This window comes from Eretmochelys imbricata, chromosome 9, assembly GCF_965152235.1.
Source record: "Eretmochelys imbricata isolate rEreImb1 chromosome 9, rEreImb1.hap1, whole genome shotgun sequence".
NCBI classification, from domain to species: Eukaryota; Metazoa; Chordata; order Testudines; family Cheloniidae; genus Eretmochelys; species Eretmochelys imbricata.
In genome coordinates, this window is record NC_135580.1 from 61,257,537 (window position 1) to 61,327,894 (window position 70,358).

Sequence of the window (70,358 nt, forward strand, 5' to 3'; positions counted from 1 at the left end):
TCTAGATGGCCTTGGTACCATTGATCTTGCTGAATGGGGTACTGATTTGTCTCTTTTCTTCAGTACCAGAGACACAGAACGAGGTGCTGAAGACATCTCTGGTGGTGCGTGCCGTACCAAAGGTGCAGCATTTGGAGTATGTTCTGAACCTGACAGCTCTGATGGAGAGAGAATGCCACCTCCATAAGGAGACACTTAAATCTCGCTGCTCTCTCTTTTTTTAGAGAGATGTGGGACTTTTGTCACATATGTGGGACTCCTCCAAACATTTTAGGCAGCTGGGGTGGGGGTGGGGGGTCGCTGATCAGCACTGGCTTGGCACAAAACAGGCAGAATTTTAAACCTCCCAGAGAATGAAGCATGGCTCCAGTACTGGTCCTAGTACCAAGATTCTAATTTGGTCCAAAATGGACCTAAAACTAAAACCTATCACTAGCACTAACTATGCTCTTTACCAAGCCAACTACTAAGAGAACACAAATGATATACAAAGAGTGAGGGAAAAACTCGCAATAGCAAGACCAGACGTTCTCCAGCAACCATCACTGGTGGTCAGAAGGAACTGAAGGAGAGGAGGTGGTGGCTCTGTCCTCTTATACCTGCATACAGTGGTGCACAATGGCAGAGGGCACTTGAGCTGCCCCAACAAGTACCACTGAAGGAAAAAGTTCTCCAATAACTGTACACGAGGGGCGAACACATACAGTGGAATGGACACGTGCAATTACTCCAAGAAGAATGTAGGTCATACTTACAGGATGGGGGACTCTATCCTGGGAAGCAGTGACTCCAAAAAAGATTATCCATCATGCCCAAAATCACCTGAACATGAGCTTTCAGTGCAATCCTGTAGCCAAAAGGGCTAATGTGGTTCTTGGATGCATAAACAGCGAAATCTCATGTGAGAGAGAAGTTATTTTACTCTGTATTTGGCACTGCTGTATTGGGCGTGACTGCTGCAGGAATACTATGCCCAGTTCTGGGGTCCACAATTCAAGGAAGATGTTGATAAACTGGAGAGGGGTCAGAGAATAACCATGAGAATGATTAATGGAAAACATGCATTAGCGTGAAAGATGCAAAGAGCTCAATCTCTTTAGCTTAAAAGAGATTAAAGGATGACTTGTTCCCAGCCTATAAATATCTGCATGGGGAGCACATATTTGATAATGGGTGCAGTTTTATGATCAGAACTCTGTGTTGTGATTTTTAAGCACACATTTGAGATTCTTCTCCCCCTCTTATTGCATAAATTCCTCCATCTGAATTTGCAGGATTTTAGCCAGAATTGAAGAACTGCCCTCCTAAAGCCAGCAAAGGATGGTAGTGCCAAGCACCCAGGGTAATACCGTGTGAACGTGTGCACTCAATCCCAGGTGGTAGCTCTGCAGGCTGCTAGAATGTGAACGTTAGCGGAGCAGACAACACCACTGCCCTCACCCTAGTGGAGCAAACAACAAGTGACTAATTTTTCCACAACAACTCACATCTTTAGGAAAAAGGCCTTGAATTTAGAAGAATCTGGTTTTATTTACTGGTGCAAATGTTAGAGTTCTAGATTACTGGAAATATTCACAAAGTACTCAGAACACAGAGTCAGCACTCCAAGGCGGGGAGAGCTCTCAGCCTGCAGCATGTGTGTCCCCACTTACACCAATGCATCCCAGCCAGACGGGTCTTGGAGCAGGGGTTCAATCTTCATGGATGTTGAAGAGCTTCGCTACTTCATTGAGGTCAGCATGCTCCTCTCCATCTTTAATGATCTGAGGAGACAGAAGAGGGTGTTGAGGGCTGCACACACTATGTATGTGGAGTCCACATTTCTAGTTGCCATCAGAGGGTTTCCTACACTTCTTCTGAACCACCTATTACTGGCCACTACTGGAAACACTATAACTAGGTTAGATGGACCAATGGTCTGGTCTGCTCTGGCAATTCCTATGATCCATTCAAAAAGACAGTACCCTGGCAAGTAAGGATGCCTGGCAAGGGATAAAAATAGGGTTACTCTCCCTACAAAAATAGCTTGTCTACCTATTTCCCAGCTGGCTGTAAAGACAGGACAAAACATCGCAGGTGAAGGTACATTAGATTCTAGTACTTAGCCACAATTTCCTACTATGAAAATTTATTCTGCTGCTCTAATATGTACGGTTGCTGCCGACTCATACTGCATACATGACACTTGGTGAACTCAAGTGCCCCAACCACTCATCAGTAGAGAGGAAACATCTGACCTTTCGAGCAATTGGCATCCGGTTGAAGATGTTCCATAAGACAATTCCCACCACCACTTTGTCCCTGATGTAGAAGATGACCCCTTTGCCATAGTCTTCTCCTTGCTTTGGAACTTGAGGTGTTGAGGGAGAGCTGGCAGAGATGGTAATCTCAGAGGCTTCTGCTTCTGTTTCACTTTCTGAGCGGATGCCAGTCCCTACAGCAAAAAATCCCAGGAGAGTCACACACTGGAAGTGTCATGCAAGAGTGAAGCTTTTAGTCTGCAAGGCAAAGCCTGTTGAAAGAGCTCTGAATTTCCTATCCAGACCATGCCAATAGCTGCAATGTTGCAAAATACAATGCACCACTGTGAAGAGGAGACGTGTCCTGGGTGAAATAAGCATCTTTAGACAAGAGAGTCACTTGTCCGTTAAGCGTAGCCTGTAGAAAGTGCGTTACGATTTTGTTTGATATGTAACCATTTGTTTCCAAGACCCCTACTCACTATCTCCGGAATTTTTAGTCTTTAATGATAAACTTATTCTTGTTTTCAGAGTGCTGTGATGTTAAGCAAAGGGCTGATCCTGAGTGGAATCATGGTGTGTACAGTGACCCTTTGGGAACAGCAGACCTGGTAATTCTGTGAGCAGCCAGAGTTAGGGGCTGGCTATCACAGGGGAATGCTTCAAAGGGACTCAGATGCACCTATTGTTACCCTGCAAGCTAAAGAGCTGGCAGAGCCCAGAGGAAAGTGCTTGGGTGGCTAGCAGGGTGGTGTCAGGGAGCTGACACCCAGCCAAGCACAAGCAAGTGTCCCTGACGTTGGAGGCAGGGGGTAACAAAGGTGGTTCTCAGTCCTGAGTACCCAAAGAGCCACCACAGCAGCATCCCCAGTATTGCTAGCCAACAATTTTTATACCAAGGTGAGTCGCTAAACTGTGTTCCTACATCTCCCCTCCACCCCCAAAACCTTTGGTCGGAGCTCACCCCTTGCAGCAAAACGACCTACCTTCTGGTGGAAGAAGGTTGGACACTGCTTCCTGCATGAGGCAGAGGAGATTCAAGCTGAAGCGCTCTCTCCTTTGTTTAGGCTGATAATGCCGTCCCCAGATGCACAGATCACTGAACCTGACCAGAGGTGCACCGACACTGCCTAGAACTCACCCACAAGGGTGCTGCTCCCCTCTCCAGAGTGGTGTGGCCAGAAGCACACTCTGCAGTCTGGGCTGGAGGTGAGCCAAGTTCAAAGGGCAGGTGTCTCCTGATGCTCAGCCACCCTGCACAGTTCTGAAACCCCTGCCACGGAGGAGCAGAGTGACTGCCTTCAATACATGACAACCTTCCACGTATTACCACTCTACAGACAGCTGTACAGCCTCCAGCAACGCCGCTCCCCTACCTGACTGCTCCGTTGCAGACTTCGGTGTGTCTTTTGCAGTTGCTTTAGCAAAAACTCCTACAGTGGGCAAGCTACTGTCTACAAGGCCAATGGCTTCATATCCGACATCAGGACCCAGGTCACTCCTAGCAATAAACAGAAACAGACCGTTGCAGTGTCCCAGTTTGAAACCTTAACTAGACACTTAACAATTTGATTGATTTAAAAGAAACAGGAGGCCACAGAACACCCAATTTCTCCAGAACAGCTTTGAGCCGAGCTGGGTTACCTGGTGGGCAGAATACAAGAGGTGCCAGCCAGCACCTGCAAGACCTTTGGCTGCACAGCTCTCAATGCAGGCATTCAATGGACAAGTATAGATGTAACCCAACAGGGGAGAGGGAGATGGCCTAGCAAACTTGCCTGTTACCTCACAGTGAAATATTGCAGTGCACCATCCCCTACAGAAAGGAGTACTTGTGGCACCTTAGAGACTAACCAATTTACAGAGCTGCTTGGCAATCAGCTGTGCTTCTGGATGGCCAACTATACAGGATTTATACAGCAAGCGCCATGCCACGGTACCTGGTCTGGCAACATAGCAAGGCACTGGAGAGTAACTTTTAGCCACTACACATTGACAAATGCCGAGCTAGACCCAGTCTGGCTCCCCCGTGGGTTAGTACAGTTAAAATAGAATGCTTGTAGGATGCTGCATGTATTAATCCTACTTAGAATAGCTGCTCCCATGGTACAAGGTAATGTTTAAACATTTGCTCAGACTGTAAATCCCCCCAGGCAGGGGAGAAGCATTGCCCAGTGTGAATTACTCATTCACCACAAGAGGTGTTATCCCCTGTCCATCACAAAGCACTACTGTGTCCAAACGGGCCATTGTGGAATAAGGACTTTGTTGATTGTTTCCCCCACAGCTCTGAGGAGCGGACATGCCCAAGCCCTCATCCCATCCCAGCTTGAACGCTGGGGGAAGGAAATAAAAAGGCCTGTTAAGGAGAACTGATTATTCCTTTGCTGCTTGAACTCTGAGGGGTGAGTTTCTTAGCCTAGACAAGGAGTCCCCAACAGCTGAGCTTAGGTGAGCCCTAAAGGACATCTCAAGTTTTTTTAAATTACAGAAGTTTCTATCATCATTTAGAATGGAAGGCTAACGTGTGTGTGAGTGTGAGAGAGAGAGAGAGAGAGAGAGAGACCTGCTTTAATCTTGTAAATAACTCATTTCTTTTTCCTAGTTAATAAATCTTTAGTTAGTTCATTACAATATTAGCTACAAGTGTGGTCTTTGGTGAGAGATCTGGGTGCAAGTGACCTGGGTGTAAGTCCTTTGGGACTGGGTGTAAACTGAATATTATTGTTATTTTTGGTGTAAGGGACTATCTATCACAAAGGCAAGCTTTAGATTGGTGTGCCCAAGGGGACTGTGTGAGACTCCATGGTAAGACTAGTATATTGGGAGTTCACACTTGTTACTGGAAATCTAATTAAAGAACATACAACCAATTTGGGGCTTGTGCCCTGCTCTGTGACAGTCTGCCCTGAGGCTGACACTCATGCTTGTGAGCCACTCCGGACAGCATGACAAAAGGTATACAGAAAGAGGGAGTAAAACTACCAGAACATTGACTGATGCCAATATGGCTTAGCAGCTCCTGTCATGTTTTCTCCAGCTAATCTTCCACTCACAACAGCATGATCATGATGCTCCACGCGTCTTCTGCCTAGCTTGATATCGTAGAAGCAGGCAGCATCTCCTGCCTTAAAGAGAGATGCACACAATGAAAAATGGACAAGAGAAAAGGCAAGTTAAAGAGAAAAAGAACGATGGGAGACATTGCCCAACCATAAAGGGAAAGAAAACAAAGCGTTGCAGGACTGCCTCCAATTTAGCAGGTCTCCATGGCTTCAGCACTTATGCCAGAACAGGGAAAACTAAGATAGTTTTGTGGTCATGCTGATTGCACTTCAAGGAGGTTTGGATTCCCTGCCAAAGGGACCTTTGTGTGTCAACACAGGACTCCTCTGGCATTAGGCAAAGAGGTGAGGGGGTTACTGGGATATGCCAACTCCTCATGCACACAGTGCTCATACTTGTAAAGTAGAAGTTTGCCCACAATTCTTACTACAGGAAGAAGGCATGCCAGCAAGTGTGCATTAATGAGATACCTAAGATTGCTGCTCTCTGCATCTTACTTGTATGGTCAGACCACAATTCACCCATTCACCTAAATTGGGTTTATAATCACAGTTCTACATACATGCTCACTCATTGCAGCATAAACAGCAGATAACGCAGCGTCTTCCACCCACACACACTTACCACCCAGATGTTAGAGCGTGCCTGCAGCTCTGCATTCACCCTGAACCCTCCAAAATCAGAGTCTACCTCCAGACCAGCAGACTTCGCTAACTCCACATTGGGCTCCAGGCCCACCGCTGCCACTATGTGATCGGTCTCCACCTGATGGAGAGAGAAATCCAGACTGGTTACACTATTCGTTCCTTTTCCACATGGCCAAGTGTCTGGCTCGCTGCCTGCGCCTGGCATTTACCTTTCTTCCATCCTTCAGTTTAATTATCAGCTGGTTCCCACAGACAGAGACGGACTTCACCACAGCATTGGGCATGACATTAACACCCTCTGGAAACAAAACACAGAACACTCAACTGGAGGCCAGGGGAGAAGAGCAGAGATTTCAGTGGAAGCCAAACTATGTGGTGCAGACACGCAAACAAAGTACCGCTTCTTGATTGTACCGGGCAGAATTGCGGATGGCTCAGCAGCTAAAGGACACTGGCTTCTCTTTGTTGTACACAGGATCCACAGAGTCCAGAGTAAAAGTGTGAACAGAAAGGAAACCAACTACAGTAGAGCCTCAGAGTTACGAACTGACTGGTCAACCACACACCTTATTTGGAACTGGAAATACGCAGTCAGGCAGCAGCAGAGACCAAACAAACAAACAAAAAAAGGCAAATACTGTACAGTGTTAAATGTACACTACTAAAAAAAATAAAGGGAAAGTTAAAAAACATTTGACAGGGTAATAAAACTGTTTCTGTGCTTGTTTCATTTAAATTAAGGTGGTTAAAAGCAGCATTTTTCTTCTGCATAGTAAAGTTTCGAAGCTGTATTAAGTCAATGTTCAGTTGTAAACTTTTGAAAGAACCACCATAACGGTTTGTTCAGAGTTACAAACCACCTCCATTCCCAAGATGTTTGTAACGCTGAGGTTCCACTATAACAAGTCTGAAGAGGATTGTTTAGAAACACAGGAACTACAGCAACAAGTGTTTGTCTGTAAGGAGATGCAAATTACGTGCACAGAAACCTGCAGGGATTGGGACCTCTTTGTTTTCCAGTCCTCAGGCACTATAATGGATACATAGGTTAGATATTGCTCCATTCCAGCCAGGTCCACAGACCTTACAAAGGATCTTCCAGGACCGGTGGAAGGGAAGCAGAGCAGCCTTTTCAGTCACTAGGCCCTCTGGCTAAGCCCCATGCCCAAAAGCTCTATTCTGCCTCCATAGCAGGTTGGGTAATCAGTCCTCTTAGAATCATAGAATATCAGGGTTGGAAGGGACCCCTGAAGGTCATCTAGTCCAACCCCCTGCTCGAAGCAGGACCAATTCCCAGTTAAATCATCCCAGCCAGGGCTTTGTCAAGCCTGACCTTAAAAACTTCCAAGGAAGGAGATTCCACCACCTCCCTAGGTAACGCATTCCAGTGTTTCACCACCCTCTTAGTGAAAAAGTTTTTCCTAATATCCAATCTAAACCTCCCCCACTGCAACTTGAGACCATCACTCCTCGTTCTGTCATCTGCTACCATTGAGAACAGTCTAGAGCCATCCTCTTTGGAACCCCCTTTCAGGTAGTTGAAAGCAGCTATCAAATCCCCCCTCATTCTTCTCTTCTGAAGGCTAAACAATCCCAGCTCCCTCAGCCTCTCCTCATAAGTCATGTGTTTTAGACCCCTAATCATTTTTGTTGCCCTTCGCTGGACTCTCTCCAATTTATCCACATCCGTCTTGTAGTGTGGGGCCCAAAACTGGACACAGTACTCCAGATGAGGCCTCACCAATGTTGAATAGAGGGGAACGATCACGTCCCTCGATCTGCTCGCTATGCCCCTACTTATACATCCCAAAATGCCATTGGCCTTCTTGGCAACAAGGGCACACTGCTGACTCATATCCAGCTTCTCGTCCACTGTCACCCCTAGGTCCTTTTCCGCAGAACTGCTGCCTAGCCATTCGGTCCCTAGTCTGTAGCGGTGCATTGGATTCTTCCATCCTAAGTGCAGGACCCTGCACTTATCCTTATTGAACCTCATCAGATTTCTTTTGGCCGAATCCTCCAATTTGTCTAGGTCCTTCTGTATCCTATCCCTCCCCTCCAGCGTATCTACCACTCCTCCCAGTTTATCTACCACTCCTCTTCCTTCCTCCACCCCAACCCTCGAGAGCACAAGAACTTATTCTCAATGGAAAATGCCAAAGAAGAAAAAGGTACTTCAGACCCTTCAGGGAGGGACAAACAGGGTCTTGCTTTCCCAAGGCGGAAGGCTGGGCAAGATGTGTTCCCTCTTCCACAAGCTTTGCTCCAGGCTATATGGCTGAGGCACAAAATGAGAGGCAGGATCCCAGGCTGTGGCTGTTGTGTTCGATGCAGCTCAGGAGAGGGATGGGATGTCAAGTCTTGAAGCCATACTTTGCTCCCAGAATGCTGGGGCCACCTGCTGGTCTCGTTCCTGCCACAAATTAGAACAGCCTCAGGGCCATTACAGAGATCGCCATGGACAGGGTACTCCGGCCACGCCCCCTGCACAAGTGGTTGGGAGGACGGGTGCTACAGGAGCCACCATGCCGGCTCTGTGGTACCCAGGAAATCCTCAAGCAGCCAGGTAAGCCAGCTTTAGGGCTGTTTTGTGCCATCTAAACAGACGAGTGGTTCTAGCCAAAACACGTCCTGTTCTGCTCATGGGTTGCTAGGCAACGGACTTGTGCCTCTTCTGCAGCAGAAATCCCCTCTCAGCATTAGGCAAATGCTCAAGCAGGACCCCCTCCTCTGGAGTGAAGGGACACTCCTCAGAGGGGATGCAGGGAGGGCCAAAACTCCAGCCATAGCTCCAGAGCTGCATGGAAAGGAGCGTATGATCAGGTCCAAGTGAGAAGAACCAGCTAAGCCTAAAACCTAAGCAGATTATAGATTCTACAGCACATGCATGAAAGATGAAATCAGTGACACTACCAAAGGTTTCAGAGTAACAGCCGTGTTAGTCTGTATCCGCAAAAAGAACAGGAGTACTTGTGGCACCTTAGAGACTAAGGAATTTATTTGAGCATAAGCTTTCGTGAGGACACCAATTCCCATGGAAGGAGATGTCTGACTAAGAGTTCACTGACGAAAAGGTAGAGGCTCTTCCCTGGGGACAAGCTATGAGACAGCAGTGCTCTACCAACATGAGGGCTGCTATCATATACTTTACAAGAGTAATACTGGTGAGGATGAATCTACTCTACTGCTCCCACAGGCTACCTTGTAGGAGGAGCAGTAGCTCAGAAGAAAGGAAGGGGCTAAGGAACAGCTTTACCTCGTTTGACTTTCTCTGTGGTCCAGTTGCTCAGGTACTCAGGCAGGACCTTGCCCATGTTGCCGTTCTCTGGGAACATCTGAATCACCTCCAGCCCTGTGGCATGTACTGTGAAGAGACCCAGAGAGCAGCCCCTTTATACCACATGGATAACGAGGAGCTACGCAAAACTTCAGAACACACCCCAAGATAGTTTACCCTGCTTAGACAAGAGGAGTTCAAGTCCTTTCTTACTGCAATTTCCTAGACACAAATCACTCTAACCCCATGTCCTGGCTTCCAGAGTTTGCATCACGGGTGAGTAACAAAGGGACTGTTTCTGGCCTTTGGGGTCAGACACTGTCTGGATCCCTGACTGGCACCAGCACACTCTGTGGGATCAGACACTGGATTTACACACAGACAGGATTGTGTTAGCCTAGAACAGTCTCAGTGGTGTCCATTTAACTGCCCCGACTGCCTGAGGGGGGATTACATGCACGCAGAGAGGCCTGTTCCTTGGGAGACCTGCAGAGGTTAGGTGAGGAAGATATTCAAGAATGTATGCACACTTGCTGGTGAAAACCCAAACCAGCAGTGTTGGGCTTGTGCTCACAGGCCTTTGGGAGAATTACTGGAGTGGGGCTTCATTTACAAGGCAAACTTGACCCTTTCCACAAGGAGCACTGATCTCCAAATTTACTCAAACCCGCCTGCTATTCCAGACAGCAAGTCCAAAAGAGCCAGGCTCAAAGAACTGGGAAGCACTTCAAAATGCACTGGGGCCCTGGACTACTGGACCATTAGCGAAGGAGATGTCTGTGGGGCAATGGAGAGCCTGACAAGTCCACACAGCCAGCCAAGAGTTCATGTAATAATGCACCAGACCACTACAGGCAGGCAGACAGACATCTGTTCTGCTGGCCAACTGCCTTGACCGGCAGGGAACCCCAACCCCCACCTTCCCTTTCCAAAATAAGACCAGAGGTGGGTGGAGAAGAGGGAAGGACGTAATCTGAGGGTTTGTTCAAACAAACCCTTAGCTCGCAGCAAGCTGGGGTGTAAATCTACCCCGCACTAGCCTGCTGCATGATGAGCGTCTATGTGGACCCTGCTGCCATGTACTAAAAGTTCCCTAGTGCACTTTCACCTACCTTACTTTGAAACACGAGTAGGTCAAAGTGCACAGAGGAAGCGTTAATTCGCAGCAGCAGGGTCCACACAGACAGGCAGGCTAGCAAGTGGTAGAGTCACACCCTAGCTTGCTGTAAAACTAAGCGTTTGACTAGACAAGCCCTCAGATTTTTCTAGCTTGGGTCTCTCCGGGGTTTCTTGACGCGTCAGTCTCACATGTGTTGCCTCGTGCAAGAGACTGAAGCAAGCAGCCTGGTGCAAACCACTCACCTTTTCTTCCCAGAGCACAGGCCAGCTCACTACCCAAGAAGCCGCCGCCAATAATGGTGATGGACTTGACTTCTCTTGAAATCTTTTCTAGAGCTCTGAAGTCCTCAATCTGTAAGAAGATTTATTTCCATTTCAGATGCCCCGGTCAGTGACAACAGCAGAGAGCATTTTGCTCCAGATCCTGCCTCCAAATGATTTGTGAACATGAGGAAATTGGTCCCACACTCTCTGGGCTGAGTCAGCTGTACATATTTCCCCTTCTGTACTTTCAGCAGTAACTCTTGAATTTCCACTGCAGTCTGATTTGATCCACCTGCAGAGATCCAGAGCACAAAGAGATCCTTCCCACTCCCGGGGTGAACCATCTCCTCATAACAATTCCCCTCCAGCCAAGAAGCCTAATCCCAATTAACGGTGCTGCAAATGGGCCTCCACGTATCGCCCTAAAGCAACCTCGAACCATGTTGTCCACCTTCTCCCTTCCCCAGCTGAGCATGTCAACCTCACCAGGTGCTCAGCAGGAGTTCAGGACTAAAAGCTGGTCTGCCAATTGGTAGCACACAGCACGGCTCCTTAGCACTGGTTCAGTGACTGAACTAGAAAAGAGCCTCAACTTCCTCCCATTTATATTTCAAAACACCACCAACACTGTGGGGATGGGTGGGGGGTGTTCGCAGTACTGCTTCCCTTACTTCTGTGCTGCTGTTGGTGGTGATGCTGCCTTCAGAGCTGGGCAGCTGGAGACCGGCAGCTGCTGGCCGGGATGCCAGCTCTGAAGGCAGAGCCGCAGCCAGCAGCAGTGCAGAAGTAAGGATGGCATGGTACGGTATGGTATTGCCACCCGTACTTCTGCACTGCTGCTGGTGGGGCACTGCCTTCAGAGCTGGGCACCCGGCCAACAGCCACTGCTCTCCTGCCGTTCAGCTCTGAAGGCAGCACAGAAGTAAGGGTGGCAATACTGTGACCCCTTTATAACTCCCTTTTGGATCAGCACCCCAATTTGAGAAATGCTGGTCTCCCCCGTGAAATCTGCATAGCATAGGGTAAAAGCACACAAAAGATCAGATTTCATGGTGGGAGACCAGATTTCACGGTCTGTGACATGTTTTTCATGACCGTGAATTTGGTAGGGCCCTACTTATAAAGCATGCTGCCCTTGATGAAGGAAGAACAGAACTGTATATAGGAAAGGCCTCTGCAAGCAGGGATGAGACGCTTCCCAGGACACATGCACCATACTGGGGTTAAGGAGAGGGAAGCATGAGCCAAGGAGGTAACTTTCCACCCCCCATCCACATTTAGTTACTATTGAAACTGAAATTTCTGTGCACGTGCAACGGTCTACCAAAGCTAGCTGGTCACGTGGTTAGTGGAATCTTCCTAGACTTTTAAATCCTCTGCTCTAATCCATCTGGGCCAGACAAGACAGGGGCAGAATGCTTTTGTGCTTATTGCACTGGCCTGGGAATCAGGATATCTTGACTCAATCAATATGGCTGTGGGAAAATAATTTACCCTTATTGTGCCTAGTTTGTATCTAATCTAATGATAACCCCACCCTTTCCCTCCTGGGGGTTGGAGAGTGCTCAATTCATTATTGCATGTGAAATGCTTGGGAGATACGAGAAAGTCCTATGCCTAATTTATCTCTAAAATCCTGAAGCGAGGGCTCTAATTTCCTGGGGACAAAGTGGTGGGATGCTAACATAGCTACCCTGTTAGCTTGTTTGTGGCCAGCAAAGCCGTATGAGGGACCTTCTAGTTACTGATTGAGGCCAGTCCCTGATGGGCAAGATCAGTTAAGAATCCGAGTCAGCGCAGAGTTAGCGGAGGCTGAGGGTAACCGACCCCATCGTGACAGGCTTCAGAGAGCACACAAGGAAAAAAGCCCCTTGGATTACCTTGCGGAACAGCGTCAGCCTTCGTTGCACATCTTTCCCTGCTCTCTCGATTGCAGGAAGATTCCTTGGGGAACCACCTGATAACAGGAAGAGAGACAACTAGCAACACAACACTCAGATGAGAGCACTAGCCCTCCAGGCAAAGCTGTAGAATCTGGGTTTGGGCTCCTATTGCTGCAGAACTTACTCCAACCCCTACCAGACAGATAGACACATTCATGTACATCTCAGCTCTGTTCAAAACACAGGGTTCAAAAGAAATCAGTATTGTCAAATGGGACAAGGACAATTGACAAGCTCATCAGCGGGTATGAACGACTCTAAAGAGCTCAAAATAATAGAGCACAGTAAGCGTCAAACGTGGCCAAATACAACCCATCTGATGTATTTACACAGCCTCCAGGACATTCAGAACATGAAGAATCTTTGCGGGGGGGAAGTACTCATACGTTTCCAGCCTTTCTGTTTGTGAAGAAACTTTTCTAAATGTGCCTCAAGTGTAACCAATGCAGGGATGTCTGCTTGAGTCTGCAGACAGCCTGAAACAAGTATTCAGAAGGATGGACTCCCTTGTCCTCCACTAATCTCACTGGGATGAGAACTATAGCCCATAAAGCAGAGGTCCCCAAACTGTAGGGCACACCAGGGGGTGTGGAGCAAAGTTCAGGGGGGCGGGGAGGGAGTGCCACCCACCAACTCCGCTTCTGACCCTAGCCCCACATCCAGGGCCCTGGCTGGCAGGCCTGTGCACCCAGGGCTCCACTCCTGGCCACTTCCCTGCCCCTAGCTGTAGTCCCAGCCTCGACCCCCTTACCTCTGTATGCGTCCCCCCCGCTCCCGGAGCCATGTCCCCACAGGGTGTGGGGGCGGAAACAGGTAAGCGGTGGTGAGAGAGAAAGTCTGGGGACCTCTTCCATAGAGTTAACTGTGGTATTTATTTCATTCAGCAGTTAACACAAGGAACCTACAGGCCTGTCCCCTGTAAAACATCAGCTTCAGGCCTATGAAGTTTGGCACAGGTAAATGGCCTAATGGTCACCCCTAAGCTTTGGGGAACTGGGAACAGTGCGTGTAAGAGGGCAGTTTGTCCATAATGACACCAGCCAACCACAGGAACATGAGCTAACACCAGCTTTTAGATATTTTAGAATGGGAACATCTGCAGATGTCTGACCACAAGACTGCCATGGCAATGAACTGACATATACGATATGGAGATCATTAATGTACTAACCTATAGGAGAGGGGCGCCCCAACATTAGTAAGGTGAGGAAATACAAACAAGGAAGAGTAGAGAAACCCCTACTGAATATGCATTACACAGAGTGGCATAAGCATATAACATATTATACAAGTTGTAGCCCATCCTATGTGCAGGGTGAGAGAGAGATGGGAGGTACCAGGATGATGGCCACTGGTGATGGTGAGGAAGGTGATGGTGATGAGGAAGATAATGGCTAACGTTTCAGGTTGTTCTGCAAGGGAAGGAGAGAGTCTGGATGTGCAGATGGACATTCTGTATTCTCTCTACCTACCTTGCTGGGTTAGAGTTTGGGACTTTGCTAAATGTATTAACAAACTACTGTAAATATAGAAGGGGTCCTAAAGTGTGAGTGTTGCAACTGTGCACGTCGGAGCTCCCCCTAACAGTAATTTTAATAATAATGGGGCTGATTTTGGGACAAGAACCTTTCAAACCTCAGAGCGACAACTGGGAATTCTTAAGTAACCAATATAATACATACATAATCTGTAGATGGGGCTATTTAACTCTAAACCCTTACAATGACACCCTGAATGTCAATGTTAGCCATTTCAGTGCTAACCATTTTAGTGGAAGGGAGTGGGAACAGCTTCAGGGAGGAAATTGAAGGGAGAGAGAAAAGAAGGAAAACTAGGAAAGAGGTAGAGAAAGCCAGGAATGAGAATTGGGAAGGAACAGAACACACGGCAGAAAGATGATTTTCCCACTAACACTAAAGGTGGCAAGGTACTGAACAAATAATAGATAAGGTAACAACAAACAGTTTCGTTACCACCTAAAGATCATATTCCACACTTACCATGAGGGGTGAGGGTGGGAGGTTGCACAATCATGGGTGATCTCCCATAAACTCTGTCCTAATGTCACACCCTGGCCCACTGACCATGATAAAAAAGGGAATCCAGCCCTCTCCACCAGATGAGTTTGCAAGTCGGGACTAAGAATCATAGGCTATAGCAGCAATGCCCCACTACAGAGGGGATCGGAGCTAGATTCTCCCCATCACTCCTCAGGCAGGCAGGACCTTGAGCCTTGCTTGGCACTCAGAGCCTTATCATAGAATACCAGGGTTGGAAGGGACCTTAGGAGGTCATCTAGTCCAAACCCCGCTCAAAGCAGGACCAATCCCCAACTAAATCATCCCAGCCAGGGATTTGTCAAGCCTGACCTTAAAAAGCTCTAAGGAAGGAGATTCTACCACCTCCCTAGGTAACCCATTCCAGTGCTTCACCACCCTCCTAGTGAAAAAGTTTTTCCTAATAGCCAACCTAAACCTCCCCCACTGCAACTTGAAACCATTACTACTTGTTCCATCATCTGCTACCACTAAGAACAGTCTAGATCCATCCTCTCTGGAATCCCCTTTCAGGTAGTTGAAAGCAGCTATCAAATCCCCCCTCATTCTTCTCTTCTGCAGACTAAATAATCCCAGTTCCCTCAGCCTCTCCTCATAAGTCATGTTGTCATAAATATACAGCTACGGGTAGCATAAAATCCCTCCTTTACCTGAAAGGGATTAAGAATATCAAATAACCTGGTTGGCACCTGACCAAAAGGACCAATAAGAGAAGAAGATACTTTCAAATCTGTGGGGGAAGGTTTTGTTTGTGCTCTTTTGTGTGTGTTCCCTCTTGAGACAAATAAAGAGACCAAGCAGGTAATCCAGCTCCTACTGAAATTATACATCTAAAATTACAGAAATTGTAAGTAATAGCAAGAAAATGCAATAGATTATCTTTTGTTTTAGCTTGTGAATTTTCCCTATGCTAAGAGGGAGGTTTATTCCTGTTTTTTGTAACTTTGAAGTTTTGCTTAGAGGGGGAATCCTCTGTGTTTTAAATCTCATTACCCTGTAAAATTACCTTCCATCCTGATTTTATAGAAGTGAGAAATGCTTCTTTTACTTTTTTCTTTATGATAAAGTTCTGCTTTTAAGAACCTGATTTTAGTACCCTAAAAACCCAAAAGGTCTGGTCTGTGCTCACCTTGTTTACCTATTTGGTAGGTATATTATTCTCAAGCCTCCCCAGGAAAGGGGGTGAAGGAGTTTGGGGGGATATCTTGGGGAAACAGGAACTCCAAGAGGTCCTTTTCCTGTATCTTTGTCTAACTTACTTGGTGGTGGAAGCAATACCGTTCAAGGACAAGGAATAATTTGTGCCTTGGGGAAGTTTTTAACCTAAGCTGGTAGAAATAAGCTTAGGGGGTCTTTCATGAGGGTCCCCACATCTGTATCCCAGAGTGGGGAGGGAATCCTGACATATGTGCTCCAGCCCCCTAATCATTTTTGTTGCCCTCTGCTGGACTTTTTCCAATTTTTCCACATCCTTCTTGTAGTGTGGGACTGGACACAGAACTCCAGAGGAGGCCTCACCAATGCCAAATAGAGGGGAACGATCAAGTCCCTCGATCTGCTGGCAATGCATCTACTTATACAGCCCAAAATGTAGTTAATCTTCTTGGCAAAAAGGCACACTGTTAACTCATATCCAGCTTCTCATCCACTGTAACCCCTAGGTCCTTTTCTGCAGAACTGCTGCCTAGACACTCGGTCCCTAGTCTGTAGCAGTGCTTGGGATTCTTCTGTCCTCAGTGCAGGACTCCGCACTTGTCCTTGTTGAACCTCATCAGATTTCTTTTGGCCCAATCCTCTAATTTGTGTAGGTCACTCTGTATCCTATCCCTACCCTCCAGCGTATCTACCATTCCTCCCAGTTTAGTGTCATCTGCAAACTTGCTGAGGGTGCAATCCACACCATCCTCCAGATCATTAATGAAGATATTGAACAAAAACAGTCCCAGGACTGACCCTGGGGGCACTCCACTTGATACCACTGCCAACTAGACATGGAGCCATTGATCACTACCTGTTGAGCCCCATGATCTAGCCAGCTTTCTATCCACCTTATAGTCCATTCATCCAGCCCATACTTCTTTAACTTGCTGGCAAGAATACTTATGTCAGACTTGAAATGAGAACCTCCTTCCCCATATCTTCTCAGAAGTCAATTCTCAGCTTGCTGGGCATGGCTTAGCATGCCTCCCCTGCTGTCCTGTGGCACAGTCAGAGGAGAACAGAGACATCCCATGATTTCCATGGGAGGAGTTGGATTGCACTGGACCAGACACAAATTCCCATCAGGCACATCCCTGTCCATGTAACTGTCCTAGACAAGTCTGCTCGGTTCAAGTCCCCATCAGCTGAAGGGTTCTGTATTACTGTCTCAGAGAACAAAGAACCTCGCCAAAACGGTGTATGACATTACCGTCAGCCCAAGAATTAACATGTGAGGGAAAGACGACGCACCACGGAACTAACCTGTGGCAATTAAACATTTATCATAGGATATCTGGGTTCCATCATCAAGTTTCACCACATTGCCTCGAACATCCATATGCACCACCTGCAAGGCACAATGCAGAGAGCAGCTCAGGTTTACATATCCTGTAGCCCTGATCAGTGGGCATAGGCTTATCAGGCAGAGAAACAGTCACAGAAGATACCCTAGCTTGAACAAGGTTTCCCTGTAGACTCTCCCTTTTCTGGAGAAAGGGAGCTGAGGAAGGAGCACGGCTTCAGAACTAAACAAGAGGTTTTAACTTGGCCGTAGGTCGAAGCTCAGACTGAACCTTCCCTAGGCTTGTTCCTCTCCATGATTGCTGACTCTCAGGGGAATGCAGATCAGGCACCTGCTATTATTCTACAGGACTGACAGGCTCACTGAAACCAAAGGCCTTCTGGGCTCAGCTACCAGGTGTACAGGGGAGGGAATGGCCAGCCAGGCTCCCTACTCACTCCGACCACGAGACTTGTAAGGAGGCTCCTAAAGCTAACTACACACACCAGCTCAGGGTCAGGTGGTGCTTGGCAGCCTCAGTAACACCCCATTGCCAGGCTTCAGAACTGGAGCTCCAGTCCAAATGTCTGCACAGCTGTTTTTAGTACCAGACCACGAGCCTACACCTGTCAACTGGGGCTCAGACTTACTGCTGTGAGTTTTGAAACGCAGTGTAGACAGACTCTTAGGCTGTAAGCTCTGCTGTTTGTAAAGGGCTGTGTAAATGTATGGCGCTGTAACGCTGTACCCACCTTCTTGCCACTGAGGACGGCCACACCACCATTCTCTATATAAGGCAGATCACGAGCAGGTACGTAGAAAGAAGGCGGCTGGAAATATATACTGTAGAGAAAAAGGGCTTCAATGTACACAGTATCGCTGGTTTTCCCACAGTAGCAGCTACTCAATGACTGGAAGAGCACCCACCCATCGAAACACATATGGGAGTTTACAAAGAGAAAAACAACTTCTGATATGGTAACACGCTTCCCCTGCAAATTCTAGAAAGGATTTTGTTTCATAAAACTAGGATGTCTGTACTGTTCAAAACCAATCACTAGTACAGCAATGCTCTACAATGGAGGAAGCCACGCAGGTCTAGTCAAAATTGCACGGAGGTCAGCTTTGCACCACATAATTGCATCACATTCTTTAAGCTCATTTCCTGGAGGTTATACAGTCCAGTTCTTAAGTGTTCAGTATTTTCCCTGAAGACAGAGGAAGATACAGGCTGTAGCACAACAGGGAGACACACTCATGCTCTGCACGGGCACTTCACCATAACGGTCTCCAGCGCTGCAACATCCTGCGTTTATAGTTTGTTGCTTAGTGCTCCCAACTGACAAGCCTGTGCACAGTCTCAGCATTTAAAGCCAGGGACTCAGCGTAGCCAGTGTACATAGTGAACTAAGGAGCTCAAAAGGGCAGCTTGCAGCTGTTATCGTCAGTACAAAGATGTGGCTCTTGGAAACCATGTGTACCAGCATACAGTGCTCCTGGAGCAGTCTAGCCACAATGCACGGCAGGATGCGTATTCTCAATAGGCTGTCCATCCATAGTGAAGATAAGTGCATGGAAAGCTGCTCCATTTTAAGCCCGGTGGCTTTCACGCACCTAAGCAGGTTGCCAGTGACTCCCAGATGAGCATAGTTTGGACACTCAAAGTGTCATTAAGCAATTAATTCAATTCCCATTAATCACTGCATGCAGATGACACATACCTTCTCTCTTTGCCATTCCACTGTTTGAATCGCAGAGTCTCCGTGACATTCGGATCCTCTGAAAACCACAGTTCTTTGGAAAGAGGAGGACGCATATATGGCAGGTCAGGATCTTCAGAAACAATCAGCACCTTTAATATGGGAAATCATTAACAACCTCAACTATGTTTACAAGTTGAGAATGGCAGAATGAAATGTACAAGCTCTAAAGGGAACACATCATCTGGCTTTAGACATGCGCCATTCTAGAGGAGAGCTGTGCACATCCCTTACCCTAGCCCCAGGATCACGAGCCCGAATGGATCGAGCAGCAGCAAAAGCAGCAGTGCCTCCACCAATTAGCAGGAAAGGAGCATGGGATGGACATTCAGGGCGAGCACTCGGATCTGTCTCTGGAGCTGCAAAGCAACAGATCAGACAGCCTGTTGTGAATACAGCAACAAAGCTCCACCAGTAACACTGCCTGCCCCCAAACAGCAGAAGGAAAACATTCACCCTTGAAAGAATCATGACATCCTTTGGATTTCAAATACTGGTAATTCTCTTTGGTGGACTGCTGTCCCTTAGATATTCACTAAAGGTTGCTCTCTCCCATCCCCTCACCCAGAGGATGGCTTCTCAAATCCTGCATGACATTCTGGGAGACACTACCCTCGCCAAGGAGCAGCCTGAAACAGTGAAGGATGTTGATGTGTAGTTAGCATCAGAAGAGATACTATGAGCTGTAGCTCACAAAAGCTTATGCTCAAATAAATTGGTTAGTCTCTAAGGTGCCACAAGTCCTCCTTTTCTTTTTGCAGATACAGACTAACATGGCTGCTACTCTGAAACCTATGGAAAAATGGCTTCTTAACTCAGCATACCTAGCTCCCTCTACGTGCCAGTCAGGCCTGCTAAATTTAGTGACTAAATCAAGTTTTTAACCCAGTTACCCTGCAGAGCCAACACATCTAAGAGGCACAGCAGAGGATTCTGGAAAGAACAAAAGAATCCAATAAGATAACCCCAACAATGGAAGCTGTGCTCACTCACCTCCCTGCTCAGCTGTTGTCAACCCCTGCTCTGCTGTTAAAAGAGAGAGAGAGAGAGTTTGTTAAAGGAACCTTCATAATGAGGTTGAACTCTAACCCCATTGGGACAGCCTGTTATTAGGCATCAAATGGAGTTGCTTACTCATTGGAGCATTGCTACTGCTCTTAGCTGTAGACTGCTATTCAAACGTTCATCAAGGCTCCTGTTGTATTTATAAAACCTCCATTAAAAAAAGCTCTGCTTAAATGCACATAGCTGGGTGAAGTGGCTGCAGCACATTCAAGGACCCACAAAGCTTATTGTTGGCACTCAACGTGCAACTTTAAAAGCTTCAGATTCTCCTTATAGCTCAAGATAGTAGTTTATTCCAGACAGAGCATCAAAGATTCAATGTCTTTGAACCCCACAGGATCAAACAACTGGTTAGTGCTGAGCAAGTGAAGTACTGCAACATCCGTGTAAGTTACGCAGCCTGCAAAATGCTCAAACACCAGGGAGATGAGGCTACTAGAGTTTGAAAAATGCCAAATTCCAAGTGGTTGCTTTGTTTAAATCTCTGATATAGGAAATCTTTACATTTTAAAACCAGAATCACTTACAGGCAGGATCAAAATTTGGCTCTTGCCATTTAGTGCACAGCTTGCAAGTAATCCAAAGACATGGAATACTTGAAACCACCAGGAAAAAATCCTGGGGGACATTTTCTTTCTTCTACTCATATACTGAGATGGAGACCAGCTCATAGGAATGTGTTTCTCCTACACACATTCAAACCCTGTTTTAAGGAACATATGACTATCCTGCATACAGAAATAAAACCAAGTTCAGAGTTACCAGGGCGATTCCTGGATTCCTTCCCATCTGTTGTGGCCTGGGAGGCAGCACCCTCTTCTGGAAGAGACAAGATACTAGACTTAATTCAGCAAGGTGCAAACAAACAAGAATGTACTTGGGAAGCCACAATTCAGAATTAACTCTGGATTCCTCAGAATCAGCAAGCTCCCCTCAATGAAGGCGGTAGAGCTTCTAGTGAGTAACAGCCTCTGTCATTAGACTGCTGTTCCAACATTTAACCTAGAGAGTTCTCTCCCTCAACCCCAGCTCTGGCTTAGATCTGCTGTCGTCCAAGTTATTGGTCTCAATACCAGGGTAACTGGTGAAATTCACTGGCGTGTGATGCAGGAGGTTAGACTAGATGATCTAATGGGATCTTCTGGCTTTAATCTACAAATCCTCCAAAACGCAGTGAATCTCCAGCTTTTTCTTCCTGTTAGCTTCATAAGAGCACTTCTCATGGACCTACCCCTCACTTCCCAGGACCAGTCCCCATTGGCCAGTTCTCAAGAGGTTTCATTCTTTGGCCCAGAAGAAATCTACAGACCGCAGTTTTGAGAAGTGATGCTCTAAAAGATGTGCAAGGGCCTTTGTGTCAAGCTGCCATTTCAGCAGCAGTTTGAGACACCTGACAGTATAAAAATTAAACTGGGAAATGTAATTGTGCAAATATAGTTTCTGAAATGGAAAATAAGTTGGAAGTGGCTCTTGGACCACAAAGAGCTGCTGGGTTCACAAAGTGATGGAAGGGGACGATCTACAAAATCCAGGAAACTTGAAATATGGTTAAGTTTGGGGTTTTTTTTTGTTTTGTTTTTACAGTGCTACCAGATGGCCAAGAAAAGAGGTTTAGAAACTTCCCTATGCTTTCCTCTTGCCCTTTTACAGAGAGCCATTTGGATGGCTAGCACCACTGTGCATGCTTGAAGGCACAAGGCTGAGTGTACCAAAGGCTGACAAGTGCTCTCCTGCCCTGGCTTAGTGCTACATGGGGCTTTGAAGAGTGTTTTGTCCAGTCTAGTTTTAGATGTCCCAAGTGATCACTTTTAAGAAAAACCCTTTCTTCTGAGACTCTTAAAACTGGGATATAGCTCGTAGCTATGGTAGGCTATTACCCACCAGAGGTGGACTTTACGTCTTGGGATTTCATAGCCATTGCTTCAATGCGGTCATTGAATCTCTCTCGGTCTTCTTTCAGCGTCTTGTACACCTGGAGAGGAGAAAAGTGGATGGCAGTTACGCATCTACCATGTGCATATCACTGCATCAATGTAACATTGTGCTTCAACTCATTGATAGGCTTTTGTCCACTCTGCTCGCTCAGAAGAGCCATCAATTAAACAAATGAAGCAAAATGCAGCTCATTGTTAAAAGAGAACACATGCATGTGTAGGTAAGTCTACAAAATAATGCATCTAGCGGAGGAATCTCAGATTCCTCCACTGTTCTATTCGTGAGACTTTGCTGTCTGGGTGCATTCCTAATCATGGACTGAGGATTTCTGCAGATGTCTGGGAGTCGAGCTGAAGATTTGTTTCAAGATGGACTGTATTTGTATGGACCTTGCCACAAAGGCAACACACCCAATACAGACTCCCTCTAGGCTCTTTGCAAGGGCAGGCCATGGCAGGACAAGCGATTGGGTCTGCAGAAAGCTATTCTGGAGCAGAGAAGGAAGACAGCAAGACAGGATGTACACAAAGCTGCAGCAAGAAAAAGCAGACAGAAAGCAAAACAGCTCCCAACTGCACAGCAGAAGAGCACAGCAGAGCCTGGAGTAGCTGGATAGGGCTCCAAAGCGGCAAACCAGAGTCTAACTGGGGAAGATGGCAACGACTGCTGAGTAGGACCGTTCATATCTACGATGGAGAAGACCCTTGAGCATGGAACAGAGTTGGGAGACGCCAGGAGACAACTGCCTTGTAACCCCCTCATTTTTGTTCTCTATTTGGAAAGAGAATGAGGAGAAATTCTGGCTGGAGAACTGCAACATGTACCCTAGGCCAATGGGGTGAAGGAAGAGGACAACAAGGTGATGTTTTTTTGCTTGTTTGTGGGGAGACACTGCTCAGTTAAAGATGGTAGAACACAATGAAACACAAAAATTCACTGTCTTCAGAGGAGGAGTGAAATATTCAAGCCTTCCCCAAATATTGTAAAGCCTACACATTTAATGCTAGAGACCCAAGTCATCTTAATCTGTCTAGTGGCTTCCTACCTGTAAAAATCAGCACCACAAAAAGCACAGGTACTGAGAGTTTGACCTTCTACAACAGGAATTATACTGTGATTAAAGAATACTGGTTGAAGCAGCAAAGATGCCCAACTTTGACAGAGCTAAATCCTTTTTGATTCATGGTCTTAACAAGGCAAAAATAGAGTATGTCTCTTTCATTTAGGAGAAAACATTGGGTGAAGGCCTGGCAGCGTGACTGGCTTGGAACGTGCAATGGTCCCTGTCAGTTAGGACTTGAGAGTCATTCTGAGTCTCAATGAGGGAGAAACGTATTTTTATAGTTCTTGGTGGAAAGACAAAATCTTCCAGAAAAAGCAGAGATCCAAGGAACTACTTGAGTCCCAAGACAAGGAAAACTTGTAGGGAATTGAGCCTTGTGTAAGCTAGCATTTAAAGGCATGAGGTTAGCAAGTTTAAATCACACACCTTTAAATCCTAGTCTAGACAAGGGCCTTGGAGGCTCTGAAATAACTCAACTCTCTTGGCTTAGAAAAGAATCCACATGAGATCTTTTAAACATCTCTCAGACACTTCTAGGGTCAGCAGCTAAGATGTCAGTGTCAGCACATCCATGGAAGGGAAGCATGGATTTTTGTCAGGAACTTGATACTAAACACCTGGAACCTCTTTCAGCTGAGCATCTTTCCCCACGAAGATATGTGGAGACCTCAGGAAAATGATAGGAGAGCACAAGCTGTATTCTGGGGAGACTTTTATTCAGAGAACATATATGGAGGATATATTCCGAAACCAGTTTTCAAAAACTCCCATGTGCATGGGGAGTGGAAGAGAAAGGGACATTCTGGAAGCAGATCGTAGCAAGGTATTCTACCCTCCTACTCCCCATCAGAGAACTAATAAACAAAAGGGAAGCAAATTAACTGTCTGAAGGTATTCCCTAGCCTCGTGTGATTACGTAAAACCGACATGCATTGCATCTCTCGTAATGCTCTAAGGAAAAGCAACTGCTACAATTTAACATACAATAATTAGATACCACGTTTTGGAACCTTCTCAGAGGACATTAAAACAGCATACAAACTTGGATCTTTGCAATGTGCAACGTGTCACTTTAAATTCAAAGTCAGGGCAACTAAAGTTGCAACAGCAAAAACCAAATGACACTGAAGACATTTAACAGTTTATTAGCAAAATATGAGATCCAAACTCTGTTTAAAATGAAGTTAACTATTCTCTTGAGGTTTTTGGCATCGCTCCTACTGCCTACGCAGTTCAAACTTTACTTATCTCCAAGATTAAGCTTTGCATAGTGAAGCAAGGTAAAGTCTCAAATGAAATCTGAATGATTTCAATCTTAATGTAGAACATGAATAAAAAGCAGAGGCAGACAAAAGCATATCTCTGGGATAGAAGCAAAATTTCAAGCATAATAGAAGTACTGTTTGAGAAAAATTAGCATAAAACATTTTAAACTGTTACTTGTAATCAACTGTACAAACCCAAGGTTTGTAAACCTACCTCTGTGTTTTAGAGAGAAGTAGAATAGTGTGAAGTTGAGAAATTAGTTAAAAAGGCAGCATACAACAAATCAAAATCTGACCATTCAGGAAAGCAGATAGATACAGGTGCATATATTAGATTGAACCACTTCAGGCACTACCTCTGGATAGGTTTTCCAAAGGGACACTGCTAAGTACTTATAATAAAAAACAAAGCTACCCTCTTAGCTATTTGACAGAAGTGCTTTATTTAATGCTCCTTCTGTAGCATAATTACAAAAGTAGGTAAATGGATTGCCCCTGTTTTTCTAATGGAGCTTGAAGTTAGTGGGTTACTTCCTTATTTGTAAGCTTCGAAGGATTAAATCATCAGTATATGTTGGTGAACGTCTATTTCATCATACATGCAACCAAAGTATTTCCATAGATAACTGAAATATACAGATAGGCAAAGACAAATGCTGCTTGAGAACTAAGAGTCTGCTTTAAGGATATTTACTTTGTATACTTTGATGTAATGTTGACAACTTGTGTTTTAACATATATAAAGTTTTAATTTTTGAATATCAATATCTATCATTAAGAAAAATATTATCTGGGCACCCCATAATTTTGTACAACTGTGAAAATTTGAAATGACAAAATTGGGAAAAATGCTTAAAAATAAACATTTATATTACGGGTCAAAATTATAAAAAATGAAAATCAAATATTGCCAAGCCTATTTATTTGTACACCAGCTCAATGATGTCAGCATAAATCTGGTAATGTGACTCGTTAATTAACTTTGCTTCCCTGCTGGCTATGAAGAAAAGCAAAAGACACAGTCAGTCCTACAAAAGCTCTGGCTATTTTGACTTTAGATATTCAGTGTAAAAAAATTAAACTCAGCAGGAAGTTTCCCTGTCACAGACTTGAATTGTGTGGACAGATCAAATTTGGAGTTGTATACTATTTGACAATGTCCCTTTAAATAAAACCGCAGAGAGGACACTTATCAGAGGATTTAGTTAAGTTATATGACTAACTGGATATTAGACATATGAGAGGCACAAAGATTTGAATCATGCCAGGGTATCCCCCACCCACCCTCCCACTAAAATGCATTTAGTTCAATCATCTTACATAAGCTCCTGCCCCAGTGACTGTTCCTCCTACAATTAAGTAGTACACTAGGTTGTTGCCATCTTTCCCAGGAACACCTGTAGACGTTAGAGATCTAGATGGGGGTCTTAGATGATGACACTGCAAAACTGTAGGTGAAGACAGGCAACGAAAGAAAAGAGAAGGAAAGAGTACTGAATATTAATGAGGACACTTCATCAAACACCTCTTGGCGAAGCAGGGTTCGTTTTCAGTTACCTTTTTGGTCAAAAGAAGCGTGGCTAATACATATTTATCATTTTAGGACTTAAATACTATGAAAGCCTCTTCCCTTTCTTATGAGCATATTCATTTCAAAGTGGACATAACATCCTCTAACCAGAAAGGCTCTTCTCTGATGCGGTGTCTGCTTTCCTGTGTGCAGCTGGGGAAGGAGATGGGCATGTGTCTCTCTCAAGGAAGATCAATTCACACGCCGGGCTCACTTTTTAGTTGGATTCTGAGTTTTACTGAAGTTTTCCAGCAGGAAAGCAGACAAGCAGCTTACCCCCCAGGCCACATGCTTAGTCCATGGCTTTTCCACATTAGAACACGGGACTTACCGTTCCCAGCCCTTTGTTCTAACAACTTTTCCACAGAATTTCCTTGCTAGATAAGCCCTCCTAAAGGAGGACACAATATAACATGTGGTTCTACTCCCCAAGGAAGCTTTTCACATTCAGGAAGCTCCTGAGTGGCAGACTTATTTATTCTAAAATTTGATGGGGGGAATTATTTCTGACATTTCCCCACTTAGGTGCTCTACTTCCTGGCTGCAGCTCCATGACAGAGGTCAGATCACATTTGCCAGGCAGTTGGAGCTGGCATCTCTGAATTGGGGAGGAGGGTGGCAGGGCATACCTAAGAGCCAAAGGAATAGGTAACACACATTTCTCCCCCAAATTTAAAAAACATAAATAAAAAGTTCTATTTCTCAGGCTCCGCCTGTACGTGAAGAGTTTCGTTAAGGTAAAATCAGGGCAATAGCCACACTAAGTGTTTGACGTTTTAAATCAAGACTATCAGCTGTAGATAAAAATGTACACAATGCTTCCCTGTAAGAAACAGAACTTCAAAAGGGTAGATTCATATTCCTTAAAATGGAACCTCTCCATTACTAAACACTATTTGTGTCTTGAATTCACTCTGCCTTGGAACCTGATTTACCACCTCAGACTAGCTGAACCATTTTGCTCTTTTTCCATTACCTAAGGGGAGGTTAAAAGAGGTCTATAAATATCAGAGTTGGACAAATGCAGAACTTAAACTTTGAAACGAAAAAAGAAATTTGGCAAGCAATGGCCTGATTAAGTTTGTTGCTCAAAGGATAAACCATCAGAACTACGTGCTAATTATCACATACAAGATAACAGACAGAACTGTGGTTAATCACAGGATATAGAAAATAATGTTTTTCTAGTAAAGACAAAGGGTAACTGAAATGACAAGAGAAAATACTGGTTAATTTGCAGCCAGTTCCAGTTTGGACATTAGATTCCTAGGAATTTTTCTAAAGCGGGAAAGAACAGCAGAGATAAGAGGCAAAGGAGGCAAGAGAACGTAATCATTTAACAGGAGCTGTGTTGCAGCTTCTTTCATGAACTGCCTTTCTACTTACATATGCACCTGCTCCTAACGTTGATAAGCCCACAATAAGGACAAAAGCAGAACTATCGCCTTTGCCCCCAGGTGCACCAGAGCTAGCCATTTGTCTGCTCATCTGTAGTTTTAAGGGAACATTCCATCGCTGCAACAAGTTGCCTAAGGAACACAATTTTTTTTAAACAAAACACAAAGTATTGTCAATACATAGTAATGTTTTCAGGTATAGTAATTAACTGTATTATAAAGCCAAGTAAATCACCCATATTTGACTGACCCTAGTGACTTATTTTGTGCTAAAGCGAAACCACTACACTAAGTTTGAGATCCCACCTCCTCCCATTCAAACAGCAGAAAATGGAACTGCTACTATACTCAGTCTTCGGAATTGGTACTCAAACTCCCCTCACGGCCCCCAGTTATTGAATGCAGAACTGCCCCAGTAGCATGTTCACAGAAGAGGGATTTCCAGCACAATTTAGACCCTGTCCATACTGGGATCAAACTCTTAGCTGTACATGCTGGGGGTCAGCAGGGTTCCCCTGCAACCAGTGAGTAGTTCTGTGAACTTTGGAAGTCAAGCTCCCCCTCTCGCCCGCCCCAAGGTCTCCAAGAATTTATAGATGGTTCTAAGGCCTGGTCTACATGCCAAAGTTAGGCTGATGCAAGTCACCTTGTGTCAACTTATTTGTGCATGTGTCTACATTTAAATCAGTCTCCAGCCGACACCAGGGCCCCATTACAGTGACACAGTAAGACCACCTTCCGAACGGTGTTGAGCCATGGTTGAACTAAGGTTGATGGCACCGCGTGAACGATGTTGACCCTAACAGTCCTCCATCAGCTATCCCACAATTCCCCATTCCCTGTGACAGTGATTACAATTGTGACCAGGGTGAACTCCACTGAGCAGGGGTCAGAGACCAAAGCCACCCCCCTTAAAGTCCCCTGCATATTTCTGAAATGCCTTTTCCCGATGGCCCACCTTGGCAAGTACACCTAGCAGCTCACCCTTGCTGTATGCAGTTGCCCAACCAACCATGCTGGCTCCATGCGTCAGAAACTCTCCTGACTGGAGTACACGGGAGGTGTTGCAACTCCTGCGCCTATGGGGAGAAGAGGCTGTGCAAGCACTGCTATGGACCAGACACAGAATCGTGGATACCTGCAAAGAGAGGCACAGGGGCGTGCAGGCAAAGGGGTATGGCAGGGACTGCGTGAAAGCAAAGGAACTTTGCCAGGCGCACCACAAGGCCACAGAGGCCAACAATTGATTTGGTGTGGAGCCGCAGACCTGCCGCTTCTACAATGAGCTGCATGCCATACTTGGCAGAGGTCCCCGTAGCGTACCACAGACCACAATGGATACCTCAGAGGAGCCCGAGACAGAGCCCCCTGCCATGAACAGCAAGGAGGAAGACAGGAGTTAGGGGAGAGGCAGCTGGGGAGGAGCCTAGCCATGTCATGAGCCAGGACCTGCCTGACCTGTCTAGCCAGTCCTGCCAGCCAAACATGGATGAGCCTGCTGAAGGGGAAGGGACCTCAGGTAAGCACAGGCATGTATTTTTCCTTACAATGTTTAAATTTAAAGATGGCGCCCGGTCCATCCCCAAGTCAAGACAAAGGTATCAACTTTTCATTGTTCTACTCAGACTAGAAGAGTTAGTGGCACAACAGACAGAGGTAGAACTGGCATCTGCTTTTCATTGCCCTGTTGGGCTCGCTGGGGGGTAGGGTGAGCCATGCAGGGCAGTTTGGTTTTATGTACATAGGGGTGTCCCTCAATGAAACGTTCACGGAGATACTCTGCAATCCTCTGCCGAAGGTTTTAGGGATAGCTGCCTTATTTCTTCCTCAGTGGTAGGATGCTTTCCCGCACTGCTCTGCGATGAGTCCAGCTGGCACCACTGCAGTAAACAGGCTAACAGCCTACAGACCCAGGTGGCTTCAGGATGCCAGTAGCAGCTGCTCCCTCTGTGTCTTTGTTACGCTCTGCAGTGAGATACCAGCTAAAACCTCCACTGCCTGTGGAAAACAGGGCCAGTACTCAGTGCCACTGCTCCATGCTCCCACCCTTAGAATAGGGACTGAAATTTTATTGTTTCATGCAATAGAAATTCCTTTCCCTGGTCCCCCTTCCATCTTGCCCTGGATGGGCCATACTCACCATGCCTGGGGCTGGAGAGTGGAGCTGTGCCCAGGCGCTCCATAGCTGAAGTGTCAATAAGCATGTCTATTAAAAGTGTTTATGGGAATAAGGGAAAGGAGTTTTGAATCTTATCTTTCTCTTCCCCTAGTGGCTCTAAATCCTGTGGCACATCTGACTATTTTGTTATCAGCAGATTCTGGCATGGAGGCCTTAAGGGCTGCCCCCTCCACTCCTATAGAACACCTGACCCTGACAAGGAAGAGAAAGAAGACAACCAGGAAGGATAGGTCCAGCAAGATCCTGCAAGCCAGTGCTGCATCAGACTTATAAAAAGGGCTTGGAGGGCCAATGTAGAAGAAAGCAAGAGTGAACAGGAGAAAGGCACGAGAATCCCAGCAGGAAAAGGAGAGGGAAATGCACGAGGATGTAATCGGTCTACTCATGCAGCAAACCCAAATGCTGCAGATCCTGGTGAGCTACAAGTCCAGAAATCTGAGACTCCTGACCCTTTGCACTCCTTGGAGAACTCCAGCTCCCTACATACCATATGGAATCCTGGGCCTCATCCTTATCTCTACTACTCCATGCCAGGAGACAGCAAGGGAAACCACAACTTCACATACTCTAACCTGAGAGACCAACGCCTGGTATACATGTAGTCACAATCGACTACACGTGTGCATTCAAACGCGCAGAAATGTTTGTTGCTTTTCCAATCTTCAAGTTCCATTCCATTAATTTACAATTAACATTTGTATTGCCTTGCATGCTTTTTGCGCATTGATTTTTCCTGCGCTGTTGGTGCAATTCAATAAATTTCTGTTTTTTGAGAATGAGATTCTCTTTATTACTTCACACTGGACACAGAAAGCACACGGTACTTGTAAATGTACAGGATCACAGTGCACACACGTCCTAGCAAACAGCCAGTCTTATTTATAAACAGACAGCAGGTACCACCTAATTCCTAGCAGCACCCACAGCACACTCCAGAACAGCACCTTACTGCAGCTCTTTCAAAGCTACCCTCAATCACCAGCTCCATTCTCGGCTCTTGTGATGGCCCCTGTGTCTGGCTGTTCAAAGTCAGCAGACAGCCAGTCATGACAGCTTCCCCCCTTGGCCTCAAAGATCTGATGCAAGACACAACAGCCAACTATAACCATTGAGATATTTTTCTCAGTGAGATCTAATCTAGTGATTAAACACCACCAGCGTCCCTTCAATCCACCACAAGCATATTCAACAGTCATTCTGCACCTGCTGAGTCAGTAGCTGAGTCTTTCCTTAGAGGTCTTATGCGAGGTGGTCAGCATAAGCTTCATGAGCCAGGGGAGCAAAGAGCAGGCTGGGTCCCACAGAATCAATACTGGCATTTCAATATTGTCAATGGTAAGCTGCCAGCTGGGAAAGAAAGTCCCTGCTTGCAGCTTTCTGAGCAGTCCCGTGTTCTTAAAGATGCAAACATCATGCACCTTCACAGCCCAGCCCGCACTGGCATCACTGAAGCATCCCTGGTGACTGACCAATGCTTGTTTAACCATAGAAAAGGAACCCTTTCTGTTGATGTCTCTGTTGCAGGGTGGACTTGTGCTAAAACAGGGATACGTGTGTGGTCTTTTGCCCCACCGCAGTTTAGAAACCCCTCACTGCCTAGCAATCCACCATGTCCTGCACCCTGCAAAGAGTCACAGTCCTGAGTAGCAGGAGACGACTAATAGCCCTACACACTTAACTGACAATGGTTCCTACTCTGGATTTTCGAACTCCAAAATGATTTCCCACTCACTAGTAGCAATTCAGCATTCCAAGTTTCCAGAGTGAAATCACCACACTCTTCTCCACTGTCAATGCAGCTCTCATTCTGGTGTCCCTCTGCTGAAGGTCTGGGGACAGCTCAGCAAAGATATCCAGCATCTTTGGATACCTTTTACATCCAAAAGTTCTGCAGCCACTGCTCATCTTCCCAAACCTGCATTATGATGCGATCCCACCCACCAGTGCTCGTTTCTTGAGCCCAGAAGTGGTGCTCAGCTGTCTGCAGCTGCTCTTTGAACCCCACCAACAACCCTGAACTGTTTTTCGCTATATCCCTTAGTAAACTGTCCTTGAAGAAATCCTCGCGTCCCCCATTGTTGCGGTACTTCCTGTGGGTCTGTAACTACGGAAGAATTGTGCCTCCTGTATTTGCAACGTTCATGAGAAAAGCACAGAGCTCTGTGGGCTCCATGCTTCTGTCAGAGAGGGGAGACACTGAAAGTGCCATGCGGGTTGGTGGGATTTTTTTTAAAAAGGCACAACTATAGGCTATTATGGCATTATGGGATGGAGAAAGTTGCATGCTGGTAACTTGACCCCTAGCTCCCAAAGGTCCTATGTGACTCATTTCTACTCTATACACATTGCAAAAAGTTCTCAAAAGGCATTACACCGCTGACGGCGACATGCAACACACTTTGCAGTGACACAAGCACTCCTGGTGAGCACATACAGTGCAGATGCAAGCAGCCAAGCAAGCATTCGCACAAGCAATGGTGGTCATTGTACAAGAATGTACTTTGTGTCAACGACAGTTTGTAGCGTAGACATGTCCTGAGATGGGGATTGGAGTCCGAGACACAAGTCAAGAAGTTACTAGAACCCAACTAACAAAAAGGGCCTTGTCTACACCAGAACACTTTCCTATAGGGTCCTACCACTGACACCCCAAGTGGAGTCCAATCAGTGATATCAATAAACATGCTCATGTGAACTCTGCACCAACAGTCACTGGCATTTTAAGTATTGTCATGCTAATCTGCTCTGAAGGCTGCACTTAATGCAATGGGATCCTGGAGCCCTGCTTACCCTAGCTCCCAATGTTGCTACCATTGGTGGTAGCAATGATGAGAAATGTTCACAGAAACCCCCAGTGCAGAAACAGATGATGGTGATTAAACAGTTACAGCTTGCTACAGCAGGCTGGACAGAATCTCATGATGCTTTCCCTACAGTAGACTTGCATACTGCAAGCGAAGATCATCACAAATGAGAACTCTGACATGCTTTCTACAAACACTGATGCCAGATGCTGTGTATTACCCCAGATTAACGCCACATGAAAACCAATTCCAAAATAGAAGACAAAAAAGATACTGTCTAGAGTGAAGGGGGATTGTTACAGGGACTAAATGCCAATTGCCCTCATTCTAGTGATCCAAACAGCTCCAGTCCCATGTAAAGTGTCAGCAGGAACTTCCTTAATCTCAGAGGGGCAGCGTACAGCAGAGGGGCAAGGCATTTGTCTCCCTGACAGAGCAGTCCCTGTTAACTCAGGAAGTTTGCTGTTGTTGGTGCATGGGGGTGAGGGGAGAAACCAACTTGATTAACTCAGTCAACTCTCTCAACTTCAAAGAGAGAGCATCAGAATGTAATTACTCAGCATTGTGCATGGTGGACAAAGCCTGTATGGTGATCCCCTTCACCTCTCTGGTTTTCGGTTTGTGTCCCATAACATGCTGTTCTAGCACAATATTTCAATTGAAGTCAATGGGAGCCACAGGTGCCACACACCCCTGAAAATCCGGCCTCAGGTACCCTACACTGGACTTGCAACAACTGAGACTCCTAAAATCAGTGGCCACTTCTGGAAAATTTGGCTGCATCCAGAGAGGCCTAACTGCAACAGAGACAAGAGAGAAAAGGACACAGAAGAGGGTGTTTGGGAGGGTCAACCAACAGTTCTGTGAATTAAACATATCTATTATGTTTTATATTGAATTTGAAATATTACATGCAAAAAATGGTATTCACATCATACCACAGTTAAGATAACAAAACATTGGGAAACGCAAAAGTTAAACTTGGCCACATTACGCATACAGTATGTTTTCATAGTCTGTACTTCTAGGAACTTCGCTATTTCCCAAGAGAGAAAGACAATAGTACTTACATGCAACACAGCTGAGTAATGTTAGAATATTCAGATCACATCAGTGAATGCAGCAGTCAATTATGTATTGTTAATGCTGCATTAACACACTTCTTTCCCTTTAATTTTAAGCTTACAGAGCTTGCAAATTCTTTTAACCAGAGCTACTAGACTGGCAAAATCTCCAATCTGTGCAGACTTCACAAGCCGCACCATAAGCTTCTTGAATCAATCCGTGCATGTACCTAACTAGCTGTGAACTTGCGAACAATCCATGTCTCCTGAAGCGTGCACATGGAAATTTAATTTTCTCCTGTGAAAGCTTGGCTTAGGCAATTTTCGAACTGTCTATTTTAGTCAATCAAAACCAAGGTATTTTAAGTGTAGTACAGGCACTACTTCTCAAGGAGGACTGCGTCTATGCCAAGTTTAAATCTTCAGCCATTTTTCATACAGCTCTCTTTAAAAAAGGTGACTAGATTTTCTTAATACAGGGAAAAAGTATTTTTCAAGATCAACTGAAAGAATTTTGCTCCAATTTATGAAAAGGCCACTTTTAGGTAGAGATCAACATGTAAAACTTAGGAACAAAATAAGAATTGGCCATAAATTTGTAAGCATGAAAAATAGAGGAGTAGAAGGGAAACTTTTGCATAACAGTGACCCATATAAATATTAGCAACTTTCAAGGACGTGTGCTGCTAGATTCTCCAATGGCCTTCCAAGGTCATTGCTACACTCCTGTTTTACTTGGCTACCTATAGAGCCCTGTCGACACGACACACAGTGACTGTCTGAATAGGGCTTTGAAGAATTAAAATTAGCTGACAGGGTAGTCCAGGAAACATTTGTCAGCTATCTCAATTCTTCACCACCACATTCAAACACAGCAACAATCTGTAATGTGTACAAGGCCTAGAAGACCGCAGCATGTCTGATGTGCCTCAAGACTTGCTATGAGCACACTAATTCAGATTTCCCCAAAAGCTGCCACGCCAAGAACAGCCACAAGCGAGAATCTGCCTCTGCCAGAAGAGGAAAATCTAGGGTTAGAACAGTCAAGATTCATCACTACAAATATCCGAGGGACCCCTACCACTACCCACATTAGGTGTCTAATACCAGAGCACACAGCTCTTCCTTGTAGCTCCTGCCCTCCAGCTAATGAAGAAATCCACTTCAGAGCTCCCTGCTCCACTGTTGTTTCCATTACACTCACAGGGAGACCAAGATTCCTGACCAAGAAGTTCTCTAACACTAGAGCAAGGGAACATTCGAACAAACTGAAAGGTGCCAAACTCAAAATGGACAACAGAAACTATCTTTTCACATATCTACTGTGGAACCCACTGCCTCAGGATGTTGTTGAAGACAAGAGCTTATCAAGACTCAAAAAAGGACTGGACGTTTATAAAGATAACATCGTCTGAGAATAACAGTAAAAAAGAAAAAGTTTGGGAATTGATATCAAACCTCCTGCTTTGGGATTTAAACCAGATTTAATTATTAGTGCTTAGGATGAAGACATTCATGGGGAGCAGATTATCCCACACCTGCCTACTACATGGTTTCTTGCACCTTCCTTTGAACCATGAATACATGGTGCTGGCGACTGTTCGAGACAGGATACTGGACTAGATGGACCATGGATCTGACCCAGTCTGGCAAGTCCTATGTAGGAGCTCCCCTCCACAGTCTGCATTTATCCATGATGCAAGAAATTTGGAAAGCATCCTAAGGCGATCAGTTCCTACCTGGCCAGCCAATTCAAAGTCACACACAAGCTGTGTCTATACTAGAGAAATTTTCCAAAATTTCTTGCTGTAGCTACCATCAGTTCATCTCCACAAGAGTTAACACTGGGGCTCCTAACTTTGTTAACAGATCACCAGTGTTTTTAAATCGTCACCTGATCTTGTTCACAGCAGGTCTAACAACACTGTGCTGAAAGCAGTGGCAGCAGTCCATCTACACTAGGGCTCTCAGGATTGCAGAAAGGGGAGGACCTGAACCAGGGCTGGCAATCATGGAAAGCATTTGCAAAATTTAGGCAAAGCTTGAGACCAAAAGTTACCTCGTAATATTTACTCCCAAATAAGAAGGTTTGGAGTTTTTTTTCCAAAAGAGTTAAAGTTGAAAGCGTGCTTTAGAGTCCAGCTACTACCTAAAAAATACACCCTCTTCATAAAAACCCTACACCTTTAAACAATCTGGGAAGTTAACATTGAAGGGATCCACTGCCATACCTTCTCCATCATTCTGCCATCACTTACTATCTTACCTGATTTACACCAGTAAGTGTAAGTAGTTTTCTTTGGCTGCTAGGTCTATGTTGTTTATTCAATGGATAGTAAATATTTCAAAGTGTAGAGTCTCAGGTACATTGTTACATCCAAGTTCCGTATATTTTCTCAGTGTGATATATTGGTGGAACAGAGTGGAAACATGACTGATCTGTGGCATCATAAGACAGGCTGACTCTATGGCATTGAAGGTTTATGTAATTGTGGGTACAGCTTGCAAGTTTGTATTTTTAACTCCATTAACAATAACATGTAGCAACTAACAAATGCAAATTTTGTAGCAAGTAGTGTTGCACTGTCTCTCTGCTATACTACCATGGAAATGGAGTTTGAATAAGAAACAGGATTTTATGAACTCCTAGTCATTTGTCATTTTGACCTTTGCACAAACTTCACTAGTTTTAGAGGGACAGTTAAAGATGGTTGGGTGGTGTAAAACAGGCAGTGTGAGAGTGAGAGGTGAATCAGTAAAGTTCAGAATTTTTAATTTTCTGGTTTTTCTAACAGCGTCAAATTTTGGTCAAGATTTGTTTTTGGAGGAGTCCACTGGAACACACTTTCAACATTAACTTATTAAAACAAGCTTTGTTTGGGAATCTCCCTGATTTTAAATGCGTGCCAAGTTTAAATTGGGTTGGCATATAAAGCCCAGAGGAAGGCCCCCTTGTCCCCTCCTCATAGATCATAGCAAGCTCAAAGCAGGGCTTTGTCTCCTGCATGAGGGATACACAGGATAGCGAACAATGGAGGAGGGACAAGCTTTCGTGCACACGGAAACACTAATTTTTATGTCCAGAAAATTCAGTGTGGATAAAAGAACACTTGGCCTCTCTCTGTCCTTTCCAAGTGTCCTATAGCAACTTGCAACCCCCTCCCAGGGACTCCTCTATGGCCCCAAGTCCTCTGCACCATCTTTCCCCATTCTGCACCAGTCTGCTTTCTCCTACAGAGCCCCCTCCTAGCCCTTCATTCCAAGAAGCTAGGCAGAGTGTTTTTCCTCTAATTTGCCCCACACCCCCAAACCATGACTACCTTGGTTCCCTGTCAGCTCCCCCTGAACACTGCCCCACTGCATTTGCCACTAGTCTCATACCCATTCGCCCCACTCCATAACCCTCACCTCTGGCTCAACCCAGCAGCTGCAACAGTAAAGCCTGGAATCAGCTGCAAGCCAGTTTACAATTCTGTATGAATGTAGCTCAGGTTGTGACTGTGGGTCACAGGAAAAAAAAAAGGGAAAAACAAAGAAGAATCCCCCAACTCCTGCAGTCAGTACACAGCCTGGCCCATTGTGTGGGATTCAACATCATCAGACTTAGAGCAAAACAGCAAACCAGGATCATTTGCTTCAGTCAGGGGAAACACACACAAGTCTCCTATAAGAAACTGCAGAAGCAAGAGTCAGTTTCCCAGTTCCTCCTTGGTTCTAAGTCTCACTACAGGCCCAAGACCTTCCTGCGGCAGTTTCATTGTTGAGCTGAGAAGTAAGAAGAGAGCATCATTTTTCTTCTGCTCAGAGACTCTCCCCCAGCTTTCCATGACATCCTCTTTCATTTGCCAAAGTAAGTTATGCTGAATTTCATCCTCAATTGAAACTAAAGCCCCACTCTCCATCCCTGACAGTATTTCACACACTCAGGAATACTAAAGATTTTTATCTAGTCTGGAGCATCCACAAGGAGCACTAAGAGTTTTGTTAGGCAAGATCATTTACGATAAATGATTATAACGGAATCTGCGTCTTGCAATTTCAAAGTTTAAATAAAAACAGTAGCTCTTTTCTGTGGAACTAAGACACAACATACGTAAAAAGATGTTTTAGATAGGAAAACTCAAGTTTACCAGGCTACTGGCAGCAGCAGAATATCACAAGTGGATTGGTTGTGGCACATGGAATGCAGGACTATAACCAGCTGACTATATTTGCTTCCATTTCCCTTCATTATCATCAAAGAAAACTTCATATCCTTTGCATTGTAAGGCTAGTCTTGAAACCTCTGCTACACCTTTTCCACTTAGAGAGTTCTCCAGTTTACATCCTTGCAGTAAGAGTCAAACTTCAAGACGGGAAAGTGAGACGGCAACACTGCATAGTTCTTATCTCATGTCATGCACCCCAGGAAGGAAGAGAAGGAGGGTGTGCGTGGAGGGGAAATAAGAAAGAAAGCTGAAAGTTCAAATCTGTCACCCTGTAGAGGAGGAATGGGTGGAAAAGGCAACAAGATTCTAAAAGAATTATAGATTTATTATTTCAGTAGCTGTTAGAAAACATGTTCACTCTCCAATGAAAAGATAATTAACAAGATTCTCTGGGCTATTAATTTGGCAGTGCTCAGGAACTACAATAGGCCATTCATCTTAATCGATGACCTGAGAGGAGCAGGGCAAATCTCTTCCACCAAAAGATATGCTGGAAGAGAAAGAATACGCCACATCCTTAAAGGTTAACTTCTGATGTCAAAAGTAAATGGAGAACACAAGGACAGATAGTGTAAAATAACCTGCTTCCATGCAAGGATCTGCCATAAAAAATTTGCTTGTATTTTCATTTCACTGCTCATGCAGAGCTCTCCGAATACTTTAAAAGTCCAAAAAACAAACAAACAAACCAATAAAAAACAAGAGAAGATGAATTCAGGAGATCTCTAAGCACCAAGGTCCAAAGGCATGGACATTGCTTAAAAATGAACTATGAAGCATAAAGTCTCCTTTATTATGTTCAAACACAGATGCAAAACCTCTCCCCCCATCCTAGAACAGTTTTCATATTTGAAACATCAGATTCTCCCTTCTTCTTAAAGGGCTCTGGAAAGATCATTGGAGGACCAGATTATTGACATCAAGCAGGGATGGGAAGACAAGAGAGAATGCCGATTCTTAGACCACGAACAGTAGTCTTAGGTTGTCAGTTTCCAGTCTGAGAATCAGCATTCCTTCCCCATTTCATTTTGGATGGGGAGCTGAAGCTCAGGTTATAGCTTTGTGTGACATCAGTAACATCCTCCTCCAAGGAGCTTTTCCAGAAACTGCCAACAAAGAAGAAAATGAGGAGCAGATATTCCCAATATGAAAGACAGACAAGCAGAACAAAGTTTGAGATCCTCTTCAAGCCCTTCTATCAAAAGAGGTGTAGAAAGCAAATGCACACTGTGTGTGTTACTTCGTAGTTCATTTTTCAGGAAATAGCACTCTCCCCTCTCAATCCTGAAGATTAAGATGGCCTTCCTACAACACAGGATTAGATTAATGGGATGGGAAGCTGCACAGGGGACTTCATTCACTGATCTCATGCTCTGAAAGCTCAAAATGACATCCTTAAACAGCCCTCACACTGAGATGTCACAACCTCAAGGACAATAAACATGGTAGTTTTAAGAATCCATTTAATGGTGCCATGGAAGCTGTCTCTCACTACCCACATTCTGATGCAAAAGATCACAGAAGTGGGTAAAAAGCAACACAGCTAAGAACCTCTAACATTTACCATTAAACCCTACTGGTTTTATTTCTGTTCTAGACTCAAAGCTGTTTGAGGACTCACTCTCATCCTGTCTCTCTTCCATTATGAGGTACTCAACTCGAAAGTCATTCAGCAGGCAATGTAGCAAGGAGCTCTAGCAGACTGTCACTTCACACCTAGAATACTTCTTGGAATTCAGAGGCCCAACTCCTTCTAGTCATCATCCTGAGCCCTGCTGGCTTACAGCAATGAGATCAGGTTCCAGGAAGGGGTAAGAACACAAGAATTGCCATTCAGTCAAACCAATGGTCCACCTAGCCCAGTATCTTGTCTCAGACAGTGGCCAGGACCAGAGTTTTCAAAGGGAGTGCACAGAACAAGGCAGGTGGATTGAACCAACCCCACTTCCCCTCCCGGCTTCTGACAGTCAGGAGTGCAGATGTCTGGAGCACGGGTTACATCCCTGACCATCCTGGTTACTAGCCACTGATGGACCCACCCTCCATGAACTGATCTACCCCCTTGGCTGCCTCTGCTTAACCCATTCTGCCTTGGTGCCCCGCAGCCGCCTTGCTGAGGTGGCAGCGCTCAGAGCACGCCAGGCAGACACCGGTTCCTCCCCACCCACCGTCCGGCTTTCACACGCCCCCTTCCCCAGAGGCCCCAGGCAGCTCCCGAAGCCCTGGCTCCCTGCGTAGCGCCGGGCTGTACTTCTCAGCAGCGGCCCCAAACCAGGCACGGGCGGGGTTCGGCTCCCCAGGGCGCGGGGCTGGAGGCACTGGCAGCGCCCTGCTCCCGCCAGCAGCGGGGATCCGCGCCGGAGCCGCTGCGGGGCGGGATCTGGCCCGGGGGCTCCCCGCGAGGATCGCCACCACGCCCGGGTAAGCGGGCGTCGGGGCGGCCGGGAACGGGGGTCGTTCACCCCGACCCACCTGCCGCCGCCCGGCCTCGCGGCCTCGGGCTCAGAGAGCGCAGGCTCCGCGCCAGCTTCTCCGCCACGGCGGCTACTCGGCAGCGGAACATGGCTGCAGCGTGCCCCGGCCACCGCTCCGCTTTGCTCTGACCCCGGCCCGCCCTCAGCGCATGCGCCGCCCGCAACGCCGCTCCCCGATTGGGTGATCCCTCCACGCACGCGCAGTGCGCAATGGTCCGCCAGGGGAGCCTTCTCGCGTCGCGTCACTCACCTCTCGCGAGCGGGCCGGGCTGCGAAGTGTCGCTCGTGCCCCCGTCTCTATAGTGCGTCCGCCGGGTCTGACCATGCGGTGGTTACCGGCGCGCTGCCTTCTCCGCCCACCGCGGCGGCCGCTCGCGGCCCCTCCCCGGCGGCGAAGCTCCGGGCCCGGCCGCCGCTGGCTTCTCACCACCCCGATCTTCTACGTGAACGGGCCGCCGCACATCGGGCACCTCTACTCGGCGCTGCTGGCCGACGCCTTGCACCGACATCGGGGCCTGCTGCGGCCGGGCCCGGGCCGCCTCGCCACCGGTGAGCGGAGGGGTCGGCGCTCGGTGGGGTGAGCGGGGGCGGGTTAGGGGCGGCCCCGGGCCGGGAGCAGGACCTGGCAACTCTGCGTCCCCGCCGGCCCGGAGCGCTCGCCGGGCAGGGGCCGGGGGGGCGGGCCGCGCTCGCCGGGGAGCCCCCCACTCAGCTGCCCCGCTTGGCTGTTCCAGGGACTGACGAGCACGGGCTGAAGATCCAGCAGGCGGCGGCAGCGGCCGGGACGTCTCCCCCGGAGCTCTGCGCGCAGGTGTCCGGCCTGTTTCGCGACCTCTTCTGCCGGGCTGCCGTCTCCTTCACCGACTTCATCCGCACCACGGAGCCGCGCCACCGCCGGGCGGTGCAGTGCTTCTGGGCGGCGCTGCAGGACCGCGGGCTGCTCTACAAGGACTTTTACGAGGGCTGGTACTGCACCCCGGACGAGTGCTTCCTGACCCAGGCCCAGATCACCGAGCGCCCCGACGCCCAGGGCCGCCCCTGCAAGGTCTCGCTGGAGAGCGGCCATCAGGTACAGCGGTGCGCTGCGCTGCCTTCCTGCCTGCCCTCCTCTTGGCATGGCCCGATGCTTCCCTGCCTCGCTGGCCAGAGCAGGTGGGCAGGTACTTTCTTCTCACCCGGGCCTAGGCCCTGTGCTCCCGTAAGGGATGCTCAGCAGACCGCCTGCTTAAGAGAAATAATAGCAGTTCTATAGTTAATGTAGCAAGACAGAAGCTTGAAGTTTCAAATCTCTCTAGAATTTTCTTGTATAGTTAGATCAGCTTGAAATGTGGTGTGCCTGTTCCTGGGCTGGAGCAGAGTTAGCCGTCTGAATTTGCACTCATTTAGTCAAAGGGTTCTGGAGATATAGAATACTATAAAAGGAGATGGTTTTAAAACCTCAACCTTCTTATACCAATTTCTGGGCACAAATGGAGACAAAAACAGAGGGCAATAGCCACATCAATCCCATGTCCCTTCCCTGCGTGTGTTGAGAGCTAGCATTCAGCACCAAGAAAAACCTCCTATATGTAAAAATTAGGGCTGTCAAACAATTTTAAAAAATTGTAATTAATTACTAGATTTAAAAAATAGTCATGCTTAATCTCAATTTTGATCACACTGTTAAATTTAAATTGGTATTCTATTACTGTTATAAATTTTTGAATTTTTTCTACATTTTCAAATATATTTCTTTCAAGTACAACACAGAATACAAAGTGTACAGTGCTCACTTTATATTATTTTTTATTACAGATACACCTCTTCCCCGATATAACGTGACCTGATATAACGCAGGTTCACACACAACGCGGAAAAGCTCCGACACGCTGCCCTGAGCAGCGTGTTAAGGGTGCCGGGCTGGGCTGGGGCCGAGGGGTTGGATAAGGGGCAGAGGGTCTCGGGGGCGGTCAGGGGCTTCCCCCCCCCCCCCCGGGTCTGGGAGGCAGGAGCTGTGTGGGGGGGTGCTTTTGGGGGCCCTACAGTCCCAGAGTGGCCCTAGGGATTAGCGGGGGGCTGGGAAAGGTCCCGCACTCACTTGCAGCGGGAAGCGGAGCACCGCGGCTGGGAGCTGGTGGAGTGGAGCAGGCTGGGGCCGGGCTGCTCCGCTTCCACTGCTGCTGGTGAGTGCGGGGGGGATCCCTTCCCCCAAGTCCCCTCCCTTGAGCAACATGGCTGGGGCCGAGGTGAGGGAAGCGGAGCGGGCTGGGCCCTGTTGTTCCACTTCCCACTGCAGGTGAGTACGGGGGGGCGTCCTTTCCCCAATCTCCCCGTACTCACCAGTGGCGGGAAGCGGAGCGCCACAGCTTGGAGGTGGCAGAGTGGAGCGGGCTGGGGCCACGTCGCTCTGCTTCCCACCACAGGTGAGTGCGGGGGGACGTGCTTTCCCCAACCTTCCCTTCCCAATCTGTGGCGGGAAGTGGAGCAGCCCAGCCCCAGCCCGCTCTTCTCTGCCAGCTCCCAGCTGTGGCACTCCCCCACTCACTTGTGGCGGGAAGCGGACCTTTCCCCAACCCCACCCCCAGTGACACTGCTCAGGCTGGGGCAAGGAAAACGGAGCGGGCTGGGGCTGTGTTGCTCCGCTTCCCGTCACTGCCGGTGAATGCCTGTCAGGGGGCAAGCGGTGTAGATAGGGGTCGGAGCAGTCAGGGGACAGGGAGTAAGGGGGTTGGGTAGAGGGTGGGGTCCTGGGGGTGATTAGGGACAGGGGTCTCTGGAGGGGGCGGTCAGGGAACAAGGAACAGGGATGCCAAAGCAAGTTCGATATAACACGGTCTCACCTATAACGCAGTGAGATTTTTTTTTGTCTCCCAAGGACCGCGTTGTATCTGGGTAGAGGTGTATTTACACTATAAAAACAAAAGAAGTAGGCTTTTTTCAGTTCACCTCATACAAGTATGGTAGTGCAATCTCTTTATTGTGAAAATGCAACTTACAAATGTAGAATTATAGAGCCTACAAGTCGAAGCACGAAGGGGCTCACGAATGTTTAACATATCTGGCACATAAATACCTTGCCAATGCCAGCTACAACAGTGCCAGGTGAACAAGTGACATAAGAAGCAGACAGCATTATCTCCCATAATGTTTACCTTTGCGATTGGCTGAACAAGAAGTAGGACTGAGTGGACTTGTAGGCTCTAAAGTTTTACATTGTTTTGTTTTAGAGTGCAGTTATGTTAAAAAAAAAAAAAAATTCTGCATTTGTCTGGCAGATGTTGGCACATCAGCTGGATGTGAGCTCCTGGTCCGATGCCCTGGCTAAAATGTTTAACATGATCCTTGAGGGCGTAAGCCAGAACATCCAGTAGCAGTATAGAGGTGGTATGACCTCTGTATACCACATTAGTAAGACCATTACTGAGTACTCTGTCCAGTTCGGTGTCCACTCTTGAAAAAGGATGTTGGAAAATCAAAAAAGTTCAGAAAAGAGCTACAAGAGTGAAGCAAAGTCTGGAAACCTGCTTTACAATGAAAGACTTTATGTGGGGAGAATAGTTAATAACAGTGAGGATAATTAACTATTGGACGAATTTATTAAGGGTTGTGGCAATTTTTGAATCAAGATTGGATGTTTTTCTAAAAGATTTGCTCTGGTTCAAATAGGAATTATTTGGGGGCAGTTCTCTGGCCTGTGCTATACAGGAACTCAGCCTGAATGATCACAAAGGTCCCTTCTGGCTTTTGAATCTATGAATGTTTCTGATAACAGAGGGCTTGTTAATACAGCAGGCAAAGGAGAGGCTGGAAATTGAAATCAGGCAAACTCAACCTGGCAATAAGATACAAGTGTTTAACAATGAGGGACAATTTACCTAGGGACGTGGTAGATTCTTCATCACTTGAAATCAAGATTATATGTATTCCTCAGAGATGTGTTCTGGCTCAGTCAAATAATTGGGCTTACTGCAGGAATCACTGGGTAAGATTCTCTGGCCTCTTGTTATGCAGGAAGCCAGACTAGATTATTATGATAATCTCTCTTGCCTTTAACATCTATGAATTCCCAGTTTGGCCAGACAGTTCCTGAGTTCACTGATCAAATCAGTCTGCAGCGTATATACCATTTTAACTAAAGTGAAATTTCAAATTAATTCAGTTAAATAAGTGAAAAAGGTGTTGTGGACACTCTTGTATCAGTCAGGTGTATATCAATTTATCTTCAGTGGATTAGGAAAAGATTTAAACTAAATTGAAGTAAAATACTCTTAAACCAAAGTAAAAGTGTCTACAGGGGGTTTTGAACCCATTCCAGTAAATGGTCTTAAAAACGAATTTAAATTAAACCAGTGCAACTTTTGTGTGTTGTCTGGGAAGTTTCATTTCCTGGTTTTCTAATGCTTGCCTGGGGGAGGGAGAGGTGCAGTCCTTGTAGTAGAGATGTATGGGGACCATAGCTCTGCATTTCCTGGTTTTCCAAGGTTTGAATTTTGAGAATTAAGCTCTTGTGCGGTGGGAGGGCCAAAAGGGCACCAAGCACGGTTGGATGTCTAAAACCATAACTCCATGTTAACAAACGTATGGGTGTCACTTGTAGAACTTAGTGAAGGGTATTGGTTGTAATTCATTTTTCTCTCACGCTCTCAGGTGCACTGGACCAAAGAGGAGAATTACATGTTCAAGCTGTCTGAATTTCAAGAGCCGTTACAGAAGTGGCTCCAGGGAAATCGGCACGTAATCTCCCCAGAGCCCTTCTACCAGGTGGTGCGCCGATGGCTGGAAGAGGACTTGCCAGACCTGTCTGTCTCCCGTGAGAGAAGCCGATTACAGTGGGGTATCCCTGTCCCTGGTGATTCAACACAAACCATTTATGTGTGGGTAGATGCCTTGGTGAACTATCTGACCGTAGCGGGTTACCCTGATGCACACCATGCCTGGTGGCCAACTGCTCACCATGTTGTTGGCAAGGACATCCTCAAGTTCCATGCCATCTACTGGCCAGCATTACTCATGGCTGTGGGGCTTGATCCTCCAGAGCAGATCTGTGTGCACTCCCATTGGACAGTCCATGGGCAAAAGATGTCGAAAAGCCTGGGCAATGTGGTGGATCCAGTGGCATGTTTCAAGCAGTACACGGTGGATGGCTTTAGGTACTTCCTGCTAAGGCAAGGTGTCCCTGAGCGAGACTGTGACTATTACGAGGAGAAAGTTATTAAGCTGGTGAATTCTGAGCTGGCAGATGCGCTTGGGGGGCTTCTCAACCGCTGTACAGCCTCTAGCATCAACCCCAGTGGGATTTACCCACATTTCTCAGAGTCTTGCTTTCGAAAGGGCTCTGACCACATGGATGTGGAAGCCTCAGGTAGGGCTTTGGCTGAGGACTACGAGCTGATAGCATCAGTTGATCACCTGCCTCTCCAGGTGACTGATTATTTTGAACACTTCCAAATATACAAGGCTTTAGAATCCATTGTTGCGTGTGTAAGGCAGACCAATGGCTTCTTCCAGAGACACGCACCCTGGAAGCTGTGCCGAGACAACCCTGCAGAGAAGTGCTGGCTTGACACAGTCCTTCATGTGACTCTGGAATGTCTGCGGATTTACGGGATTCTGCTGCAGCCAGTGATTCCAGCCACCGCGGACAAGTTACTTTCCAGGCTGGCTGTTAAGCCTGAGGAAAGGACTTTCACAGACTTGACCTTTCTGCCTCGCTACCATGGAAAGCCGAGTCCCTTTGAAGGAAGAAGACTTGGCCCTGACATGGGGACCTTATTTCCTAGGCTGGAAACACCAGGAAGGCGTTGGATGGAAACCAAAGGCCTTAGACCTTGACAAATGACTGCTGTGAATAAAACCTCCAGGGACACACCGAACATCTGTGTCTGTTTAAGTATGTTTTTAAAAAATGTTAACAGTTCCTTGGATCAGGCATCAGCTGGGTGGGTCTCGTGCACCCTCCTCCTGGCTGGGATGCCCTTGCCAGAGCAGGAGGCCTGAATACCTCATTGTGATAGAACCCCAGAAGCGTGAGCCAGGCCTCTTGTCTTTTGTGCGGTTTTGAGTGGAGCGTTCTCTGATGGTGTTGCTGGTAAATATCCTCAGCCGCTCTGCTGAGCGGGTGGGACATGAGAAGGGATTAGGATAATGCCTGACTCTTTTTTAAAAGGGTAGATCTTTGTTGCTGGCCCTTTCTAAATAATATTTGGGCTCTGAAAAGTTAACCCCACCCCCATCTCTTACCCAGTTAGTTTCCTTTTCCATCCTGTCTGCCTCTCTCATTGACGTGAGGAGTTGGGTGGTCATTCTACTAATAACATCTGGGCAAGAGCACAGCAGCCTGTCCCCCAGAATGGCCTCTCCTCTTCTGGGGTGAGACCCCTCCCAGCTAGCATCTCTATGCAGAGAGGACCCAGAGCCCTCAGGGGCACTCAAACCTGCTGGCTGACTTAGCAGGGTAGGGGGTGTGAGAGAGAGAGTTGAAGTGAGAAGGGCAGGGGCTGATGACAGGGCATTGAGGGGTACTGGGGTTGCTGCCAAACCCTGTAGCCAGCTGTTCTGCACAGGGCTTTGGATGCCAAGGCCCTTGTGCTGGGCTCAGTGCCAAGGCTGGTGCCTTTGCCTGCTGGCATCAATGGCAGCAGTGATAGCTGCTAGAGCGCTCTGCTAATGGCTGTAGAATGTTAGCTTCTTTTGTCCTCGGGATACAATGGCCCCTACATGTTGTGTTTAGCAGCTTCGTCCTCCCGAGGCATTGGGGGTTGCGGCTAGCTTGTTACAGATGGAGGGGAGGGCAGATGGGCTGGAGTGCATGCAGTGTCGATTTCCTGCTGAGTCTGACCAATTGACCCACAGAGCTGTGGGATGTTATGCTGTGGGAAGGATGCAGGAAGGTACCACCATCGTACAGCTAATGAAATTGTACTCTGGGGCAATTGCTCATCTGTCCAGAGGTCATGTGCAGGCAGAACGTTAGTCTGTCACTGCTGCTGTTCAGTCTGGACATGGGGCTGCTAGGAGGATTGGAGGAAGCCTGGTTTCCAGTGTTACGCTCTGTAGCCTTGGCCAGGCTGCAGTTGTAACTTGAGTCTGTAACCAGTTAATGGCTACTGGCTGTCAACAGGGCCAGTCTCCAGTTCTGTTAATACTGTCAGTAACCCTGGCAGCTGAGTCAGTGGCCGCAGCCAGAGGCCTAGATTGCACATGGTTGCCTCTGCTCACAGTCCTGTGGTCAGATCGTGGTTCCTACCTAACCAGCTTGGTCGCTGTCCTTCCTCTCAGGACAGCCCAGTGTACATTCCTTCATGTGTCTCCCACTGGAGCAATATGGGCCTGGCCCTGATTTTGCGAGGATGCACAGATACAAACATCAGGCAGTGTGGCAAGTGCAGTTGCTCAGACAAGCAACAGGCTCATGTTGTGAAGACAACTCTTGTAGTTAGAGTAGATGGAAATGACACCAACTGGTTACAAAACCGTGCTGTACTTGTGGCGTGGGTAGATCCTTTAGCACCATTCACTCGGGCCTGGCCCATGTATTGGAACAGTGCCCGACGGATGGGGACTTAGATGAGGATAAGCTGGCCGCGACTCCATCTGGGTAAGCTGGAAGAATGCTTGTGGGCTGGGGGAAGCCATGGGAAGAATCGGTGGGGGTTATTTTGGCTCTGTTGAGTAGGGGAGTTGCTCCCAAGGTTGTGAAACTGTACAGCAAGTCAAGTGCAACTGTTTCTGGCCATCCAGCAGTTATTGTGTCTGCACTTGGCTTGAAGGCAGCAACCTTGCTTTGGGAATGCAGGGATCTTGCTGCTGCTTTCCATGCCTTCACCACCCCGGATTGATTCTACAGCTTGCTCTACCTCATGCCCCACTGACAGCCCCACAGAAACTTCAGTCAGTGCTGAAGCCCTGGGTCCTGGCCACCTGAGAAAGGGCCTCTCTCCTCATGTGGTACTCTGGGATGGATGTGTTAGCTAACAGCCCCATGACTTTAAAAAAGGGGGCAAGGTGTTCAAGGGGCTCCCTCAATCCAGGAACTCTCTTCCCCCTTGTCCTCAGGGAGCTTGAGAAAAAGCTTAGGGCATCTGTGCTCCTGGCTTTTGGGAAAAGGTGAACCCTGAATGGCTGTCACGGGCGTGGCAGCCCTGTAGCACCCCCTGCTGGCCAAGCCTGGATTTGCAGACACTTCCTCCCTACATTTCTGCTCACCAGAGTTTTCCATCTCTCTGGGGGATTCAAGTGGCTCAACCATCGGGTGAAGTCCAGTCCCCTTGTGCGTAACAAACGTCCCAAATCAACAAAAGGTTCTGCCATCCCACTTGGGCTTCTCTTCAGCCCACCCTCTGGGCTCAGTTCCCAGTCTCTTCTGGGCTACCTTTAAGTCTCTGGCTCTGGGATAGAGCACTGACTGCCAGCTCCACTCCTGGAGCCCTTCCAGACTCTGCTTCAGAACCTTCCACAGGAGCCCAACTTGTTCCCTGTCCCTCCAATCAGTTTCCCTCCGACTGGGTTCTCTTGTGTCTTTTTATTTACAGGCCTAGAGGTTCGCCTGCTAACACCTGACCCATTATCCATCCCTCTTCGGCTGGGAGGCAACTAATTATGGCACAGGTGGGCTGACTGAACAGAGCTGGCTAGTGCCAGGCCTCCTGGCCCTTAACTGGGCAGGCCACCCTCTTACAAGTGTAAATGCTCCCCATGTACATAAGCTAAGATTAAAAGGGAAACAAAGAAAAGCCAGAGAGAGACAATGGAATTCCCTAGTGCCCTCTGGGAGACACCCAAAGCACTGCACAGCCAGGGGCTGGGTTTGCAGATGGGATAACAGTGTGCTGCCAGTCTGGAGCAGATTATGTCCCAGCCCTGCTCTCTGGTAGCAGGCTCCAACCCCCGGCTTCAGCTGCACGGCCCCCGGCTCTGACCACGCAGTGGTGGTGCACTGACCCTTGGCTCCAGCCATGCAGGCTCACTCCCTGCCCCCCAATTGCCCCAAGCCCCCACTGCCTCCCCCAGCTCCACATCCACCCCCCCATCCAGGGCTTAATTTGTCCTGGTGCTTGCTGAGAAAAGTGATATTAACAAACATGCAAGTATCACTTCTCACAGCAGACTTACTAGCTAGCTGGGAGGCTGTGATGAGTGATACTTGTATGTTTGTTAATATCACTTGTAGCAGCCCCCCACCTAGCGACTAAATGTGCTGTGAAAAGTGATATTAATGAACATACAAATATCACTTTTCACAGCATTATTTTTATTATGGTGTCTGCAAAAAACAAACAAACCCTACATCAATAAATTACAATGATTTGGACGTGTATATTTATTTGTTTTCCTAAAGTTAATTGTTTTAGGAAGAAGTGTCAGTGCAGCCACCAGCAAGAGTTGGTGGCAGCACTCTGAGACAGGAGCTGATGGAGATATGGCTGCGCCACCCTTCCACCCAAAGAGGGAGGGGCCTGCTGCTACTCTCCTGAGCAGGACAGGGGGAGTCTGAGCAGGGGCAGAGTTAGTCCCACTCTACCCTCTAGAGCCACAACAGGTGGTAACTGCTACCCTTGGGCCATTGGCCTGCCAAGAACACACTTTCTCTTGAGAAGATTGCCTTGTAACACAGCAAAATCCCCCAGAAACAACCACCCCCTTCCCCTAAGAGCAAGAGGAAATCCTGGCTGGGAGGATGCTCCCTGGGCCCTCCACCTTTGCTGCCTTTCCCATCTCCAGCTTTCATTTAAAGGCCTTGTCTCATGCAAACCGCTGTGCTGCTGTCCCTTAACCCAGCCTGACAGGAAGCTTCCTCAGCAAAGCCAGACCTTTTCTCATTCCAGGGAGGGGCGAGTGCAGTGCCTAACTGGGACCATTTACATACCAATATTAAGCATGGGCCATTTTTTCCTTCTTTGACTGTCTCAGCATTTCTTCCCCCTGGGCTGGGGGAAGAGCTACAACTCGGGGTTCAGCCTTATATTGGCAAGCAGGTCTCCCAGAGGTCCTGCCAGGACCCTCCCACACAGGGCAGTGAGAACCTGAGAATCCAGGTGTGGATAAGCTAGCAAAGAGCAAAGTCCTGCTGTTCTTTCACAGCAGGAAGGGGCCCCGTTGACAGGGTTGCAGTTCAGTTTGGAAAGGGTGTCTGAGGGAAGAGGACCCTGTGGCAGGGAGCAGGCTGCCATGCAGGTGAGGTATCAATGTGTGCATATGACTACCTCATTCCCCCCACTGCCCATGCCTCTCAGTCCTGACCCACATGCCCCCTGCTGTGCCAGGGCTGGGACCCCAGGCAGTTCTGCTAATGTACCCCAGTCATGAGGGGCACGATCCACTCCTAGTTTGCTCCTGGGCTTGCCTCTTGCACAATGAAGTGGTTTGAGGAGGTGCACAAATTGGAATTTGAATGAGACCTTCCAGACTCATCTCACTTGTGGCTCTTTTCACAGGCGAAGGGTGAGTGCAGCTGTCCTATGCTGAGTCCTGTGCACTGCTGAGGTACAGGCAGACTCTGTTCTCCACTTTCAGTGCAGGGGTAAGCCAGTCAACCCTTGATAATGATTGGAGATCCCTGTGTATCTCTTAAATCCAGACCTGGTCTAGGACCATCACTGGGATGGGATGGGACTAATGGGATCCCCCTGAAAGAACGCTGTTCTGCTTCTTGCTGATGTGGGAAGATGCCAGAAGGGACATCCTCCCCAAAGGTTTTGCTGCTCAACTGTTATGGTAGAAGTGTTGGGGACCCTGGCTGGTCACGTAGCTGGATTTGCTGACTCTCAGCTTTCATTTTAAAACAAAAAGGAAATCTCTAGCCCTTCTCAATGTAGGGAAGTTTGAAAATGTGACCTCTAATGGCTGAAACACAGAGGCAAAACAACAGGACTGCAGCTTTATTAGTTTTCAAAATCTCATGATTGTTAAGCCAAACTTATGACTCTGTGAGGCCTGATTCATGGTTCTTGAGGGCTGGGGGTTGGCAGTGCTGCGTGGGAGATAGAGAATCACAGAAAAACATGATGGGAAGAAATCCAGAGGAGCCCAGCCAGTGCTTAATTTGTAGTGAAGGAGTTGCTGGGGCTCAAGCAATTTTTTTACTTTCATAACTGATGTGGCAAGCCCAGGGGTGCCAGGGCTATGAACTCACAAGTCTAGAGATGCCAGGGCTAAGCATAAATTAAGTGCTGGGCCCAGCCAGTTCCACAGGTCAGAGTAGGGCCATGTCCTGTAGAATATTCACCAATTGAAATGACTCCTGACAGTGACCTGGCAGGAACATGTTTCCATGCTAGGGCTTCTGTCTCTCCAGCCTACCAGTAGGAAGATGTCTCCTGATTTCAGTTTGTATTTTCCCTTTCAACATCCCCGCCCCCACTTTCCTCCTAATTCCACCTCCTTCCCCTACACTAAGCAGTCCCAGTATTGCCTGTCCCTGTGCTTATCAGTTGTGAGGTTGGCTTACAACCCAAAGTTTGTGCTTACCCAGGGAACAAATCCAAAGGTGGGGTTCTGTTTCTTTGCCTTTTGGTGTCTGAGCCTGTGGGGGTCTTGTTTTAAAAACTTTTATTCAAAATGAGGACTGTAAAAGTGAGAACAGATTATTCTGTAATCGCCTGACTCCAGGATCTGGGGATTTAAGAAAAACACCAAATATCATGAGATTTATGATCAGATTGAGAGAGTTGGCAGAATCTGGCTTATATCCGATACCTTTAGGGAACTGTTCCCTAGCTCTACAGATCTAGCTCTTTTAATATCTTCTCACAAATTGCTCCCTCAAGATCCTATATGTTGCTCTTCTCTCAATTTCCTTACAGTCTGTCAGCATCTTTCCAGAATTGTTAGATTCACCCTACTTCTTGAAGCCAATATAGCATATTGTTGTCTCATCAGAGTTGCAGTGTAATGTGAGACCTCTGCACTTGCAGCCCAAAAGTGCAGAAGATGGGATCTTGTCCAATGAAGCATCTACCTCACAGTTGTGACTGCACACTACAAGCCATCCCAGAAGCATATGGAAGTGCTCCAGCAGCTGCCCTGTCCAATCCTCATCTGGGCTCGTTGTATAACTAGACACTTCTTGTTCCTGCTGGTTTGTGACTCCTTTGGCTCTCAGGGTATGTTTATACTGCAATAAAAATTCACAGCAGTGAATCTCAGAGCTTGGGTCTATTGACTTAGACTTGCGGGGCTCAGGCTGCAGGGCTAAAAATTGGTGTGTAGATGGTTGGGCTCGGGCTGGAGCCCAGGCTGTGAACGCCTCACCCCCCCCCCCAGGTTTCAGAGCCTGCGCTCTATCCAGAGCCCAAACATCTACACTGTGATTTTTAGCCCTGCAACCTGAGCCCCACAAACTTGGTCAGCTGACCTGGACCAGCTGAGGCTATGCTGTGGGAGATGTACCCTCAGCTCTCCCAGTGCAGCCTGGAGTCAAAGTCTGCATCAGACTCCCCTGGGGAGGTTAGAATCCTCTGGGTGTGTTTCTAATGCACCGGTCACCAAAATATTCTGATATTATCCAAGGGAGGGACTGGAAACTGTTCTAAATCCCTCACTGTTACTGCAAACAAAGAATGCCTCAAAGCATTTTCGCCCATCCCCTTCTTAGCTGCGCTGTCTTTCACCAGCATTTTCTGGGATGTACATCCCTTCTGCAGCTGAGTGCCTTTCGACTGACTGCTCCTGTATGCATTTACAGTCCTGTCCAGGAGAATCCTCCTTTTAGCTACAGCCATGACTACTAGCCAGGTTCTAGCATGGTTTCCTTGACTACAGTGAAGGGTGTTAGAGCCATTCACAAAGCCACAGGGTTGAGGGGGAAGGGCCGCAGCACTATCTGGCTAGCATAGTTTGCAGTGCAGCCTGCGTGCACTGCTCCAGGGAGTCATGCTAGGCCCCCAGTGGCAGCAGTCACCACTCAGCTTCACCAGTGCTAATAGAGAGCAGCTGTTGTATCCCCCAGAGACGCTGTGGAGGGAAAGGCAGGCAAAGAGAAAGGAACAGGAGATTGAGGGGTGAAGGAGCACTGCAGAGACTCCTGGGCACTAAGGAAGACTCTGAGATAAAAGAGAGGGCCATGGAGGATGAAATCAAAGGTCTTGTCTGCACTCAGCTTTGTCTCAGCGCCAGCCAGTGGTGCAGGCAGCAAGTCCCGTATGAATCAGCTCCATCGTGTCTGCAATGGCAGTTTGCACTGGTGAAAATACACGGGCACTGGCTGTAGGTGAAGTAGATCCCCAGCATAGGCAAGGCCAAGGAAGGAAGAGAGGGAAGAAAGAATAAATTAACTCTGTGAAACAGAGTGAGGGGGAGAGTGGCCAAGAGACTGTGTAGCTGGGGGGAAAGCAGCAGTCCTGCCAAGGGAGGGGGCACAGGTGACATGAAACATTCCGATGCAAAGGGAGCTGGAGCCAAAGTGTCCAATGTGCGATGCCTCTCCAGGTATCAATCATGCTAGACTGAGCATCCAGCTGAAGGCAGAACAGTGACCCTATCCAGGGCACAAACGCTGAGGAGCTGGGCAGAGGTGAAGGGGACTCTTCCCCACATACCAGGGAGCAGGAGAAAGCTTCCCCCAAACTATCCAAAAGGATCCAAGAGCAATGATGGAAACTTGAGCTGACAGTAAGAAAGGAGAGAGGGCAGACACAGCATTGTCCAGGGGAGCCACCTGCCAAAGAGGCAGGAGCAGACTCGGGGCTAGTCTATACTCGAAGTGTTGTGCCACTGTATCGCATCTGGTGAAGACACTACGCCAAGGGGGGAGAGCTCTCCTGTCAGCCTAATAACTCAGCAACAGGTGGTTATGTCAGCGGGAGAAGCTCTCCCACGGACAGCAATGTCCACACCGGCGCTTAGGTCAGTATAACTTATGTCGCTCGGGTGTGTGTATAAGTCACCACCGGGAGTAACATAAGTTACACCCCTGAGCACATAAGTGGTAGTGGGTACAAGCCCTCAGATGCCCTATGTGATGAAGTGGGAATTTTCTGTAATATTTTTTATTCCTAAGTGACTCAGTTTCCCTATGTACTTGCATTGCTACCCAGTAGGTGCAAAGGGGGTAAAAAGCTGCTCTTGGGGCAGAACAGGATACATGAGATGTTGTGTCATGTAACTGTCTGGAGTGGAATTAATGGGTCATTAAAGGACTGGCTGAAATTGACCCGTATCAGTGAAGGGTCCACAAAAATAATGGGACTGAGCAATTGATACTTATCCATGGGACTCTCTCGCAGGCGAACTCGGTATGACTCTGCAGGAGCTGGACGATGGCCTGAAACACATCAGGTAGCTGCGATTAGAGTTAGCATTGGGGAGAGAGGTGGGAGCTCTCAACTGGGGCTGAGGAGAAAGGGAGAGCGACAGAGAGAGAGCCAAGATGGCTTCAACGGCAGCCTAACTGGCCAGGCTGAACTCTTTTCATCTTAACCTTTTCATCTCTGCTAACAGCAGGATTGTCAGATTCCGTAGCCAGGTGACTTAAGAACTCGTTGCCTTTGTTTGAAAAGGCTGCCTGGTGTGGCTGCCAATACTCACAGAAAGCATTGCACCCTGAAGGGGCCTGGTAAAAGGCTTCTGCAAGAGTCGGGCTTGGCTGGAGTCATGGAGAGAGACAGAGACTGAAGGCGCCTGAAGGCCTAGTTTCTAAGTCTTGGAGGCCATAGGCCTGTCCCTGTGGAAATGTGTGGGTCCTTGGGGCCCAGCAAACTGAAGGGGTCACTTGCAAGGGGCTGGTTACAGGCTGGGGCACAGACTAGACCCTGTGGATCCATGACCTATCCCAGGCATGTGCTGAGGTCCCTCTAACAGAGACCCAGCATGTGTGTCTGTCACAGGTGTTGGCAGTGCCCATAATGAATTCCTGTATTGGCTGCACACAGTCATGTCTGTACTTTGGTCTGTTGTAAATTTCTCTTCGCTCTCTGGCCTGCATGTAACCCAGGAAGTGCCCCCCTAAGCCTTGTGATCCAGGTCAGCCTTCCCCCAGCCACAGACCGTCTCTGATCTTGCTTACCCTGCTTCTGCCTTTCACCTGAGCTGGAGAGACTGGGCCTAGAAGAGCAGGTAGGGGTGAGAGGGCTGTCAACTGGTATGTGCTGATGGTGCTAGCCCACTGCTGGCTAGATGTCACGCTGCTGTGGTCACGCAGGCTGTGCAAATGTGGCTCTGTTCACCTCTCCAGCCTGGCTGTCCCCACAGCAGCCTGCAGAGGAGGTGGAGGGGAGTGCTGCCTTTTCCTGCTTCCCGCGCGGGTTTGGAGAGATCTGGAGGGGAAGGTTCCCTGTGTGCCCCCTTTGGGCTGCTTGTTTCCCCGCCAGTATAATCAGGCCCGCCTGGGCTTTGCTGATGGGCTGGGCTGGGCGAGCCAGAGCGGGCCCTGGGAGGGAGCTCTTCTGGCCGCTCAGCAAGAGTTTTTCTCCCACCTGGGCCTTTCACTTCAATATGTGTGTTCAGGGCCCGGCCCACAGCATCCGAGCGCCCGCGGCGGCCCTTTCCTGGCCTAGGCTCCCGGAGGCAGAGGTCCTGGCCCTGGGCTAGGCTCCCGGAGGGGGCGTGGCAGGCCGCGCCCGGGGCCGCCCCTTGCTCCGCTGGCGAGCAGCCAGGGCCAGGTACCCCTGCGCCCCGGCTGCTGGCCCGCAGGCAGGCGCCGCGGGAGCGCGTGGGTCGGGCGAGCCCCGCTGCCAGCCCCACCCGCCGGCCGGCCAGGGGGAGGGTCTCCGCCGCGCTGAATATGTATCAGCCACCTGATCCGACGGGCTCGCCGCCGCGCTCGGCAGCTGCCTCCTGCCTTTGTGTGCGGGCCGCCGCCCGGCTCCGCGTAGCGCCCGGCATGCAGCCCTCCGGGCCGGCCGCCGCCGAGCTGGACGCCTCGCTGGAGCAGTACCTGCGGGTCCGCATCTTCAAAATCATCGTCATCGGCGACTCCAATGTGGGCAAAACCTGCCTGACCTTCCGCTTCTGCGGGGGCGCCTTCCCCGCCAGCACCGAGGCCACCATCGGCGTGGACTTCAGGGAGAAGACGGTGGAGATCGAGGGAGAGAAAATCAAGGTGGGGGGAGAGGCGGGGTGGGGGGGTGAGGAAGAGGAGGGTGATGGGGAAAGCAAGGGGGTATGGGGGGAGCAGCAGGGGCAGTCAAGGAGCAGGGAATTGGGGGAGCAGAGCAATGGGGGAGGTGGGGAATGGGGAGCAGGGAATTGGGGGAGCAGAGCAGTGGGGGAGGCGGGGAATGGGGAGCAGGGGCAGTGAGGGAGGAGGGAATTGGCGGGTGGGGGTGGTGAGAGGAGGAGCAAGGGGCAGTGGGGGATGGGAATGGGGGAGCGGGGGGGCACGGCGGCGGAAGGGAGGTGGGGGAGCAGGACGTGGTGGCAGATGGGGAGTGGGGAAATGGGGAAAGCAGGGGCAGTGAGGGAGGACGGAATTGAGGTGGTGGTGGTAAGAGATGGAGTCAGACGGGGATGGGGGAGGGGGGACAGTGGTAGATGGGAGCAGGGGGAATGGGGAAGCGGGAAGGATGGGGGAGCAGAGGGGAGTGGGAGATGTGGAGTGGGGGGAATGGAGGAGCAGGGACAGTGAGGGAGGAGGGAATTGGGGGTGCGGGATGGGGTAAGAGAGGGATGGGGAGCAGAGGGTAGTGGCAGATGGGAGCAGGGGGGAACGGGAGACCGGGGGCAGTGGCGGATGGGGATTGGGGGGGAATGGAGGAGCAGGGGTAGTGAAGGAGGAGGGAATGGGAGGTGGCGAGGGATGAGGAGTGAGGGGATTGGTGAGGGATTGGGGGGAGAGGTGGAGAACAAGCAGGGGAGTTGGTGTCAGGAAGGCATGGGTCAGAGAGAGTGGGATGCTGGAGAGCAGGTGAGGTACAAGGAAATGGGGGAACAGCACCAGCAGCAGAAGGAGAGAAGGGGAACAGGGAGAGTGATTGCGGGGTTCTCCAGGTGTGAGACATCCATGGTGTGCAAAGGCCAAAGAGCAGGTGTGCGCATTGGAAGGGGCTGAAGAGGGGTGGAGGTGTGTGGTGAGAGGGCTAGAGGTTGCCTGGGGTGTGTCGGTGGTCAGATGTAGGGGGTGTCACAGAGTGTGGGGCAATCCAGGCCCTGCACCCCTCTTCCTGGGATTCACTGAGACTCTCAGCCGGCCAGTAAAACAGAAGGTTTATTGGACAACAGGAACACAGTCCAAAACAGAGCTTGTGGGTACAACCAGGACCCCTCAGTCAAGTCCTTCTGGGGGAGCAGGGAGCTTAGACCCCAGCCCTGGGGTTCCCTGGGTTCCTCCACCCAGCACCAAACTGAAACTAAACCCCTCCAGCAGGTTCCCTTCTGCAGGCAGAGGTCTTACCTCCCCCTACCCCTCCTGGCTCGGGTTACAGGCTCTCAGGTCTCTCATCCCCAGGGCACATTCCCAGGTCAACACTCCCCCCTCCCTGCTGCATCACATCGTCACAGGGAGGTAGTTGAGGTTGATGAGATATGTGTGGGTATCAAGCTATGAAAGTGTCACGGGGATGGGGGCACATCTACTGGGGGCAGTGAGATAGGAGGCCATGAGTGGAGTGGGGGGCAGAGGTGGGGAGCTAGAGCAGAGGCAGTAAGGTACAAAGGCCCTGGGGTGGCAAGAATGTGTGGGAGAGCAGTGAGTGGAGTAGCAAGTTATTGGGGTGGGGGCTAAGAGGGTACGAGGTGGGTGGGGAAGTATGATGGCACTGGTGGGGAGGGAAGGGGGTGGGAAGGTACAAGGGCACAGGTGGGGAGGGGGCGGGGGCGGGGAGGTACAAGGACACTGGAGGGGGAGGGGGGAGGGGAGAGATGTATGAGGGCACTGGAGGGGGGCTACGAGGTCATCCAGGGGATTGGGAAGTCTGAACCCATTGGTGAAACATTGTGGCGGGGAGGGTGGTATAAGGTGCTGGGAGCATGAGGGAAGGAGGGAGGGGGCAGGGGGGTATGAGGTGAATTGGGGGCAGGGAGGTAGGAGGGGATGCGAGCGGTTGAGGGAGGGGGAACTATGAAGTCATGGAGGGGGCTGGGGAGGGGAGAGGGTGGAGTGGTACAGGAGGTCGGGGCAGGAGATGTATGAGGATTGGGATGGAGGGAACATGGTGATAGATGGGATTGGGCAGAGAGCACTGGAGGTGCTGAGGTATGAGGGCATTGGGAAAATGGGGGCCATGTACCAGGCCCCTGGGAGGTTCCAAGATCTGTGGAGGAGGTGGTGGTGAGAATGCTGTGGAAAGGTCCAGTGTGCCCAGTTTTGGAGCAAGGGAGCTGAGTGGGGGAATGGAAGTGAGTGCTTGGAGGAAGGAGCTGGTAGCTGCTCCAGACCCCAGGACTTCTGCCACTGAGGAAAGCAGGGCTTTGCGAAGCTGGGCTGTAGGCCCAGTTTGCAGAGCAGAGCCGTGGGCCCACCCAGCCAGTTGCTGTGACTGTGGCTTGAGGCCTAGGGCTTGGTGAGTTGCAGTAGCTTGTGCATGCAGCTGGCAGCCCAGTGGGATGCTCCTTGCTGTGTCTGTGTGTAAGGGCTACGCAGGGAACAGGCCTTGAGCAGCTGGCTCTGTGTGGGTGCCTTTTCTTGCAGCTTGCACCAAACTTTCTCCATAGGAGGAGATGACCACTCCACTATCACAACCCAATATTCCAAAATCACAAGCCAGGCCCCCAAATCATGAGACTGTTTAAAATCTTGAATGCTGGGTCTTTTTTTTTTTTTTTGAGTCCTGGTTTCTGAGCCTTTAAGCTGCACTCAGGTGTTTTCAGACTTTCCTTTGCAAATGTACAGGCTAGAAACCACCTTTTTAAATGAAAGCTGAGTTTCTGCAAAATATTAACTTGTCTTGAGTTTACATCCATAAAGTGCATGGGCTGGATCTGGCTGCCTGCCCGCCCAGTGGGTTGACTCTGGTAATCCAAGCTCGCTGGTTGAGGCTGGTAAACTTTGACTTGGTGGGTAAGGTAACAGAGAGCAAGGGAAGACTGGCAGGCTTGGCACGCTGCAGCGGGAGTGACCCCTGGAAGCTGAGCAGTCTGAGGGCTTCTGAAGGGGGAAAAACAGTGCAGTCAACCCGTGCCATTTTATCACAAGTCTCAGAATATTTGGTGTTTTTTCTTAAATCTCCAGATTGTGGGATCATGTGATTAAGGGAGACTCTCAGCTTTTTCATTGCAGAGGCGGGCGGGAAGTTGTCAGATTCTAGCCCTCCTGAATGCAGATAAAAGCCTGAAAACATGACCCAAGTAGACTGAAAGGCTCAGGAACCAGGCGAGTCATAACCACTGAGCTGTTGTCCCTCTTTCTGGCCTAATGAATATTTAATTAGTTATACAAAGTGAAACACTCCAATAAGACTCTATAGTCCAGTGGTCAGGACACTCACCTGAGATGTGGGAGACCCAGGTCTCTGCTTCTAATAGGGTAGAGCAGACATTTGAACCTGGGCCTCCCGTCTCCCCGGGGGAGTGCTCTGCCTTCCAGACTGTGGGCTGTTCCAGGCTGCTCTCCATCTCAATTTGACTGGTCCATCCTGGCCCAGGGAGCCATTTCAGTGGTGATAAAACGGCACTTTTCGACAGAAAGAAGCTTGGTAAAAATGTTTTCAGCCAGCTTTGTTCCTGAGTCCTGTGATCATGCTAGTGCAACTTACACCATATGTTGGTCTGAAACGAGTGTTACTGCTCCAGCCTGGAAGTGTCCAGCCTGCTGCTCTATCATAGCTGCTTACACTTGAGCAGTGAGGGGAGAAGGGTTAGTGGCCCAGGCTAACCTCCTGCCAGAGGGGAAAAGTGAGGTGTATGTAGCCTGAAAAGAGGGTGTGTAAGAGGGTGGGGACAAGAGGGTCTGAAGGACAATGAGCCCAGGGCAGCCCCTCCTTTTCATGCTGTCCTCCTGATTCAAGTGCAAGGAGGAAGTGAATGGCAGGGAAATGAAGAACAAACATGTTTGCTTTCTGCCAGCGTGTGCCCAGCTTGAGACGCCCCTGCTGCAGATGCTGGCACTGGGTTGACAAGGAAGCCGGATGGTTTCAGCATCAGTCTGCAGTTATTGCAGCTTTAAAAAAGAAATAATAAAATCCCAGGCTTCAGGGTGCACCTGCAGGGGTCGGGAAGGAGTTCTACTATTTCTTCCCCTTCCAGATTCACCATTGTACAATTGGCTGGGTGCATTACAGGGTTCTTCCTATCTTCTGGAATAGGATGCTGGCGGCAGGGCTGTCCCTAGGGGGATGTGGGGCCGGGGACAAGTCAGCCTCCCTACTAGTCTCCTCACTGTCCACCCACCACCTCATACCTCCCCTGCCTATCGCTCTCGTCCTTGCTGTCTGCCCGCCTGTCTCCTCGCCGTCTGTCCAGCGTGCCCCCTGTAAACCGCTCTCCTCCTGAACATCTGCCTGACTCCTACCCCCCGCTTCCTCACTCACCACTTGCCTCCCCACTGTCCGTCCAGTGCATGCCCCCCCCGCCACTCTCCTCCTTACCTGCCGTTCACCTCCTTACCCCGTTTGCCCACTCGTCTCACCTAAATATAGGGACAAATGGCGTAGATCTGTCGGGACGTGGGACAAAGGGCTAAATATTGGGACAGTCCCGATTTTATTGAAGTGCAGGGGCCCCCGAAAGCATGGGGCCTGGGGCGGTTGTCCTAATTCACCCTACCCAAGGGACAGCTCTGGCTGGTGGAGGTGGAGTAATGCCTGGTATGGTGTTGAAATGCCTCTTTAAGTGCCAGGTGTTTTGTGCACATCATTGCTATGGTGAAGATGGCAATGAAATATAGTTAGAAGAGGAAACACTCTCTTAAAAAAAAGCTCACAGGGCCTGCCAGATAGGTGCTGAGCAAGAGTGATTGAATCCCAGACAACCACTTTGCCTGGAGCAAACCATGCTCAGTACAAGCACAAAGGAATCCAAGGCTTCTGGGCCAGAATACAGGGACTATTTGCAGGTAAAGCAAAGGGCTGCCCAGGGAGAGACTTCTCTCAAAATGTGCTGGTCTCAGCAGTGTCAGTTGAGGTGAAGGGGAATTAGCTGTGTGGAGCTCTGCAGTTGTCTAGCCTCGCTAATCAAACTGAACAAGGGTTATGTACATATTGAGAATGATCTAGACTAAGAGGAAATGCCCCAAGTCTCTGTGCCCCCAGCCTCTCCCAACAAGAAACTGCCTTTTCCTGGGACCCAAGCCCTTTGTGGGGGTGGGCTATATCTTGGCTGCCTCAGGCACACTGTGCTTTGTTTTCTAGGTGCAGGTCTGGGACACAGCTGGCCAGGAGCGGTTCCGGAAGAGCATGGTAGAACACTATTACCGCAATGTGCATGCCGTCATCTTTGTCTATGATGTTACTAAGATGGCTTCCTTCCACAATCTCAAAATGTGGATTGAGGAATGCAATGGGCATGCTGTGCCCCCTTTCGTCCCCAAGGTGCTTGTTGGGAACAAGTGTGACTTACGAGAACAAATTCAGGTGCCATCCAGCGTGGCCCTGAAATTCGCTGATGCTCACAACATGCTTTTGTTTGAAACATCAGCCAAGGACCCCAAAGAGAGTCAGAATGTGGAGTCAATTTTCATGTGCCTGGCCTGCCGATTGAAGGCCCAGAAGTCCCTGCTCTATCGGGATATGGAGAGGCAGCAGGGAAAAGTGCAGAAACTGGAGTTCACACAAGATGCTAACAATAAAAATTCCTGCCCCTGCTGAACGGAGGCTGTGCAGTCTAGGTTAATATTGTGGGGGGAGGGGTTTTGTGCCTGTATAAGACTGACACCTGCTTGTTTCACTATAAATTAATGTTAACAAAATAAAATTTGTATCACTGATGTCTGCTTTGAGTCTGTCTTTGCCTATCAACAGGGTATTCAGAGTAATTATATGCTTGTAGAAATGGGGTCTTGGCTAGGACTGGAACTCTCAGCAAACCCTCAAGCTGGCTGTTCATATCACCATGTAAGAGATTAACCCAAGGTAAAGTTTAAAGGGTATGTTGTTGTCATGCCCTGAGACTTGACTCTTTGATGCTGTGTTGAGAGGGATCCTTGTAGCTGTTCTACAACAGCTGAATGCCCGGTCTGTGCAGGAAGGACTGACTTGCACTCATTGCTCTGCGTAGGATTCCTGTCAGGATAAAATCTTCAGTTTCTTTCTGGTTCTGCATGACATTTTGATTTAAAAAAACAAACAAACCTAGAATGATATTGTGACATTAAGAACAGCCCTAGGACCGAGGGAAAGTGGCATTCTGCTCTCCAGCAGTGAGTTTCAGTTGGCCTGATCAACCCAGTATACCCCAACTCACTATTGTTACTACAAGACACCTTTTAGTGATACTGATATTGTTATAACTCACTGGTTAATATTGTGTAATGTAGATGCAAGCAACTCATGCAAAATTATGGACATAAACTGAAAATATAGTTCTTCAAATGTGTTTGCCAGTCAGAGGAGTTACCCTAAACAAAGGAATGTGATTTCTCCATCGGATATTTACTTCCAAAACACTTTGAAAGACACAATGAGAATGTAGTTACATATCTCAAACAGTCATCAAGCTAGCAAGGGGTGGAGGCAAACCTCACACATAACAAGCAGGGGAGAAGACAGCCTGGCATCTACACCCATCAGAGAAGAGATGCTTGATCTGGGTTTCACTTTTCAAAGACTACATTGCAAAGGCTTACTGGTCTATGAAGACTGGAGGGCTGAACCTCAAGTGATAAGCAACTGATTGTACACTATTACTATATTATAAACATGTATAGAGTGCGGTATTTTCTGAAAGCTAATGACACACCAGTGATTAATATTGTGAACTGTACATATTAACACTATAAGGAATTATGGATACTCATTTATACTAGGCTGTACAGTTTGCCCAGACAGGAGGGAATGTCACAACTATTTATATGTAGTCTATGTAAATCAAGCATGGTGGAATCAAACAGTGGAAGCCCTATTTACATACAGGGGCATGGGAAGCCCACAGAAAAGAAAGAACAGCATGAGGTCTTCCTGCCTCCTGAAACATCACTGAACTTTGGAAAATATAAGCAAAGGCAGAAGCCACCTTTGGCATTCATCACTAAACAGAGCTCTTGTGAGCTGAGAAAGATGAATCCTTTAAGGGGAGGGTGAAGTCTCTGGGAATTGAATATAGGCGAGAACCCTCCTTAGGCAAAGATTGTACCTTGCTAGATTAAGTTTTGGACTTTCAGAATTAGGTTTTGTTTTACTTGTAACTATCTTAATTCCTTGTACATGAACTCACTTAATCCTATGCATATTTTATTAAATTTATTTCATTCTTACCATAAACCAATTCAGCCCTGTATTTAAAGGGAAGGGTATATTTACTCCCATTTAAGATAGTAAGCTGTGATGTGGTTTTCTCTCTTTACAGGAGCAATGAACCTCATTATTTCTCTGAGCTGCCCAGGAGAGGGCTGGGCACTTCAGTGCACACAGTTTTGGGAAAATTCAGGACTGGGAGTGTGTTGGGGTCATTTTGTTAGTTGTAAACAAAGCTGGTAGAACCCAGAGTGTGACTGATTGATGTGTTGTTGGCAGGCTGCTAGGGTCAGAGCTGCTGGACCAGGGCTATAGCTACACACACACACTCATGGTGTGATCTGCGTGCTAGTAGGCTGGGTGGGAGCAGCCCAGGGAGCTAGAGCAGCAAAGCAGTGAGAAACCCCATGTTACAGGACCTGTGGTGACACAGCCCTTCAGTGGTATGGATTAAATCCCTCACTGACCAGACCATCACAGATATAAAAATAATGTTGCACATGTTAAATGGATTAAAAACTAGCTAACTCTGACAAGTTTCAAAATGAAACTGGAAATAGGGAATCATCCAGTGGGTATGTTTCTAATGGGGTCCTGCAGAAATCTATTCTTGGCCCTATTCTATTTGACATAATCAGTGACCTAGAACAAAACATAAAATCATCACTGATAAAGTTTGAAGATGAAATAAAAATTAGGGGAGTGGTAAATAATGAAGATGACAGGTCACCGATACAGAATGATCTAGATTGTTGGGTAAATGGGTGCAAGCAAACAATTTGCATTTTAATACAGCTAAATGTAAACATACACATGTAGGAACAAAGAATGTAGGCTATATTTACAGAATGGGGGACTCTATCCTGGAGAGCAGTGACTCTGAAAAAGAGTTTTTGGGGGAGTAGATAATCATCTGATCAAGAGCTCCCAGTATGATGCTGTGATCAAAAGGGCTAATGCAATCTTTGGATGCATAAACAGGATAATCTTGAGCAGGGGTAGAGAAGTTATTTTACCTCTGTCTTTGGAACTGGTGTTACAGCTGCTGGAATACTGTGTCCATTTCTGGCACCCACAATTCAAGAAGGATGTTGATAAATTGCAGAGGGTTCAGAGAAGAGGCACAAGAATGATTAAAGGATTATAAAACATGCTTTATAGTGATAAACTCAATAGATTGAGCTCTTTGAATCTAACAAAGAAACAGTCAAAGGGTGACTGGATTACAGTCTATAAATACCTACATGGGGAACAAATATTTAATAATGGGCTCTTCAGTCTAGCAGAGAAAGGTATAACATGATCCAATGGCTGGAAGTTAAAACTAGACATTCAGACTGGAAATAAGGTATAACTTTTTAACTGTGGTGTTAAGGCTGATTCCCCACTCTGGCACTTTGAATGCAGAAGATGGGAGCCTGCAAGGACTCTAAAAATTAATACTTGCCACTCCAGGCTTGTATTAAACTCCCAAGATTACAGCTTTTCTCCGATCATGGATGGGTAGATACTGCCACCACCCAAGTGCAAAAACCCTTTGAGAACCCAGGAAGGCGCACTTGGGAATTCCTTCCTGTGGGGTACCCTCAAGCCCTTTCACACCCCCTCCAGGGAAGAGCTGAGAAAGAAAAAAAGAAAAGAAAATCAGCTGTTGCCACCAGCTAATAAAAAAACCCAAAAAAACATGTGCACAAACTTTTTAAGACACAGAACTCCAATCCTGTTCTTAAAAAAAGGTAAATTTTATTAAAAAAGAAAGAAAATACATCTGAAAACTCAGGCTATTGCTAGATTTAAAAAGAGCAAATACAAGAATTAAGCTTTAAAAATAGCTCTCTTGAGGTCCAACTTAAAGATTACAAGCAAAACAAAAGCACCTGGGGTTAGCACAGAGGAATCCACAAGCCATAAAAAATAAAAGGGATAAACCTAATTGTGTCTTTTTAGATATTTCCTAATCTACTTACATATCTGGGGTTTTAGATGAGTAGTTTCTAGGTATGATACCAAAGATTTTTTCATACTGGCCCAAAGCTTCTTACAGCATCACTGCTCCTTGTCTGCTTCTCCCCGAGAACAAAAACAGACAGACAAAAGGGGAGTCTTGCTTTAATTTTAAAAAGTTCTAGCCTTCCCATTAGCTCTTTTGGCCAGGTACCCACTCCCTTTTACCTATGCATTGCAGTGAGACTTTTAACTATTTACAAGTAAAGCAAGTAGAGAACAGCTACTAAGACGGATTTTATAGCTAACTGGGTGGCTGGATCCATAAAAGAGAGCTACCCCTCCCACTTCATTTATCACAAGTGGTAATTAACCATTGGAACAATTTAACAATGGCCATGGCGGATTCTCCATCACAGACAATTTTAAAGTCCAGACTGGATGTTTCTTCTAAAAGATCTGCTCTAGAAACTATTGTGGGGGAAGTTCTCTGGCCTGTGTTATACAGGAGGTCAGACTAGATAATCACAATGGTTCCTTCTGGCCTTGGAATCTATGAATTTAATGAACGTTCTCTTTGCAGTTTTAGATAAATACAAGTGTCTTCTTTACTTCCTATCCTGTAGTGTTGCTTCTACACAGCTGCCCATGTTCCAGGTGTCCCATGTGTTGCTGTGGAGGAGCGAGTGATTTATTCTTTTCTCTAAAGCATACGGGGGACATCCTTTCCAATTGATAGTTACCATAATAATATGAATTAAGATATTTCCTACTTCTCTGGAAAAGTGTTGTAGCCGTCTCAGTCCCAGGATACTAGAGAGACAAGGTGGGTCAGGGAATGTCTTTTATTAGAGCATTCTATTGGAGAGAGACACAAACTTTTGAATTACACAGAGCTCTTCCTCTGGACCTGAGGAAGAGCTCTGTGTAGTTCAAAAGCTTGTCTCTCTCACCAACAGAAGTTGGTCCAATAAAATACATTACCTTACCCACCTTGTGTCCCTGGAAAAGGGCATTCTAGTGACCAAAAATGCCTAAGCCCCTAGCCCTGCACACTGTAGAAAGGAAGTTGCTGCTTTCAGGTTGAGCCTGGAGCTAGCCCCTGCTGCTAAATCAGCTGTGCTGTGGAGGAGTGTTCTGGGGACGTCAAGCAGACTGAGCAATCCAGTAGCACCAGAACCTCAGTGTCTATGGCTACCAGTGCTAGGAGACAAGGACAGCTCCCCGGTTTGGTGTCAGTCACATTACTCACAGCTTGGTGACTCAAACATAGCAATGGTGAGATCATCACCTGCTAAAAATAATGAATCTGAGGAATAAATCTCTGGCCTCAAAATCTGTTGGTTTTTTTTCAGTCTGATTTTCAGTGCTGCTGATGTCATCTACATCCATTATCTAAATGCATCACCATCACCCCATCTTACAACCTCTCCTGGCATGTCAGCAACGAAGAATCCAGTGCTCAGTATTAACTGGGGAACCTTCGATATTCAAGGTGATTTTCAAAGTTGCCTGAATCCCATTATATCTAACGAGAACTGAGTGTCCAAATCCTGATATGCTACACCAACCAGACAAATAGCCGTATGTGGGTTCACAGGGAGGGCTTCACTAAACAGCCACTGCCATGTTTTTGTAGTGCTGCTAATCAACAAGCCAAGGAAACTAGAGCAAAGTAGCTGTGTGGTGAGAGAGTATCTGGGGCAATGGGGCCTGGAATGGTGATGCTCTGGTTCGCTATTCAGAGAGAGAGAGGATGCCTGTGGAACAAGGGGACCAAGAAGCTCTTGTGCAGAGTCTCAGCACCTAGTGTCCTGTGTGGGGTACACAGAAAGAGATCAGTACCTGTTGGTATGTCCGTTCATCACAGGAGGGTCTCCCCAGCAGGCAAACAAAATATCATGCACAGAAACCAGGTCTTTGTCCAGCCTGGGGCAGTGTTCCCCATTTAGCAAATTTGTCACTAAATCTAGCAACTTCTTAGGTCTCATGAACATTTTTCAACCTTTACTGCAACTTTTCAATAAATCGGTCAATATTCTGGAGACTTTTGGTTTTGTCCCAGCTTCAGTTCCCAACAGCCAGCCTTGCTTGGAGTTAGGGGGCAGTGGATTTGGAGGGAGGGAGAGGATGGTTGGTGCAGTTACTCATACAGCTGTAGGCAGCGGCATGTGGCAGCCACAGCCTAGCCTATTACTTTTGATGCTTGGGAAGCAGCAGAACAGATGTTGGAGCCTCCAGCTGCAATGGTCACGCTGGGCTTGGCAAGTATGGGATGGGGCAACTTGGCAGAAGACCCAGGGGTCCCAGCCTCTCCTGGCCCTTTGACAGAGAGGGGACAGGGAGGGCAGGGCAGGGCAGGGCCTGGCTGGTCCCGGTTTCTCTGGTGGGGTGAGGAGGGGAGGGAGAAGCTGGTTTGGGTCTCACCAGTGGGAGGTGTGATAACTGGGCCTACGAATTTACCCTAATTGTGAGTCCAAATGTAAGAATTGAGTAAGTTCATAAAATGTCACAATAACCGAAAACAACAACTGTTGATAGGAAAACATGCAAGAGACAGACAGCAAGACTGAACTAATCCAAACAAAAAGGCCTGTTGTTATAACTTGGACTATGTTAAGATAATGGTAAACAAAAACAGCCACGTGCAAGAGATCAAATATCAATGCACTAAAACTGTTGCATCAGAGATTAGGCCTAATTGATGGACAAAACAATGAAGGGATGGGCTATTCCATCAATCACTCCCTTCTGGGGTCCTTAAAAAAACGTTGGGGGAGAAAAATTGGCTACTGGAGTGAACTTCACCAAGCCAGCTGCCACCCTCACCATCTCCTGAGATGCCAGACCTTTATACCAATTCTGAAAGATGTCCTGAACAGACCAGGCCAGCAGGACCCAGGTGACATCACCAAATCCACTGGCTCTGGCAGGGTTGTAAGACTTTGTTTTTCTCCCCCACAACGTGTCTTTTTCCTTCCCTACCTTAATTTCTTTTCTTTCCTATTCCCCTTTTTTTCCTTCTGTCTAATGAGAGTCTGGCCAAGTCAAGACTGTATATGTTACAACACTACTGTGAGCCTGTGCCCAGAAAACGGCAGCTAAAAGCAATGCCCTAAACAGTCCAACGCTGTTACACATTTGCCAGGTCTTGGAGTAGCTGACCAAACCATGTGCTGGGCCTGTGTTTTTCCAGCAATGAGGTTATAAGTGAGAGTCAACACCAGAGGCAGAAGCTGCATTTTCTATCTTTGCTGTTCTTTTCTCTCCTCTTTTGTATGTTTGGCATGTTTTTTCTTCTAGGAAATGAGATCAAACTTTAAGAATATCAACAACCCCAGCACATCTCTACCTAACTTCTTTTTTCCCCAAAAAAGGAAATTACCATCTTCAAAACCCCTAAGAGACTGTCAAATAAGGGTGGGGGGGAAGGGGTTCCCGCTAAAAACTCTCTCCAGCTACAGGGAAAAGGAACGGGAACAAGGTATGCTGTTAAAATGAAAGCCTTACTTGATACTTTACATTTCAAATGCTTTAACTGTTTTTCACTTTCTGGATCTTTAATAAAAGGTTACAAGGTTGTTTAATGGCATGTTTGCCCAGACATTAAGCAGGCTGATGTCTCTGTATACCAAACCCCAAACCGTGTTTTAACACTGCTTAATGTTGGACAATGACAGGTCACGTCAACACCTCTGACTCTCTGGGCCTATATATTCCATCTAAGGGGTTCTCAACCTTTCCTGATTACTGTACCCTTTTCAGGAGTCTGAAACCCGAGCCCTGCTGCCCAGGGCTGAAACATGTAATTGAGCTGCACGTGGAGCCTGGGACAATTGCCCTGCTTGCCATCTCCTAACGCCAGCCCTCCACTTGCACCATCCCTAAACCCATCCTGCGAACCCCCAGGTTGAGAACCACTGATCTAGATGATTTGATGTAGCCCCTAGAAAACCCTGTGGATCCCCAGGAAAATGCATATCCCTGGTTGAGAACCACTGATCTAAACTAATACAAGGGGGACAGGAAGAGAGTTCCTGGCTGGTCCTGGTCTTTCCGATTGGAGGGGAGAGATCTCAACTAGTTTGGGTCTCTGGTGGGAGGATACGGGATGGGGGAAAAGGTCTCACCATACTGGTTTCTCTGGTGGGAAGGAAGGAGAGGGGAGGGGGAAGCTCGGTCATTGCAAATGCAAAGGGGGGAACCCAGGCCTCTCAGCCCCCTTAGGCAAATTCTAGTTGTGCCCTGTGGCTGGGCACCCGGTACCCGCATGGGTGTGTAGGAGTGAGAGTGAACCAGGGGTACCAGTGCACCTGCCCTACCTCCCCAGAACCACCCTCCCCGCACCATCCCCTCTGCCTCCCCCGGGGACCCCGAGCCCCCCGCACCATCCCCTCTGCCTCCCCCGGGGACCCCGAGCCCCCCGCACCATCCCCTCTGCCTCCCCCGGGGACCCCGAGCCCCCCGCACCATCCCCTCTGCCTCCCCCGGGGACCCCGAGCCCCCCGCACCATCCCCTCTGCCTCCCCCGGGGACCCCGAGCCCCCCGCACCATCCCCTCTGCCTCCCCCGGGGACCCCGAGCCTCTTGCCTCCCTGAGCCAGACACCCACCATCCCCCCACACCCTCTAGATACCCAGCCCCGCAATCCGCTCGCAGCCCTCCAGGCGCACAGCCCTTGGGCCCCTGCGCCCCGCTCAGCCGTGCCTACGGCGCAGGCTTCGGGCAGCGCGGCCCACAGGCGCTGCGGCGCTCAGCCCTGGCCGGCGCCGTGACCTCCGGTCGGCGATGACTGGCCCTGGGGACGCAGCTCCCGCTAGCGCAGCGCTCCCAACGCGCTGAGGAGCGGAGCGGAGCCGAGCCGAGCCGGGCCGCCGGGCCGCCGGGCCCCCGCCCCCTAGGGTCGAGGAGAGGCCGGCGGGAAACCGCTCGGGTTCAACGGCCCCCTTTTCGCTCCGCCCCCTGCCGCCCCAGCAGCTCCCTTCTCCCACCCAGCAAGTGGCTACGAACAGGGCCGCGCGCAGCTCGGCCCAGGGGCGGGGCTTACCGCCGGGTGCGCGCGGTCTCGCGTTCCGGGCGGGCTCCCCGGGAAGTGCGCGTGCGCGAGAGCTGGGGGCCTTGTAGTTACCACGATGAAGTAGGTTTGAGGGACCCGTTCTCCCGGTGGGGCCGCTTGTGGGGTTACGGGGGGCTGTTTGTGGGGGCTACGTGGGCAGGGGGCTGCGTAGGGGATTATAGGGGCTGTTTGAGGCGTATGTGGGGGTGGAAGGCTATCTAGGGGGTTCCGGGGGGCTGTTT

The 70,358-nt window shown here is 48.2% G+C and overlaps 4 protein-coding genes across 11 annotated transcripts in view; 3 read left to right on the forward strand and 1 right to left on the reverse strand.

Annotated features, from left to right (window-relative positions):
- Nucleotides 1-1,510: 1,510 nt before the first annotated feature.
- AIFM1 (apoptosis inducing factor mitochondria associated 1) lies at nt 1,511-40,185 on the reverse strand. 8 transcript variants are annotated; one of them, XM_077825896.1, is made up of 18 exons: nt 40,130-40,185; nt 27,140-27,282; nt 21,802-21,892; nt 20,683-20,739; nt 19,849-19,881; nt 19,090-19,214; nt 18,817-18,947; nt 17,848-17,938; nt 17,077-17,161; nt 12,494-12,570; nt 10,593-10,701; nt 9,210-9,317; nt 6,163-6,251; nt 5,931-6,071; nt 5,226-5,368; nt 3,617-3,741; nt 2,238-2,434; nt 1,511-1,763 (listed from the first exon to the last, which is right to left on the reverse strand). In XM_077825896.1, exons 2-18 carry the CDS (start codon nt 27,239-27,241, stop codon nt 1,692-1,694), a joined length of 1,776 nt encoding a protein of 591 aa, XP_077682022.1. In that variant the 5' UTR covers nt 27,242-27,282; nt 40,130-40,185; the 3' UTR covers nt 1,511-1,691. The 8 variants fall into 8 exon arrangements, with proteins under 8 accessions (XP_077682022.1, XP_077682019.1, XP_077682018.1 ...); XM_077825893.1 differs by lacking the exons at nt 27,140-27,282; nt 40,130-40,185 and adding exons at nt 25,504-25,631; nt 39,878-40,000; XM_077825892.1 differs by lacking the exon at nt 40,130-40,185 and adding an exon at nt 39,878-40,000 and having other exon boundaries at nt 20,683-20,736.
- Nucleotides 40,090-45,731, forward strand: MARS2 (methionyl-tRNA synthetase 2, mitochondrial). Its single transcript, XM_077825899.1, is given in 4 exon segments — nt 40,090-40,171; nt 40,174-40,428; nt 40,614-40,948; nt 44,506-45,731. Coding segments are annotated over 4 exon segments (1,857 nt in total). The 3' UTR covers nt 45,691-45,731.
- Nucleotides 45,732-55,576: 9,845 nt separating this feature from the next.
- RAB33A (RAB33A, member RAS oncogene family) lies at nt 55,577-61,532 on the forward strand. Its single transcript, XM_077826540.1, has 2 exons — nt 55,577-55,894; nt 61,077-61,532. Exons 1-2 carry the CDS (start codon nt 55,577-55,579, stop codon nt 61,530-61,532), a joined length of 774 nt encoding a protein of 257 aa, XP_077682666.1.
- Nucleotides 61,533-70,105: 8,573 nt separating this feature from the next.
- RBMX2 (RNA binding motif protein X-linked 2) overlaps nt 70,106-70,358 on the forward strand; it is a 12,061-nt gene continuing 11,808 nt past the window's right edge. Inside the window, exon 1 of the mRNA XM_077826569.1 lies at nt 70,106-70,197. Within this exon, the coding sequence (XP_077682695.1) occupies nt 70,193-70,197 (5 nt within the window). The 5' untranslated portion in view covers nt 70,106-70,192. The remainder of the gene's footprint in view (nt 70,198-70,358) is intronic.

Excerpts from the sequence above, each read along its gene's own strand:
- AIFM1 (XM_077825891.1), bottom strand. The coding sequence starts at position 39,968 with ATGTTCCGCTGCCGAGTAGCCGCCGTGGCGGAGAAGCTGGCGCGGAGC. Across the intron at positions 19,215-19,848 it reads GACAACAGCTGAGCAGGGAG|CTCCAGAGACAGATCCGAGT; the intron begins GTGAGTGAGCAC and ends GTTGCTTTGCAG. Across the intron at positions 17,162-17,847 it reads CCGTCCTCAGTGGCAAGAAG|GTGGTGCATATGGATGTTCG; the intron begins GTGGGTACAGCG and ends TGTGCCTTGCAG.
- RAB33A (XM_077826540.1), top strand. The coding sequence starts at position 55,577 with ATGTATCAGCCACCTGATCCGACGGGCTCGCCGCCGCGCTCGGCAGCT. Across the intron at positions 55,895-61,076 it reads TCGAGGGAGAGAAAATCAAG|GTGCAGGTCTGGGACACAGC; the intron begins GTGGGGGGAGAG and ends TTTGTTTTCTAG.